The 59432-nt window shown below is 48.7% G+C and overlaps 5 protein-coding genes across 7 annotated transcripts; 3 read left to right on the plus strand and 2 right to left on the minus strand.

The window, feature by feature from the left end:
* Window positions 1-16005: 16005 nt before the first annotated feature.
* On the plus strand, window positions 16006-33172 carry RAD54L (RAD54 like). Of its 2 annotated transcripts, XM_068198648.1 has the most exons (18): window positions 16006-16097; window positions 16205-16294; window positions 17303-17422; window positions 18160-18220; window positions 19795-19930; window positions 20705-20774; window positions 21970-22258; window positions 22671-22795; window positions 24197-24347; window positions 25495-25621; window positions 27756-27830; window positions 28259-28389; window positions 28491-28601; window positions 28744-28867; window positions 29187-29265; window positions 29371-29550; window positions 30997-31160; window positions 32284-33172. In XM_068198648.1, the coding sequence occupies exons 1-18, from the start codon at window positions 16095-16097 to the stop codon at window positions 32483-32485; spliced, it is 2238 nt and encodes a 745-aa protein (XP_068054749.1). In that variant the 5' UTR covers window positions 16006-16094; the 3' UTR covers window positions 32486-33172. The 2 variants fall into 2 exon arrangements, with proteins under 2 accessions (XP_068054749.1, XP_068054748.1); XM_068198647.1 differs by lacking the exons at window positions 16006-16097; window positions 16205-16294 and adding an exon at window positions 16538-16559.
* LRRC41 (leucine rich repeat containing 41) lies at window positions 32880-41578 on the minus strand. 2 transcript variants are annotated; one of them, XM_068198645.1, is made up of 10 exons: window positions 41383-41578; window positions 41211-41297; window positions 40840-40910; window positions 38932-40063; window positions 38290-38535; window positions 37254-37418; window positions 36813-36911; window positions 36215-36337; window positions 35261-35336; window positions 32880-34087 (listed from the first exon to the last, which is right to left on the minus strand). In XM_068198645.1, exons 1-10 carry the CDS (start codon window positions 41507-41509, stop codon window positions 33853-33855), a joined length of 2361 nt encoding a protein of 786 aa, XP_068054746.1. In that variant the 5' UTR covers window positions 41510-41578; the 3' UTR covers window positions 32880-33852. The 2 variants fall into 2 exon arrangements, with proteins under 2 accessions (XP_068054746.1, XP_068054747.1); XM_068198646.1 differs by lacking the exon at window positions 36215-36337.
* A 134-nt stretch (window positions 41579-41712) lies between these two features.
* Window positions 41713-43028, plus strand: UQCRH (ubiquinol-cytochrome c reductase hinge protein). Its single transcript, XM_068198650.1, has 4 exons — window positions 41713-41848; window positions 41934-41954; window positions 42179-42340; window positions 42764-43028. The coding sequence occupies exons 1-4, from the start codon at window positions 41825-41827 to the stop codon at window positions 42794-42796; spliced, it is 240 nt and encodes a 79-aa protein (XP_068054751.1). The 5' UTR covers window positions 41713-41824; the 3' UTR covers window positions 42797-43028.
* Window positions 43029-43744: 716 nt separating this feature from the next.
* NSUN4 (NOP2/Sun RNA methyltransferase 4) lies at window positions 43745-47448 on the plus strand. Its single transcript, XM_068198652.1, has 6 exons — window positions 43745-43894; window positions 44504-44919; window positions 45058-45212; window positions 45379-45533; window positions 46190-46314; window positions 47024-47448. The coding sequence occupies exons 1-6, from the start codon at window positions 43769-43771 to the stop codon at window positions 47295-47297; spliced, it is 1251 nt and encodes a 416-aa protein (XP_068054753.1). The 5' UTR covers window positions 43745-43768; the 3' UTR covers window positions 47298-47448.
* A 538-nt stretch (window positions 47449-47986) lies between these two features.
* Window positions 47987-59161, minus strand: LOC137478673 (vitamin D3 hydroxylase-associated protein-like). The gene is made up of 15 exons (XM_068198651.1): window positions 57702-59161; window positions 55782-55895; window positions 55335-55478; window positions 53989-54122; window positions 53405-53611; window positions 52907-52947; window positions 52569-52693; window positions 51489-51614; window positions 51010-51107; window positions 50773-50872; window positions 50629-50672; window positions 50152-50191; window positions 49613-49721; window positions 49216-49361; window positions 47987-48558 (listed from the first exon to the last, which is right to left on the minus strand). Exons 1-15 carry the CDS (start codon window positions 57912-57914, stop codon window positions 48433-48435), a joined length of 1767 nt encoding a protein of 588 aa, XP_068054752.1. The 5' UTR covers window positions 57915-59161; the 3' UTR covers window positions 47987-48432.
* Between the last annotated feature and the right edge of the window lie 271 nt (window positions 59162-59432).

A 59432-nucleotide genomic window follows, 5' to 3' on the forward strand; every position in this document is an offset into this window, starting at 1 on the left:
AGCCAGATGTTGTCAGCCTGTAGTTATTAGAGATCCTCCAGTGCTGCCACAGCCTCTGCATTTTTTCATTGATGAAGCAACGAGCTCCAGATTTGAAGCCCTTCCTAAGTGTGTCAGACTTGGAATGACTCCACCAGCTTTTCCCACCGCTGAGAGGCATTCAAAAGATATTTAATTAAACCCACATAAGATTGCTGTTAGCAAGCTTTCTCCAATTAGCAATGTGGAGAGGACTACATGTCATGGGGGGAAATGAGCAGACATGAAATGGTTTTGTTGCCTATGCCTTCTTCAGTGTCAGATTAATTGGCACTTTTCTTCCAATTTGAGGCAGAGCTCTGGGTGCACACGGGTCGCAGCATCGCAGAGCAATCCCATTCCATTTTGTAGTTTTCTCTCTCTCTCAGTATGATTGAAAATTTCCTTAGGCACTTGAATCATGTTGTGCTCTGTCTGCCAGAAGAAAAAAAAGGAAAATTAGAGGCGCTCAGACTGGTCCTAGGCAGGGTTCTTTCAGGATCTCCACTCTCCTCTTTCTCACCTATGTGCAAGTGTGTTGGCTTTTTGTGCTGTTTGAACATATGCCTCAAACCACAACTGGTTGAAATCAACCAGTTGATTTCAGTGGACTTGCAGTCACTCAGGCCCTCTCTGTATGAAACAACTTGAATTAGTCAGAGGGTGATCCGCCCTGACTGAGAATCTGCCTCCGTGTTTGTCACTTTGAACTTGCAGAGATCAGCTGCAAGGAGAGCTGCTCCTTCAAACCAGGAGCAAGAGACTTGCCTAGCAGAGGTGCTCTCTCTGTGACCCCAAGGATCTGCTGGCTCTCAGGACATGTGTGTGACACTCATTTATGTCCTTCCCATGCACTGTCACAGCCTAGTGCTGTGTCCCAGTTGGGGCTGAGTTTGCATCCTTGGAAATCCTTACAGGGCTGTCCTAGGGGTGTTGACAATCAGCTCCACTTTTCCACCCACAGTCACAGTCCCAACAACACAAAATTTCCCTTCTGTCAAATGAGAGCACCAGGCTTTGTTTATTATTTGGAAGTTGCAAACCAGACCTACCCTGATGTGCGAGCCCGTGATGGGGACATGCTGCTATGACAACAACATGAGACCGAATCATCCAGACAGACAAGACACACATAATTGTGTGATCACCTGTTCCCTCTTGTTCAAAGGAAATTTTATTAGTGCTGCTGATGGTACATTAGAGAACAAAGCATAAAACATCCGCACATCAGTTTGGGCTCAGCTAATCAATGCAAGCATGGCCTGAGCCTGGTGCCTCACTGTTTCTACCACTCAGCATTTCACAGGATCCAGAAGAGAATTTACAGAAACCTGTGTCTACATGTGAGGGATCAAGAAAAACTCAGTTTCTACTAATATGAAGCATTTATACCTTTTGTGTTTTGTTGAGAACATTGGAGTTTTGACTGTAGGATATTTGTGGCCAGTGGAGGGACAGTCTGGATCCAGGTTAGAGAATAGGCATGACTGATGGAAAACATGACTCTTTTTAACATTAAAAATCCCAAACCAACAATAATTAAGAATAGTAGTTAGGAGAAGAAAGATGGTCTGCTGTACTGCAGACAAACAGGAATGTGCAGGGTCATCATTCACTCAGCCATCATATAAATCTGAATGTTAGTGCTTTGCACATGCATCAACCACAGCATCCATTTCCAGCTGCTGAGAGCACAGTTCCTCTTGTTTCCTTGCTTCCTTGTTCCTCCTAACAAGAGGGTGCCAAAATTACAATTCCAATCACAGGGCTGCTTTGTATGTCCTTTTTATAGCCATATAACCCCTGAGCAGCACAAAAATGGCTTAATGTCAGTTCCAGAATATCGCTAAATGGGAGTGTCTGGTGCTTCTTTTTAATGCTCTGTCTTTTCCAGATCTGTTGGTGATTTTGCTTCCTGAAGTCTTTCATACCTTAATCTTGTTCACCCAGAAGACTCCAGAAGGTATAAAAAGCTGGTCAAGTGGAAAAAAAACACCCATTGTGTTTATTAATCACACTCTTTTTGAAACAGTGGTCAAAACATTCATGAGGAACTTTTTTTTCCCAGGCTTTTTGTCAAGACTTCAACACACAGTGACAAAAAAAGCAATTTCAATAGAGTATTTACAGCATTTGAAGATTTTCTACCAGGAGAATCAATGGCATTTTTACATGACTTGAGGAATTTTCTGCCAGTGCTCCGTTCTGATAGTGCCCAAATAAACATCAGTCAAATTTCCCCGGAAGCTGACAGGGGGCATTGTTGGCAGCAGCAATAAGACCTGAGATGTGGATATTTCCTCTGTAGATAATGCACATGCATGAGTGTCTCACTGAGAACATTTCCATCTGCTCCATGGTGAGCAGAAAATGTGGGTATTCCACAAGAACCGTGCTGAGACCACTCAATCAACCACTAATAAACCAGCCCTGGAGTAATCTGAAAACAAGAGGCTCAGATGTACATGAAACATTGCTGGATGAGCCTGTGCCACAAACCAGGGCCACCCCAGTGACAGAGCACATTGTGAAGAGCTCTTCCACCTGCATCTCTCCTACCTGCCCCTGGAGGCTTAGTTGCCACCTGCATCTCTCCTACCTGCCCCAAGGCTTAGCCAGGTGCTAGGAGGCACTGTTTGAAAGTCAGCTTCAAAAGGCATCGAGGAAGGAAAAAAGTCCCAGGAGGGAGAATAGTGAAGCATAACAACAGATTTGCAGAGAAAAGCAAGACCTCTGTGTTGAACAGAGAGTGAAATACATCGAAAACTGTCTGAAGGGCCATTTCAGGGGGTGCTCATCATCAGCACAAGGTCTAGCTGGAGTCCAGCAGGTAACAGTGTGGCCGAGGGGTCAGTACTGGACCCAACCCTGCTCAACATCTTTATTAACGGTGTGGATGATGGGGTAAGAGTGCCAGTCCGCTTATCCCCAGTAAGTTTGCTGATCATACAAGACAGGAGGAGTGGCTAATACACCCAAGGGTCTTGCTGCCATCCAGAGGGACCTTGACATGCTGGAGAAATGGGCTGACAGGAACCTTGTGAAATTCAGCAAGAATTAAAAGTCCTGCACCTGAGGAACTGCCCCAGGCACCACCAGTACACTCTGGTGGTTCAGCACTGGTACAGGTTGCCCAGAGTAGAGTTTCCATCCTTGGAGATATTCAAGGATTCTCCATCCATGGAGATATCCAAAGTTGAGTGGACATGGTCCTGGGCAAACAGCTCTAGGTGGCCCTGCTTGAGCCATGCAGATCAGCTGACCTTCAGGCCCTGTCAACCTCAACCATTCTGTAACTCTGCCATTCTGAGGAGGTTTTAAAGGGGAGTTTGAACAAATATGTGTTCAGACTCTTTTTGGGAGGATGCACTAACATTGTGAAGGCTCTCCCAGTCCTGCCTAGGTTCTGGCTGGGGTTGAGAGGATCTTCACACCAGGTCTTCACCGGCTAGCAGTGTCTGTGAGTGCCACCGGCCCACATCTAGCAGCTGCGTTTGCTCAGTGACACTGTGCTGTTAACAGGAATCTTCAAGAACAGATGGTGCTAGAAGAATTTTGCTAAAGAATGGGGGAAATCTTGATTGCTTTTTTAATATTTTAACTCAAAGCTGTGTGGGGGAAAAAAAGCCATTCCACACTCTTTCTGATATTGGGTTTTCTTCTGCAACTCCATCCCCAGTCAGAGGATAGTAAGGTTGCTGCACAGCTACAGAAGAAGAGGGACACCTGTGGGCATGGTTGTCACCTCTTTGCGTGTTCTTGGTGCTACAGGTTTGAGTTAGAGAGACAAATTCTCAAGCAGGAATCTCAAAAAAAAAAAAAAAAAAGACATAAAGAAGCAATCCTATGACCTTGCACTGCTTAGAAATCTGGGTTTGCCTTTTGATGACATCCTCTTGCCACAGGTGAGGCAACCTTGTGCATTAGCCCTTAAGCTCAGTTTTCTTCCACAGCTTGGCAGATGGATTTCATGATTTGGAAAGGTCTGAATAAGCTGTAGAAAATGGATGTCCCTCAGATCTCTGCCTTGAACTCCTCTCCTGTCAAACAAAATGCAGGAGATGGACACAGTGTGAAGTGTGGGGGTGGCTGTCATTCTGCTACGTCATGTCATCAGTCATCTCCTCTCCCCACCAGCCTGACTTGGGGAAGATGGGATCCTGAACAGAGCCAGGGGAACACACACACACAGAGTAGAGAACAGAAATAACCTAACCTGGCAGAAAGCAGGCAGGCTGTCACACCTCCAAGGGGAAAACTGATACAGCCTCTTGCTTCTGTTTCAAAATCAATTTCAAGCTGGTTCCACAAAAGAAGTGGCATAAAGGGCATTAGATCTGGCAAGAGAGGCTGCTGTTCCCAGAATGATGTATGGGAGATGAGTACAATTACCTGCATGCCTAAAGCTGGTACACAGCCTTTTAGGTTCAGCAGACTCTGGCTGTCCTTTCCCATCAGCAGAAATATTAAAACAAAGTCTCCAAAGCCTCTTATGGGGCTGGGCTTGTCTCTGCTCCTCCTATTTTGGAGAACAGAACAAGGAGCAGCAGTGGCAGCTACTCAGCAAGGACCGTCTGTAATGCTGTACCAAGGATGATCTGCTGCACAGTGAGGGAAACCTCTTGTGCACCAGCAATGCAGTGCCATGGCTGCTCTGCGACTCGTCCCTATGCCTGCCATCTCCCCTCTCCCAAACTCCCCATCCCCTTCCCTGCTGCACCTAATGAGAGAAGCAAAGCAGAAACCACAAGACTAATTCCTACACACACCCTCTTGCAGGTGCCACCTTCTTTCCTTTGAAGGCTCACCTGGAGTTGGCATGGACAGTGGGACCATCATGAGCTTGTGGGGAAAGAGATGCTGAGGTCCTGGCACCATCCACTCAGCCAGTGTTTAGTGGGCCTCTCCACAGAATGGGGACACCTGCTCAGGAGTTTTGTCATCCTCACACAGTTGGATGTGAAGCAGGTAGAACATGATAAAACAGCTGAACACCTTTGGCCCCTGGATTTAATTTCTGTGGAAGAAGGAGACGTAGGCAAGCAATGGTTATCCCCATGAGCAGCAAAGGCTTTGCATTGGTTTCTTCTCACTGCTTTTGTTTGAAGGCCAAATGCAATAGGAAATACCAGAAGGTGGAAGTTGTCTCCAACTGGTGGCTCTGGTTTTCCTCAGGCTGACAAAAGCTTGGAGATCTACAGCCCGTTTGGGAGAGATGGGGCCAACGATGTCTCATGTTATTTGGTAAAATTAATGAAGTCTAATCTCTTTTTTTCCCTCTTGAAAATTGAAATGCCTTGGGAAAACAGTATCCTCTGTCTCGTGGTTACAGGCAGCTCTCCTGAATAAGCTATTGTCAGGTCTCAGAGATGTGAGTCACAGCATCTTTAATCTCTGGGCGGGAGCATTCTCCATGGCTTTCATGCTTTGGAATAAATCTTCAGAGATGTTCCCAAATTAAGCATGATTTCCTTCTAATCTCCTTGCACTTCTTCCTCTCCCCATTTTATCAGCCAGGCTCAAACACATTTCACATGGCCTACTTTGAAGCAAACTGATTAATGTGATCACTTCAGGTTTTAGGAGGGATCAGTGCTTACAGCACGGGAAAGGGCTCCTACTGCTGCCGGCAGCCCCAGCTCCACAGTGGCTTGGGTGGCTCAGAGGGATCTGCCTGTGAGCAGAGCTGACAGCAGAGGGTGAAATCACAGACTCACATGGGCACCTTCCCAAATCCAGCAGGACTCAGTGTCCAGGCAATTCCCTGAGCCCTCAAGGATCAGAAGCAGCATCACGCTGTATAATGTGGCTGGTGCCTCCAGGGCTTGGGGGAGAAGGAGGGAGGAGCTGCTGGCCTGCAGAAGGGATGTGCTGTGCTGCCCAGTGGCACCACTTCCCTTCCCGGATACCACAACCTCCGCCTGCTCCTTCAGCCAGGGTCAGCTGAGCAGAGGACTGCAGCTCGTGCTGCTCTGCTGCAGCTGGCACACATCTGGTGTAGAACAGAGGGTTTGGGTCTGCATCACTGCCATGTGTGATTCAGGCCTAGCTGTGGGGTGTGAAAAGCTTGAGTTGGGAAGCAGTTGTCTGAATGTCAGTCAGGGATAGAAAGTGATGTTGGGACAGGGTGGTGAAATGCTTTGGAAAAACACTAACTGTGGATCCATATGTGTGTATTGATGTTGCTCACAGAGAGAAAACTGCTCTTCTTGGCTTTTGTGAATCAATTTTTCTGATAAAAGATGCAATCTCTCTCTGCCAACCTGCCTGTGTTCAGCTCATGCAGGTCATTGTCTGTTGTCTGACAGAGGGACTGCTCGCCGGTGGTGTCCTTGGACAGCCCCCAGGAGCTCACAGCCCACACAGACAAAAGCTGTGCAGTGATCAGCTGTGCTTCACAGACAAGGAGCTAGAGATGGAAGCACTAGGAAGGAAGGAATCTCCCTCTGCAATTACAGTTTTGAAGCAAGAGAATCCTGAATCCAGGGCTACATTTGCCTGGGGCTGGGAGTCTCAGAAGTGTAAGTGCCCTTTGATTTGCCACCAGGCTTCAGAGTGGAACAGGCTACAGTTTTTGAAGGTAAATGAAACAATAAGTAAAATGCTGAAGTAAAAAACCAGTACATTTTGATGGGTAACACCAAATGGGACATTGCCCATGGAAAGCTGAACCTCATGGAGTGCCACAGAACTCGTGGAGCGGAGTAAATATTGATGAGAGTGGATAGGAGAAGCACAACTAAACAAAAAAAACGTGTTTTGAAGGTGTGGGCCTCCTGACACTGCTTTTTTCCTGCAGTCTCTGCCTTGAGCAGAGCAGGGTGATGAGGAGCCCTAGAGCCTTTGCAGTCTGGCCCAAATGTCTACAGTCGTGTGCATTTCTTTTTCCTTGATTGACAAGAGTGAAGGACCCTCGTGCTTTAGTGAGTGTATAATGGCTGCCTTGATGTCATTTATTGAAGCTTTGGAATAGCTGTGCTTTCTAATTACTTCTTCCCACCTGCCTGAAGAGCACCTTTTGCTTTCAGATTAACTTCTTGCTGTCTCTTTGAACTTGTGCCTCTGTACTCCAAGCACCCTGGGTTTTGTGAGATCAAGGCAGGCTTGGTTAAGGTAAAAGGCAAGTAGTGATCAAGGTGGTTTTTATTTCCTTTCCTGCACAGAGACGTGCCAGGTTTGCTGATTAGACTGTGTGTGGCACAATCAGAGCCCTTGTGCCTTCAAAGAGACCCTCCAAGAAGAACAAGTTAGTGAGTGGCCTTTGAAGGGGAAAAGCCTTCTTCCTAATCTTCAGAGGGGCATCAGCAGTGTCCAGCATGAGCATCCACATGCACTGCATATCTATCCTGGATGTGTGCAGTGGCTTCTTTGCTCCTGCAAGCAGAGGGATTTGGGGGCTGTGTGATGGGTGCCTCCTATGTGAGTGACATTTTGCAATTCAAGCTGCAAGGCCTGATTTACTGCAGACAGTTAAATGTCTTGGATAGAAATGCCAATGTCAAGATCCAGACCACTACATAGTGGGACAGTGGTTTGACAGAGTTTAAATTGGCAAAAATCACATTGTTCTTACCAAATATGGATTCAGTGGAGCTTTTAAAATGCCAATTCCCTGTAGTTTAGTTGTGGCATGGAGGGAAGTCCTAAGGTTTTCCTGAGCACATATAAGACATGTAGGCATGAATGATAATCTGGAATTTGCAGCATCCTTATTGTCTGAGCAATGGGGCAGGAGATGTCCTTGGGCTTTGTGCAGCACTGAGCACACCAGGCAAGCTGAAAAAATGACATTCTCTCTTCTAAGACTTGTGTCCTGCCCATCTATTTCAAGCAGAGCATTAAGCTACTGGTGATCTCCTCAGAGATGATGGTTTCTTATGGAAAACTAGAAATTAAATCAAGAGGGAGGTCTAGGGGTCCAAAGCATAAAGCCAGCTGAAGGGTGTACTGCCTGCTCTTAAAAACTGCAGCAGTGGAAGGCCATCCCTGTCCAGACAAGATTTTCCCTAATTTCTGACCCATACATATCCTCTTGAGTTGCTACTGGAGCCTACCACTTTCTTTTCTTACTTTCCATCACAGAGAAGATGCCCTACTTTGCAAGAACTTCTTAAAAAATTGCAGATTGATCTCATTATCCCCTTTCCTGAGTTTAGAACAATCACATCCTTTTCAGTTTCCCTCTGCACTTCCTATTTTCAAGGGTTTTGACAATGCTGGTCACTTCTCACCTCCTAACACACTGAGACTGGGTACCCAAAACTGGCCATGGAATTGCAGTATTGAGGGAAAGGATGCTGTGTGGCATCTGATGGTTTATGCCTGATGATACAGTCCAGGATGCAGCAGAGCTCTTTAACAGCTGCACATATGGTGGTCCCAGCAGCTGAGGACTAAAGAAGCCCTGAGCACAACCTCCACCCATGCTGGAAATTATTGCTGCTTACACACAGACATTGCTCAGAGCAAACTGCAAAACCCTGCTGTAAAGCAGGACAAGTTACTTGGGAGACACGTGGGCTGATCTGAGCACAGCCCATTTCCCATGGAGCTGTTCCTGAAGACTGAGTTCTGCTTGGAGTCTGTGGTGTCCTGTAAATGAGATGTTTCATGCTCTGGTGTGGCTGTCAAGAGGCATTTTGCACTAGCAGAGTTTCTCTCTCCTCTCCCCAGCTGCCTGTTTACTCCAGACCTGTCAGAATGGCATGTCTGGTTCCCCTGCGAAAAATTTGGTGCAAGCAGCCAAAGGATTTAAAAGTTATTAGGAAAAAGAAAAGAAAAAAAAAATAGAACAGCAGAATAATTCTGCTTCCTTCAAAAATAAAGCTTAAAAAAGATGAAAGGTATTTGCCTTCACTCTCTGTAGGCTCAAACTCGGCAGCCAGCTGGAGAGAATTTGGGAAAGCAATTCCAGGAGCCCGGAGCTCTTACTGTCAGTAAAACCTGCCACTGGGACAGCAGAGCCATCTCACTGCAATCCGCTTTCCTCTGCTTCCTGGCAGTTTCAGCTTTTTTATAGTGTTTTCTTTGAGCTGAAAGTCCCCCAGTAGCTTGATCCACTTCCTGTGCAAGATGGCAAGTGATTGCCCATAACTGGCAAGTCAATTCCTTGCCTGGCAGTCCAGGCTGTGGCACTGAGGTTCTTCTTTTTTAGTTTTTGTTGGTGTGGATTTTTTTTTTTTTTTTTTTTTTTAATTTTTTATTATTTCTGCAGAGACATAAACATTCTCATACAGGAGGAGAAAACAAGGTGTCAGAAGTCTGTGTTGTGGTGGGGCTCAGTGTGTCCAGCATGGCTGCCTTGGATGAGGCACCCACACTCAATTATTCATGTCCCTGCTGTGCACAGAGCCCGAAGGTTTCAAAAAGTTCTGGCCCACATTTCTTCCTTTCAGAGGCTACTTCCCCCATGACTGTAGATGCTACTGCACATCCCAGATCTCCTTCCATGACAATCCCAGGGCACTGAGAGGCATTAGGACATTTTTCATCAGGGCACTGAACCAGAAGGCTGAAAACTTGGGTGAGTGTGAGTGGGACAAGGGGTTGGGGTGCCCATCCTCAGAGATCTTCAAAGCCCGACCAGAAAATGCGCAGAGCAAACTGATTTAATCTTTGAAGCTGGTCCTTAGAAACTGGAACATGAAGTTGGACCAGAGACTGCCAGAGGTCCCTCCTTACCTAAATGAGTCTGTGATTGCAGGCATGGTTTAAGGTAAAACTCATCCTTCTGGTCCTGAGGTCTCCATCTCCAGTGGAGGGAAAGTCACCTTCCTGATTCTGCATTACCCATCCAACTGAAATCATAAAGCGGAAAGTCAAAAATAAAATACCCAATCCCTTTTTTCAAGGCTGGAAAGATTGTTGTGCTTGTCAGACATTTCATTTTTTTTGACATTTTCACTGATTTTTTTTTCCTGAAAATGCTATTGCTTTTTAGCTTGACTGAAAACCCTCCTTTCAGAGAGAACTTCTCAACAGCCATCTTGATGTTATTTTTTTAAAAACCCCAAATGATTAAAAGCCCTCATTACAAATGCTGAAAAACCCCTCACAATCTGCCTCTTTTGAACCCAGCAAAATGAGAACAACAGATAGTTCTGTATTTTTCACGAAATAGTTCTTCCTCTGTATTTTTTAAAGTCTTTCCATTCAGGCTGTGAGCTTTACAGGGCAAAAATTGCCTCTTTAACAATGTCATTTTCCAGTTCCCACTTCACCAAGGTTTTCAATTTGGATGGGAGCTCTAAGTCAGATAATCATTCAAGACCACAATGTCTCTGGTTCAAAGCAGTGCTGACTATTTGAGCTCAGAACTCTGAACTAAGACTTTCAGTTTATTAAAGCCCTATGTTTGATGGTGGTTTTTTTTGTTTGTTTGGGGTTTTTTTCCCAGTAGCTTTGTTCACTGGTGCACTGTTTGTTTTGCAAGCTGTTATAAAAAAGCAATTGTTTTTTTCAGGGAGATGCTGTCAGTTCTTTGCTTTTCAGGAATTGCAGCTATCAGAAATGATTGTCTTAGTGCCTAAGAGATCTGTCATGTCTGCTCCTTCCCTTAACACTTACAAACATGTATCATGTTGATGAATTTAGATGGTCATTTAAAGGCAAATTGCTTGTCCTACTTTTTGCTTCTTATTGATTGTCATATAATTAACTGATTCATTTAGTTAATACAATCCAGAGTGCCTGTAACCCACTTAATCAGCAGAACCTGATCGGAAGACTTGGGTTTAATTAGACTGCTCTAATTGCCTCAGTGAAATGATGTTTCCTCTGTCCTGAGCCATTACTTATAGAAGACAGATTTTTTTTATTTTATATTGAGATTTAATGAGTGGCAGAGAGAATAATATTTTGCCTCCTGCCAGAGGGAGGGCTCTCTAACCAAAGACAAAGGGGTTAGGGACAGCAGCACCTCTAACCCACATGGTTAGAGGTGACATATCCCTTATTACCTGGTGAGGACCCAGCAGGATCAGGGGCTGTCCATGGTCCATAAGGCTGAGATCTGCCCTTGGATTTGCTCTGCAGCTCTCTAAATTCTCTCTAAGTGTCTGAGCTTGCCAAGGAACATTGTAACTGATTGTAAATTTCTTGCAAAAATGGACCTTCAGCAGGGCTAAACCAATTTGCAAAATCAAGCTGAATTTGGGAAGTACTTTCAGCCTCCCATCCTCCCCATAAGAAAGGAGGGATGTGTTTTTGGAAGTGCCAATATAGCTTGATTCTGATGTTTCCCAAATCCAGGCTTTTTCATATTCACAGGTTGTGTTGTTGGCTTGCATGTGCTTATAAAGGTGAGCGAGATAAGACTGGCTAATTAGCTTGTAAACAAAATAGAACATTTTGCTTTGCATCAAATGATGTATTTTGGGTTGCTGAGTCAGATTTATGCATGTTTAAAAACATTCTGGCCAAAAGAAAAAAAAAAAAATTAGACACAAAGGTGGTGCAGCAGAAAATACCCTGTGGGGATTGCCTTCCTCTTGAATGAAGGGCTGGCTCCTGAAAGCAGTCCTGGCTAGTGGGAAAATGCCTGAAGCACTCAAGCTGCTGATGGTTTTTCTCAGAGTGAGGGGATATCACTTGGTGGGTGAGCCTCTGTTTATGGGCACTTTTCAGCCAGTGCCAGAGCCTGAAGAGGAATCCGCTGATTAATGTGAAATTAGAGCCAGAGACTGTGATTAATGGTGGATGCAGGAACAGTGGAGTAGGAAGCCCAGGGCTTTGCCTCTGGAGGAAGCTGTTGCATTACTTGGAGGCCATCCCTCTTCCTTCTATCCCACTGATCCCACATTCTCCTCCTGTCTCCGTGCCACTGATCCCTTCTCCATCTCATGACTCTCAAGCCATGGCCTGTGGCTCAACATGGTGTGCAGGTCTCTGTCCTCGATTTCCTGCACAGGGACAAGGAGGTATTTGGAGAGGGATGCAGCAAACCCATGAGGAAGAAAGTGAGCTTGCAGCATTTCTGGGGCTCAGAGCTCACTAGAGAGATTTTTCCCTGCTCCTTTTGCCTTTGCTGCTTTAAGGAAATAGGATTTTGCATATCTTCCTTCCTGCCTGCCTTTTTTTCTAAATAAACACAATTAGCAAAGATATATATTTTTTTTTTCTCTTCTAACAGTAACAAGGATTAGGTACCACAGGAGCTGAAGGGACAGCAGTTGATGAGCCGAAAGAAACAGTGAAATCTGGTATGCCCTGTTTGAAGGTGAAGGGCCCCCAGAGTGACTGGGACAGGGTCACCCAGCTGTGCCACCCTGCCGGGGGACACAGAGCTGTGCCCTGGCTGCGCTTAGGCTGCAGTGGGTGATGGAGGGGGTGAGAGGTGGGATGAAGGTCAGCCCTTTCCTGCCAGGCACAGCTGTAAGAGCTGGAGGCTGTGCTAGCTCAGCATCCAGACAGGGGTGGGAGTGGATCAGCCACTGACTCACACCGCTCTGGGCTCGTGACTGTGCTCTTTCGGATGGTAAGGGGCCATCGTGTCCAGCCCAGCAGTGCTGGGATCTCCTGTCTCCTTCCAGCCTGTGACCTGCCTGCGTGTAGAATGGCACCTGGCCTCCAGAAAGGAAAAGGATTTTTCTCCCTGAAGGTAATATTTCCAAAGCACTTTAGGTTTTCCCTCTCAGTAAGTGGCTCTGTTGGAAGGGTAGATGAGCTGTCTCTGGTGGTGATGAGACGGGATCAAAACTCCAGCTGGCAGGATCTCGGTATGATCATAGTCAGTTTCCCTCTCGTGGTTTGCGAAGGAATTAGCTGGAAGGATATTTAATTACTTTCTCAAGTGAATATGGTCAAGCCATGCTGGTACATCCTGCAGTCCTGGTGCCTTCAGAGCTTCACCTGAGAAGCTCCAGGTGGCACTGCTGAATTTTGTTAGAGCTGTAGCTCTGCCCTTCTGGTCCTAATTACAGATTTTCGCCTCTCCTTTCCATTGCAGAATGGCTGGAGATGTTAGACAAGGTCTGAGGTGTCCTTCCATTAGGGAATATTTTCTGGTATTATCTCTCCCTTGTGCTGTTTTATGCCTGCTACAAAGGTCACAAATCCTTACTTGTGAAGAGCTGGGTAAGAGGTCCCAGTTCTTCCAAAACATTTCTTAAAAGTTTCTGTGAGGAACTGGGGAAGGCCTGCATTCGAAGGAAAAAGAAGGAGCCTCAAAAAGAAAGGAAAAAAAGGGGGAGGGTGTAAAAGAAGGGCAATCCCACAAGTCAGGGAGGTCAGTGGAGCACCACAGCATCCACAGGGTTTGAGTGCAACACTGCTCCCAGGGAAATGGGGTGTTGCTTGGTACCCAGGGAGTGCCACAAGCTCATAGCACGGTGGTGACTGGAAGACAGGCTCTGTTTGATGTGGACGAACAATATAAACAATAAATATTTTTGGACTGCTTTTTTGCCTAATTCTAGAGTCTCTGAGGAAGATATTTGGCATCCTCCCCTCTCCTTGCTTGTACTGGAGGGACTCAGTATCCTGCAGAGACAGCAAGGGAAATGACAGGATTATTCCCCATGGTGATTATCCTGTGATCTCTCAGGGCTGTATAAATAGGAGCTGATTACATTAGAAAAGGAGTAAATTGTGTAATTAGAGAGCGTGAAGAGGGGAGGACTTAGCCTCTGCCTGAAGGTGCTGGTTTGGAGAGGAGAGTGGAAAAGAGAACACTGAGAAGTGGCTGTCCTGGGACCCACAGCCCTGGAAAGGGCTGACCTGGTCCCTGGCTTTGTGCAAGCCCTTCGATCTTCCCTTCTGGACAAAGAACACAATATTTCTTTCTGCTGGAACACTTGACCAGTTTATTTGTGAAGAAAGTCCCTCTTATATATCCACCTTGCCCCAGATCTGCAGTGTGGTTGCCTTATGAGAGGACTGGCTGCACTCAGACATTGGCATCACCCCATATTTCCCTCTGGGACTTGTCATGAATGGTTAGAAGAGAAAAGCCATTGCAGGATGGAACGCACAGCAGTTCTATGTTGGGTGTAAGATGACTAAGATCTTTCCTGCTGCTCTACATGGAGCAGGAATTTTGCCTCCCCTTCCCTTTATTATTGACCCAGTCTGGCCTGGGCCATAAAGTGTGTTGGTTCCCACTGCAGGGAAAAAAAGCACACAGTAGAACTGCTCTCAGAGCCATGGAGAGGGAGGCTATTATTGTGAATATTATTCATGCCAGGAAAAATAGCCAATTACCTTCCTATAAAACCACTCTCTGCGCAGTGAGCCAGTAATTGCAATATCTGACATTCATCATGGAACTCTGAAAGAGCTTTGGGAATAAAAACCCAAAAAGTCCATTTGGCAAATGGATGGAGTTGAAAAAGACAGAGGAAAAAGTAAAGTTAAGGCACTAGATATTCAGGGGGTGATCTATGCCCACTTACATCTTAAGTCCTACAGATGCAAGAATTTGGCTTTGTCTTATATTCATTTTATGTCTTAAAGGTACGTAACTGTATTAGTGTAGATGTTTAATAAATTGAATAGTGAAATAGGATGTAATTGAGGTGGGGACACTACCAAAGGTGCTTTCTTGATGTTTAAGGTCAGCTGGGCAGCTGTGACACCAGTAAGTTCTTGCATTTATTTCCCAGGTTTACCAGTGAAACAACCAACAAAGGGGAAATCCATCTTCCTCCTTCTTCTTTTCCTCCTTGGAGGAGGAAGAAAAAACAAAGTCCTGTCAAGAGCTGCAGGGCGTTGAATATATTTGCTCTGCTGGACTGCACTAAAGGCCACGTTTCACTCCCTGTGATCCATGGACAGTGTCTGGAGATTTGTCAGGTTTCCCAAGATCTATTAATGCTGTCAGCTGCTGAAGCGTCCAGGAACCCACAGGCTCTGGGGGATGTGCTCCAAGGCCTGCGAGCAGCACCTCTTCCCCACAAGCTGTGTGGGAATCTCAGCCTGAGGAGGATGCTTTTCCTATCCGGCAACGGAAGGGTTAACTGCATGTGTCAGAGGACTTTGCTCATCTCACCCAGGTGTTTGGGGTTTTCCCTGTGTAGCCAGAAGGATAATTTAGCTGAGTGTCTCCAAAATGCTGCAGGCTTGCACCCTGTACAATGTCTGTCCTTTAGGCTGCTTGCTGAGCACCAGCCCTCATTTATCATGTCAGCTGAGATCCCTGCAACAGCAACAGCCCCGCTCCTTCCTGAGGACTAGCTGCCCTTCTCTTGGAAGGAAAACAAATCTACGCCGAAATTGCTGCTGCCCCGAGTTTGCTTTTTTGCCCTGAACCCTCACAAATCCCCTTTAGGGTGCTCTAGAGGGATTTTCTCTTTGTTCCATGGGTACAGAAAATGATGCTGGCCCATAATCAGAGATTTTGGGTCAGCCAAAATGCCATATACAGTACAGGTAATGTCAAACCTGTCAGAGCAGGGAAGCTTGGAAAATAACCTAAGATTGTGCCAAATTGAGGCAAAATTGCTAAGGGACAGCTTCCCCCCTCTGCACTGCTCTTTCCTGGGTGCTCTTTCCTGCCTGCCCATGACAACAGCCAGGGCTGTAATTCCAGCTGCCAGGACTCGCTGCGGCCATGGCCCCGCTCTCATCTTCACACCTTTGTGTGGAGGTGGCTCCCTTCTCCTCACTGCCAGCGCCCGAGCTGCTGGAGAGCCACAAGAAATGGCTCCATCGCTTGTTCCCTTGTACCGACCTCCCTGCTCCAGTCTCACGCCCCGGCTCTCCTGTGGCGCAGCCTCTATAGGCCAGCACCACTCCTGCCTGAAGGGACCAGACCCGGCAGGACGGGGAAAAAAAAAAAAATCACTTTTATATTTTTTCCTTTTTCTCTCCCAGTCCCCCTCTGAACACCCCGACTTGACACGGAAATTCATGATGAATCCCAAGTCCTCTTATTACTATATATATATATATATATAAAAGCAGTGGATTGCATTTCTTTGCCATACGCCCCCTCCGCGGAGCCCGGAGCGGGTCGATGCGGCTCTGCTGCTCGGCGCTCGCTTGGCCACGCCTGCGGGCGCGGGGCGGAGCCGGCCCGGCGGTTTTCCCGCCAGCGGCGCGCGCGGGCCGTTACCGCGTCCGCGCGCTCCCGTGAGGCGATGGTGGGTGTGCGGGGGGGGGGGGGGGGGAACCGGACCGGGGATCTATGCCAGTGCCTGTGCCAGGAACCTCCCTGCCCCTCACTGTGTGTGTTGTGCCTCTATTCCAGAGGAGGAGCCTGGCCCCCAGCCAGCTGGCCAAGAGGAAGGCGGGCGATGGAGATGAGGAAGAGGAGGAGGAGGACTGGCAGCCCCCGACGGTGAGCGAGGGGTCCCGGGACGTGGCCCCGTGTGTTCTCGGCCCCGTGTGACCCCGCAGCCGTGGGCAGACTTGGATGCGTCCAAGTCAGCCCCCGGTGCCTGAGCCTCCCCATCCTCTGGGCATCGCGCCCCGGTTTGTGCTGCCGTAAAACTTTGTTTCTCGGCATGCGCTTGGTGGAAGAACTTCATTGTGTACAGATGGTGCTTCGTGGTTATGGAAAAACGTATCCCTGTCAGAGCTTCGAGTGCTGTGTGAAAGGAAGGGTAACTAGGAGTAGGCTGTTTATGACAGAATGTTACATATTTTTGTAACAGGACGGGGAGGATCAGTTTCACCGATTATCTGTGAGAGGCGGTAAAGACCTCGTTTAGGCATTCATAATGACACAAATCCCAGCCCTAATCCTAATTTACGGTAATTAGGTTCTATGTCATACAGGTTAAAGAGTCTGACGTGATGTTTTCTGTGTCAGATCCATTTTTTCTGTGCCAGCAGGTGTTTGAAACCGTGCCTCACGCTGGAGAGGACTGTGTTAAATCAGGAAACAGATCAATAACTTTACTATTTTCATACCCTTCTAAGTGTTTGAAATGTAGGGTTCAGTGTAAGGCCTTCGACTTGCATAACACCAGGTGCCGTGGAGCCTCTGGGGACTTTGATGTAGTTTGTTCCATGCTACTGACCCTTTCTTTTCTTAATTCTGCTTTTGTATTTGAGCGGCGGGACAGGACAAATCTTAGCATGCACAAGCCTTTTACGGGTTAGAAAGTGGTAGTTATTTTCTTAACTAGGAGAATGTTTTAAGCTTCATGTAAATCAAACTTTCAGGTTCAGTGCCCCTGCTGTGTGAGTCCTGTGGCATCGGGGGGTGAGTGATGGCTGTGTGTGCTCAGAGCTGCTCGGCTGCCTGGGTGATGGTCTGTGTGCTTTGCTGTTTACTGAGTGTGGCTGCAGAGCATCTCTGCTCTCCCCAGCTGCCCCTGAGTTGTTTGGTTCTGTTTGCCAGGGCCGGAAGAGGCAGAAGGCAGCTGCTGAAACAGAGAGTGGAGAATGCTACCGCTCACCTTTCCGCAAACCCTTGGCTCAGCTGACCAACAGACCCCACTGCCTGGACAGCAGTCAGCACGTGAGTGGAGTTGCTGCTGCTACACACACAGCTCACTCAGCAAGGAATTCCCAGTGCCTCCATGGCCCCTTTTAAACTGAGGCGTCAGGCGGACACAAAGTCTTTTGGGAGAGGCATTTGGCCAGCTCCAGCCCTTTAATGTTGAAGGAGCTGTGGTGGGGGAACTTGCTGGAGTGGAAATCCTGAATGAGGGAGTTCTGTGAGGCCCAGGTGAAGGACAGTACCCAGAGGTGTGAGTTGCTTTCCACCCAGGTAGGTCAAATGCTGACTGCCTGCCCAGTTCTCCCTGGGCTTCCACTGCTGGAGACCAGATGCTGGACTAGCTGGGTGCTTGCTGATCCAGCATGGATGTTCCTGCAGTGGTAGCCCAGCTCATTCACAGGAAATTAGTTGCCTGACTAAATTACCAAGGCAGGGGGCAGCAGTAAGTTTTAAAGAAGTGAATAAAGCCAGTGGATTTAGGAAGATGGGAGCTATGAAAAATCAATTTCATGTATTAGAAAACCCAAAGGAAAATAGTTTTGAAAAGCAGAAGTGGTGGAGGAAATTGTGCTGAATTGTTACTTTCTTCCTTTTGGATAGTCTTGAAAGTAGTTGGAGTTGAAGCTTGAGTAGATTAAATAGAGGGACTCTGAGTACTTGGCAAAACTGAGTTCTCAAAAAATGTCCTGGACTTGCTTTCTTGAGCAATCTCTGAGTTCAGACTTTTGAAATGTGTTTTCTTTCTGAATTCCTAGGAGGCTTTTATCCGCAGTATTTTGTCCAAACCCTTCAAAGTCCCCATTCCAAATTATAAAGGTAAGATGAGGAGGTTTAAGGATTGTCTAGATTGGCTGACTTGGGTAAAACAGATGATGCTTAGGCCTGTCAAATATATCTGTGGGGATTATTGTTATTTTTTGCACTGATGCATATGTTCCAGAAATCCTTACTTAATTTTGAAAGAAAAATACTGGCATATTAGCAAAGTCTTCATATTTCTTACTAGTGTTTAGTTTGGATAATCCTACATTTCAGAATTGGATTTTATAGTCTTACTGCTATGTATTTGATGTAGTGCCAGGAGATTTTACACTGTATCACAAATACAAAAGCAAAATGAGTTCCAAGCCACGAAGGTTTATCATTTAAATAATGATGCTAACAGACAGAAGGCTGTGGTGAAAAAGATTGTATGTGCCAGTTTTATTTCTACTTGGCTTGGAGTGTTGAGCCTCAAGGTGATCTTCAAAACGAGATCGTTTTGAAGTTCAAAGCCTCAGCTGGTTTGAATCAGTGAAACATAAGATCTCAGAAACAAATGGGCCTGTTCATGTCCCCTGCTTCCCCTTCACCCTCCAGCTGAAAAACTCAAATGCAGATCAACCAATTTCACTCAAACTTTAGTTATGAAAATGACTGTAAGCAGCCACTGAATATGGAGTGACAAGCCCCGACAGAGTTTGGCAAAGCTCACTTCTGGAGAAGCAGATTTGTCAGGAAGCTCAAACAGAACTGTAACTGGGAAAGCTGCTTTCTGTGGCTGTTACCTTGCTCTCTTAATTGGGACAAGGGGCTGTTTCTTGTGCTCTTTCTTTCTCGTGTGTGCATTGCTGCCTCAGCTTGTGATACACTCCTGTTTTGCAAGGAGCTTTAGTAAACAGTGGACAAATAGACTGAATCTTTTTCAAGCAAAATCAATCCTGGGAGCACAGTTGCCTGAGTTTTGATGGGAAAAGGGATTTTTATGTATGTTCTTGTGTTCATCTCCATTTCAAAACTGTGACATCAAAATACAGTACTAGGAAAAGGGACTCATGCTTGGTTTCTGCTTTTCACAGAAGCTGGCTCCAAGGCCAAACATCTACTATTGCTCAGCAGAGAGAAAATAATACCCCAGAGCAGGTAGTGACAATATGATGCTGGCTGTGGTGCTGTAGAACTTCATCACTGTTAGAGATCAGTTCCTGACCTTGCATCAAAGATACAACTCTAGCTAAGTCTGGGTTAGGTGACCCCAAAAGAGAATTTCACCCAGCATATTCTATATGTAGGAGTGTATTTTTTGGGCTGTTGAGATATACATTCTGGAACCCTCCTTGGCTTTCAAAAAACTAGGAACAGCCACCTTGGGTAAGCGGTGTCATTGCTCCTTCATTGCCGTTGTTCCTTCATTCTGTTTTTTCCTGCTGCAGAGGTTCCCACTGTGTGCTGCCAGAGCGCTGCCAAACAACGGCCCCACTTAGGTTTGCTGTCTGCACCAGCTGTGTGTGCACCTCCACTCCAGCACCCAATTAATTCACTGTTCCTAAGTGTAATCAGACTCTGCTGCCAGGCTCTGCTTGCTTCCAAGAAGATGTTGTTGTTTGAGCTGTGCCTTTGTTCAATTTCAGGGCCCCTGGGCTTGCGCTCGCTGGGAGTCAAACGGGCAGGACTGAGGGGTCCTCTCCATGACCCATTTGAGGAAGGAGCTCTGGTTCTGTACGAGCCCCCGGTGCTGAGTGCCCATGACCAGCTGAAAATAGACAAGTGAGTCATCACCTGACATAAATGCTGCAGCTCTGGCCTCTTTCTGGGTGTAGGTTTATGTGCTTTTCTCCCAAATGTGTTTGAGCTGGGGTCTGAACATCAAGGGGATTTCGATTCCAAGTATTCTGCCTGGGTTGGTTCAGGTATGGTTACAGTCAAAGAAGGAATGTACCCATGCAGGATTGTTTGTGTTCTTTCACTGACTGTTCCATCTCTCATGCATCAAAAATTTAAACCTGTTGCAGGGAATGAGCATACATGCATGGAGAAATTGCTTAGAAAATCTCATGGCTTGGTCATTTGTCAGGAAACATCAGCATCTAAGGACAAGCAAAGTGAGATGACTGTCAAATGTTAGGCTGCCTACTGGTTTTTATTCTGAAGTAGTTTCTTTTGTGCTATTGTTATAACTTAAATAGGCTGTCAACTGGATCTTCAGGGACAGAGGAAGGGGTTTCTCTCTCTAGAAATTTAGTTATGGTATTGTTATAGAAACAAGAAAAACAATACTGACTTTTTAACTGTGTCTCTGAATCACATTCAGCCCTTGTTTTAACCACAGACCACATCCATGGTTTCACTGATGTTCCAGACTGTGGGCAGGTCTCTAATTTCATTCTCAAAGCTGAATTAATCAATTTTTCACTTTCTTGTTTGAAGTTGCTTCCCCTGTGCCACAGGAGAGTCCTCAGTATAGCAGTGAGATTTAACAAAACCTAAACGTGTGCTAAATTCTTCAGTCACACTCTCTTCTTCCTTGACTGCCTCCTGCAGGGACAAGGCACCTGTCCATGTTGTGGTGGATCCTGTCCTCAGCCGTGTTTTACGACCCCATCAGAGAGAAGTAAGTTTTCCATTGGGACCTGAGGGTGTGGCTGGAGGATTTGTTCCATTTCAGAAAGCCACATTTCCACTGCTGGAGTTGTTACAAGTCTGCATAGACCTCACAGACTAACAGTCTAACAGACTCTAGTCTGTTGCAAATACCAAGTAAAACATTTGTTTTAAGCATCCTCTGAGAAGCCTGCTAAGATTCCTATGCTGCTGTATTCAGCTGATGCTCCTACGTAGCTGTGCAGCTCTACTCCAACTTTGTTGTGACTTTTGCCTAATTGCTGGTTCTGCAGCAAAATGCAGTCTTATAGTCATTAATGTAGTTTATAATTGTTCAACTGGCTTAAATAAATTCCATTAGCCTCTTATTAAAAGTCTAAGAAAGAAGGTTACTTGAAAGTGCAGGTCAAGGTGTTCCATCTTCAAGTCCTAAGTAGTGGAGTAGAGAGGATGAATCTTTGCAGGTGTGTTTAGCTTGTGCATTCACACAACAATGCCCTGGTTTTCTTTGACTCTCTTATCATCACATGGTACAGGAACATTTTGAAGTTTGTCTCTTTTCCCCCCATCCCCCCTTTATCTCTCTCAGTGATGTGTCAGGGCCTAATGCAGGGCTGAGCTCTTCTCCCACCATGTGACATGGGTTAAAACCTCAGCCCTGTGTCTTCTCTAAAGCTAAATCTGCTTTGGACCTTGAGCCCCCAGGTGAGTCACTGCTTCTAGGCAGAAATGATGAGGGCTGATGATGGTGTTCTGGGAATTATTCAGGCAGCAGAAACAACTCTGCTCACTCTGATTCTTTAAAATTACCTGATTTGGTGGTATTAAGTTGATAAACCTCTTTGAAATTATTGATGCATGTTAATTCATGGCCAAGCCCTGTCTAATGCAGCCAAAGGTAGAAATTTCTGGGAATTCATGTTCAGAATCTGGTTAGAATTGTACAAGAAAAATGTAGCAAGATTTTGTGCATGTTGTGAGGTACATGTTGGCACCAGTAGTGCTGTTTCACTCCAGATGTGGTAGCATTTTAGCTGTGCCTCGGGTGGTTTCCCTCTGTCTCATTAGAGCACTGCATGTCCCCAGGGATGTGTGTGCTACATAGATCTGCTGTTTGTTGTGCTATCAGTCCTGTGCATTGTAGTAATGAAGTTGTCACTCTGCTGATGTTCCCATCCTGTTCTGAGAGAACAATTTTTTGGCAGGGGGTGAAATTCCTCTGGGACTGTGTGACGAGCCGGCGGATCCCTGGGAGCCATGGCTGTATCATGGCAGATGAAATGGGGCTGGGCAAAACTCTCCAGTGCATCACACTCATGTGGACGCTTCTCCGGCAAAGCCCGGAGTGCAAGCCTGAAATTGAGAAAGCCGTGGTGGTGTCTCCCTCCAGCCTGGTGAGAAACTGGTACAATGAAGTAGAGAAATGGCTGGGGGGAAGGATCCAGCCACTGGCCATTGATGGAGGCTCCAAAGAAGAGATCGACCGTAAACTAGGTACAGAAATGTTTGCAGTCTGGGTGTTTGGCTGGTTGGGATCAAAATCTTGCTTTGGAAGAAGGCTGCAGCAGCTCATGTGAACATCTCTGAGCAGTCACCATATCTCTGCAGAGTGATGGCTGTCTCCACTAATATGTTCAGATCTGACCCTTGAGTGGTTGGTAACAGTTGATCTTCTGCCATAATCCAAATCTAGTCAGGTGTTAGGGTAGTCCCAATGTTCCAGGAAACGAGGCAGAAGGGACATGGAAATGGGAATAGTTGTGGGGAAAGGAGAATGGGTATATATGGGTGGAAGAGTTTTCATAATTTTTTCAGGCAAATGTTTTGATCATTTAACCTGTTTTCTGTTAGTTTTCCTCATACTTTTTTTTCCTTTCATTTCCTTTTTTCCCCTTCCCATCTGCAGTTGGCTTTATGAGCCAGCATGGCCTGCGAGTGCCTTCACCCATCCTGATTATCTCCTATGAGACCTTCCGACTGCACGCCGAGGTGCTGCAGAAGGGCAGCGTTGGGCTGGTCATATGTGATGAGGTATGGGGGCACCTTTAAGGGGAATCCATTCCTGGGGTTTTCTCAACATCTGGGTGAAACTGGATCTGCTTTCTTAAAAGGAGAGTGGACAATGGGATATAGCTATGGACAGCACCCATTCTAGTGTTTCAGAGGCTCTAAGAACAAGCATACTGTGTGAACCTGAATGGGAGAGGTGTCTTCATGAGCCAAGATATGAAGAAAATCCAGCTGGTGATAACTGCATCCACTTGTAGGTCCCTGATGGGTCCCTACTAGGGCCCTCTCCATGTGAAATATATACCAGAAGGGAGGTCCATGCCTGTCTCTTGGTAGTGCCCTGGCTTACTGGTTTTCATGCATTGGTGTATGTCAAGCTGTGCTTTCACATGGCCAAAATTGAGTTGTTTTTTCATTTGTCATTCCCTATTTGTGGTTATAGGTAGTGAGAGCCAAAGATGCTTTGAAGGACAAAATAAAACAAGTGGCCTCTGCCTCCTTGAAACGATCAGGCTGATCCTTGAAACAAACAGCAGATCTATGTAGCACACTATGTAGCCTGGCTGGGGTTGAGGTGTCCTCTGTTGCAGGGTAGAAGGAATTTATTAAAGAGGGGTGCCACCCAGTGGTTTGGCTTTGTATTTGCCAGAGCAGTGCCGAGAGAGGCTTAAAAAGAGTGAGTGTCCTCATGAGTGTAGCTCCCATAAACCTTTTATCTACAAGTCCATGACTACCCACACCTCTCAGTGCCCCTGGAATGAGGCTAGCACCTAGGGAATCTGGGAACCCACGTCCTTGGCCTTGTGGCTTCTATACATTTCCAAAAAATACTCCCCTCTGCAGTCTGGCACTCATGAAAAGCATCTTGTCACTTGTGCTTTGTCCTACTCAGCACTCAGATGCTAATAAAGTTGCTTTTCCCAGGCATGAGAAATGGTGCCTGTATTCAGATTACCACTGTAAGAGGTGAAGAACCTCTTTTTATTAGTGTGCAAAGGTCTGGCAATCCTCTGTATAGGTGGTCTGAGTGGTTTGTGGTCTTGACCTTGAGTGAAACAATTTTACTGGTCCAGAGTTCAGTGCTTGTGTTGATAGCTGAAAACATTCTCATCTTAGAACAGGAAACAGTTCTTACAGTTATATTGTGTGATGGTTGTTATTTTCATGGTAGACTTGCCTGGGTGGAGCTAAGATATTCTTGGTCTGGGAAGCTTGTAATGTTTTGTTTCCTCACATTATGGCTACAGGTTTTTCACTAGATCTTTGTCCTTGAAACAAGTCTATTGCAACACTTAGTCCACTACCAGGAATGGGAAAAGTGGCGAGATGCCTTTTATCAGTGCTGATAAGGCTCTCCAAGCTGCTTCCTAAAAGGGCCACTGGATTTATCAATCTTACTCCTTTTCTCTGTTTTTTTTACAGGGCCACAGACTGAAGAACTCTGAAAACCAAACTTACCAGGCTCTTAACAGCTTAAATACACCTCGACGAGTCCTTATCTCGGGCACCCCTATTCAGAATGACCTGCTGGAGTATTTCAGCCTGGTGCACTTTGTCAATTCGGGCATCCTGGGTAAGAGATGAATGTATGGGAGATGGGAGGGAGGGGAAGGTGCTGGCCAGGCTTCCTTCAATGCCAGCAAAAGCAGCAACTGAGATGCTGTTGAAAAATCATGTCAGGAGCTTGTAACTAGATGATCTCTTAAGGTCTTTTCCACCTCAAACCATTCTGTGAGAATGAGACTTAGTCTCTTTCAGTTTGTATCCAGAAAGCCTAGGTCAGGGTGCCCTGTCCTAGAGGCTATGTATCACCTGGGCTCTGTTTAAACAAGATTTTAATGCAAAGTAAACCAGTCTAACAGGTATTTTGGAAGGTGAATCAATTAAGGTAAAATGAATATGTGGAACTTGAATGCTACTGTAAATTATTTCTATTTTCATCACCCATGATTCTCTCAGGTTGTTGGGCATCCAGTCCAAGAGGCTTCTCATTAATTCTAGCTCATGCCCAACTCTAGTTAAACACAATTAATCAGATTCTTAGTCTTGCAGGCAGAATTTGGGCTGTGTCTTTTTCTGTTCAGCTGTTTTGCCCCCAGGAGTTCTCAAGGAAAGGATGGAATGGGGTTGTAGATGTTCTACATCTGCTTTTTCTGTGTGCTTCAATTTTGGGTAGTAATTACAGGGAGCTGATGGGATTTTCACCTGCCCTCCTTGACCTGTACTTTGAGCAAGATTACTCTCCCTGTACTTGCAGTTCGTTCTTTTGAGATGAGGTTAATGGTGTAACTACTGCGGCAAAGCTGCATGCACTCACTAGGCATTTTTGCCACTTTCAGCCTGTGGCCAGTAGTAAGCAACTGATTACAGATAATTTTGGAGTAGGCACAGATAATGCCTGTGCTGTTGTTTGCAAGGACAAAATCTGGGAATAAAAGTATAACTGGAATGTGAGCAAAAGCAGTATGTGTGTGACTGTTTAAGTAAAATTCTGTGACCTTTGGCTTTGCACTGTTGTTGGAGTACAAAATGATTATCTGTTAAATTGATTTGTCTGCCTTGTGTGAGTCTTTATTGGCTAGAAAAAAACTCCAGTCTTATGGATGGGATGAGGGTTTGTTTTATCTGCTGGGCCTGGCATTTGGAGTGTGGTGGCTGTGGGATGCTGATCAAAGGTTCTTTGGTAGTAGTTATCACCTTTTCACTTCTGTTTTATACAGGAACTGCACAGGAATTTAAAAGACATTTTGAAATGCCCATCTTGAAAGGAAGAGATGCAGATGCAAGTGAAGCTGAGCGACACAAGGGAGAAGAGAGGCTTAAAGAGCTGATCAGTATTGTGAACAGGTGAACTTCATCCCTCTTCTCTTTGCAGAGCTTTTGCATAAGCCCTGCTATATTTCCAAATTACAGTTGTAGCTGTAATGAATTCTCTTGCCTGTTACGTCTATTCAGCAAGTGATTGTGCAAGTATTTATTGCCAAAGAAATCCATATAGGGTGGAGCTTTAGTCTGATAAATGGAACTGACATGGCACAGTCAGCTGCAATCATCCCCAAGCAGTACTCTCAGATACGGAATTATTATTTGACTCCTATGTTTCGGTTTTCTTCTGGGATTTGAATAATCAGGCAGCATCTTCTTATGTTATCTACAATGTGGGCTGGATCAGACTTGAGATCCATCTGGCCCAGATGTTGTGGAGCAGAAGGAGTATAAGGAATGTCCCTCAATTCTGCTGTTGATTGCCCAAGTCACAGAATAGCCCAGCTCACACTTAAACAGTTTTGTTGGCTCTGTAGGGCTGATAGGACAGACTGTAAGTGTCAGAGATGGGACTTCTGATCCCCAAGAAGCACCTCTGTGATGTGAAGGGCTTCTTTATCTTTGGTCGATTTGTGGTACTTGTTTAAACCTGTTGTCTCTACATGAATACAACCAGTTTATCCCTATCTGCTGGCAATTGCTTGGCTCTCTTTAAGAACTTTCTAGAAAGACTCTTGAATTCTCAGCATTGCTGGGGTCTTCAGGGTTTTTTCCGATTGTTTGTTCCTCTTGGGTTTTGTTTGTTGTTTTATGTTGCTTGGTTTGTTTTGGTTTTTCAATCTGATCTTTTGCAGCTATCACAAATACAATCCTGCAGTTCACAGTAATGGTAAATTAAATTTCACACTAAGTAGAGTCCACAGAGACAGTCCTGACCTTGACTTGGATCAGCTTGCAGAAACCTGAGAAAAAGGAAAGGTTGGGAGGAGAAAAGCTTATTCCTTCTTGAGGTGCATTTATTTCTTTTTATAGTTGATGAAAAATGGATGTAAAAGTGTGTTCGGGAATGCCTGTGCCTGGCTCTGTTGAAGTCTTTGTCCTTTCTTTGTTGTGCAACAGTCATGATACACAAATAGGGAAGACAAAGCAAAAAAATAGTAACAGATGAATCTGTTGAATTTGGAATTGCAAATGGGACAGTGATGCAAAAACAAATGGAATTATAGAGGTAAGGCTGGAAGGGCCCTGGAGGAGGCATCTAATCAGTCTTGCTGTCCTAAGGTAGAAGGTGTTAGAACTGAAGACCTAAACCATCTCTTAACCCCCACCCAGCACTGAAGACTTTGCAATTTTCCTAGGACACCTTTTCCAGGGCAGCACTGTCTTTGCAGTTAGAAAAGGCTCTTAATGTGTAACATAAATCTTTCTTACTGCAGTTTAAGCCTATTACTTTTCATCCTGCTGCTTATAGGTTCAGAGACCAGATTATTCTTTTATTTACCAGCCTTTGACTGACTTTGGGGTTGTCATATATCCCTGCTGTCTTTTTTCTATAGGTTTTGTAACATATTTTTGATGTTTCCTGGCAGAACTGGGTTCCTGCACCTCTTAACTCTGGTTGCTTAGCTCAGCACTTTTTCTAGTCTATTCCACCTTTTCTGAAGTGTGGCAAAACTGCTCCATGGGGCATTTCCAGAGGCCAAAGGATATGTCCTTTGCTGGAATCTTGGGCCAGGCCATGAGCCCATCTTGGGTGAGGATGGCTACTGAGTTACTAAATGGGGAGTTTCCTGCCTGTACTTTGGATTATGCCCACAGTTTGTGGTGGTTGATCACTGTGCTTGTTTGCTGTCCATGCTGCTGGTCTGTTGTAGTTCAAATTGCAAATACTGCTGGTAATTTGAGGGAGAGCAGAGTTTCTCTTGTGACTGAGCTCTCTCTGTGTAGGTGGCATCATGTCTGATCCCTCTACATCTCATGAACCACACTGGAAGCCTTGCAAAGACAATGGGTTATATATGGGGCTCTGTACACAATGTGGATTGTGGGTGTCTGGCCTCTGCTATGTGTTGGACTGTCACAGACCTTTGGAGAGAAAATATCAAAGGGACTGTCTGTTGACCACATGAGGAATCATAGTGATAAAACAGATTTTTATCAGTAAAAGTGATCCAAGAGTCATCCAAGCATCTCATCTTAAGTTCTCTCTCTGCAGGTGTTTAATTCGGAGAACTTCAGACATCCTGTCCAAATACCTGCCAGTGAAGATTGAACAGGTGGTCTGCTGCAGGTACCAAAAACCATCTGCTGTGTTTGGGAAGTAGTGGAAGCAGCAGGAAGGACTGAAAAATTGCAATAAGCCCTTCAATTCTTGTGGTGACTGCTTCCCTCTAGGAATGATGTTGTAGCCATTGGCAGTATGTTGCTTTTCCTCCTGAAGCCACAACCCACAACTGGTGGTTCTGCCAACCAGCTGGTGAGCTCTGGGCAGCTGTGTAGAGCAGAGCCCTGGGCTATGCAGTCTCTGCAAGCTTCACTTCAGCTCTGGAAGATAGCAATACTCTACCAGCAGCCTTGGGGGCAGTTCTAGGCTGTCTGTGCTGTAGCAGACAGCTCAGAAAAACTGAGCTGAAAGGAACACTGTGTGTAGATGGAGCAGGGTTTGTTTGCATTTGTTTGACTTCAGGCTGGGACTGCAGAGCTCCTGTTGTGTTTCAGACTGACACCTCTGCAGACTGAGCTGTACAAGAACTTCCTGAAGCAAGCCAAGCCAGTGGAGGAGCTGAAGGAGGGCAAAATCAGTGTTTCATCTCTCTCTTCCATCACATCCTTGAAGAAGCTCTGTAATCGTGAGTTGTTCACGTGGGTTTGGGTTTTGCACTGTTGGTGGAGCTTTTTTGGGTCTCCCTTGTGCACTCTAAACAGTCTCTGGGCTCTGTTTATTCTTCAGATCCTGCTCTTATCTATGATAAGTGTGTAGAAGAGGAAGAGGGATTTATGGGAGCCCTGGGTTTGTTCCCTTCTGGCTACAGCACCAAATCCGTGGAGCCCCAGCTCTCAGGTATGGTGGAACTCAGCAGTACAGATGTGCTGCCTAACACAAGCAACCACGAGACTGTATTTAGCGTCTTACCAAGTGCCCCTCCAGGGTCTGCAATTTGGGAATTCTGCTCTAGCTTTTTCTTTCTTTCATTTTTGTCCAGGAAAGATGCTGGTTTTGGATTACATCCTTGCTGTTACCAAAAGCACCAGTAATGACAAGGTGGTTTTAGTGTCTAACTACACTCAGACACTGGATCTATTTGAAAAGCTCTGCCGGAGCAGAAGGTTTGTCTTTGGGTTTCACTGCTTTAATCCTGCTAGACTGTACTTGTTGCCTGTGCTGTAAAAGAACTGGCTGTTCCTACACTTTCTCTCAGCAGGAACTTGTGATCTGTCTTTTAGCTCAGGTGTTCCTGAATTGGAACCAATGTAGCTTGTGCTTTGTCTGCTGAGGTCACTCAGCAGAAAATCTGTGGCCCTCTGCTAACATTTCTAAAGCCCATTCTGTTGTTACAAGGCTGATGGTGACAGATTTTTCTCAGTTTTAAGTAGGATGCTCTAAAGATGGGAGCAGTCTGGTTGTAGTAAATGCTGTATGTTCTAGGTATCTGTATGTCCGGCTGGATGGCACCATGTCCATTAAAAAGAGAGCGAAGATTGTGGAGCGGTTCAACAGCCCCTCGGTGAGTAGAGCCTGCCAGACGTGAGCAGCTCTCCTGCCAGCTCTGAGTGCTGGCAGTAAAAACATGGCTGCTTCTGCAGTCTAATCCAAGCCTGCCTTTTTCCAGAGCCCTGAGTTCATCTTCATGTTAAGCAGCAAAGCAGGTGGCTGTGGTTTGAACCTGATTGGGGCCAACAGGCTGGTGATGTTCGACCCTGACTGGAACCCGGCCAATGACGAGCAGGCCATGGCTCGCGTGTGGCGGGATGGCCAGAAGAAGATGTGCTACATCTACCGACTGCTTTCGGTGAGGAAAACTCTCCCCTCCTCAGCATGAAGCTCTGGGTGCCAGCCCAGACTGCAGCTGCTGTGATTGGGGCCAGAAGGGAAAGAACTCTTCTGTGTTGGTGACCAGAATTGATTGGAACTTAATTGCTTCCTACCCTTAGATGTGTTGCCATGGAAAACCATGAAGGTTCTAGCTGGAGGGTCATTACTGCAGCCCTTGGTTTCTAGCAGTGGCTGGCTTCTGAGAAATAGAAACAACTGTGGCTTTGCAGATAAGATGCTCCTTTGAAGTCATTTAGGCATTTGACTTCTTTAATTTTATGGGGTGTCTGATGCAGGAGTTGCTGTTTTTCAGTCAGGCTGCAGCCTGTTTTAGGATGTACGTGTGCTTTAGAAACAGCAAGTACGTTCCTGGAATTACCAGCAGCATTTGGGATGGAGCTGCCAGTGAGCAGATGGGATAGCTGCTCTGTAGAGGAAAACCATGAAGGAGATTGCTCTTTTCAGGCTACTCTAACACTTTGTCCAGCAGTGCCAGCTGTGATTACTGCTTAGAAGTGTCTCCTCTGCTCTGTTCACCTCTCATTAGTTCAGACTGTGGGGCTTTTTGTTTTGGTTGGGTGTTGGGGGGAAGTTGTTGGGTGGTTGGGTGGTTTTTCTGTATGTGTGTGTTTTTTTTTTTTTTTTTTTTTTTTTTTTTGGTTTTGGTTGGGTTTTTTTTTTTTGTGTAAGCTTAGGTTCCTTGGTCAATTATTATTTTTACTTTGAGAAATCAGACATTCTTTGCCCATCTTTTCTTAATGGAGTTCTTCTCTGACCTTGCTGCACTTGGAAGCAGGGAGCTCCTTTGCTTTTAGAAATAGGAAATCAGTCTGCAAATCATGACTAATCACCCCCCTCCTTGGTGTTAAATTTGTTTGCAAAATAGACATTTTGCTCTTAGATTTTTGCCTTAGAAATACAGCATGCTGGGCTTTCTGCACATCTGTTCTGGAAGCAGACATTTCCCTCCAGGCAGGATGTGATTGATCTGTGTGTGGGTGAAGCAGAAAATAGTGCTGATACTCGTGTCACCCAGGGCTAGACCTTGTTTCTGCTTCTTGGGGAGATTGTAGTTGGGATTTTTTGTCAGGGAGCAGCTGTAGCTGCTCAGCTCCTTTCCCTTCCTTCCTGTCAGCACATCCTGGTGCAGTGTGTGACTTTAGCCATGAATGGCATTTCCATCTCTTCCTTATCTGTATCTCCACTGGATCCACTCCACAGGGAAAGAGAAGCAGAGTTGGGTTAGATCTGCAACAAAAGACATGTAGTTGGAGTGCAGCTACTAAAACTTGCCTGTCACCTGTACTGGTGAGGCACTGAGTGGTCCCAGCAGTTTAGTGCCATTTATCTGTGACACTTTTCCCATGTAGAGCTCCTTTAACACCAGTGTTCCATCTGCGCTTCATCTCTGACTTGCCTGTAGACGGGGACCATAGAGGAGAAGATATTCCAGCGCCAGACCCACAAGAAAGCCCTGAGCAGCTGTGTGGTGGATGAAGAGCAGGATGTAGAAAGGCATTTCTCCCTTGGGGAGCTGAAGGAGCTCTTCACGTTGAATGAGACCACCACCAGTGACACCCATGACAAGTGAGTATTCTGAATGACTCGTGGCTGGGATAGCAAAAGTTTAGTTGTGTAATTCAGGGGTCTCCCAGGTAGCAGGATGAAGTCCAGAGATTGAGCCTCAAGTGTTTCTGCTTCTGAAGCTGTTAACCACCTAGACATGAGCACTTCCTTGCTGTCCTCCCTTTTTGTTATCTAGAAAAGCTTTGCTGGCTGGACAAGTGAGCAGACTATCTTGTAGCTGCCTGTTTTGGAGACTGAAACACTGCAGCTAATGAAAAGAGAGAAACTGATCAGAGCTGTTTAAGGTGGAGCCTAACTTGGTCATTCCTTACTGCTCTCTTCCTGGTGAACAAATGCTGAACTGCTTCCATATTAGGGCTTCTCCGTTGGCTAAGAATTCATGAAGCCAGCCCAAGTGCTGTTCTGGCAGCTAAAAGAACACTCTTCTCCATTGTCTGCCCTTCTCTCCCAGCCCAGAGACCTGTGGTATTATAGCCACCAGAAAGAGAACAGGGAATGCAGGAAAAATGCGTCACTGTGAAAATTAAGACTCTTAATTCAGGCAAGAAGTGAAGAAGATTAATTTTAAGCTGTATCAAGGCTTAGCTCAGTGTAGGTATCCATTCTGCATGGCAACAGCCCTTGCTGGCCTGGCTGCTGCTGTTCTTTGTCTCCTTAAGTGACAGCTCAGTGGGGCATCTCCAAAACAACCCGAGCACAGCCTGGTGGCTGTGGTGGGAGCCAGGATGGAGTGTTTTGGAGCGTGGTGTGCTCTTTGAACTTGGGAATCCTGATGCAATACTAATGTGTTAGCAGCAGTCACTTGAGATCTGCCTTAAGCAAGATCCCACACCTTTCAAGAGAAACTCCTCCTGAATTTCCTCTGGGTCTCGCTGGGCCATTCCCAAATGGTTAAACATGAAGAGGGACTGCCATTTGAAACAGAGCCCCCAGGTTTTCAAAATGTCTGAGTCATTCCTTACCTGTCACACACACCAGAAGGTTTAAATGAAATGCAGTAGTAATTCAGAAACTGAAAATCCAGGGCGGTTAATCCAAATGTTACTGGGCTGCAGCTTTGAACAGCCCATGGGCAGAACCAGCAGAGGAGCCTTGCACTGATCTTGCACTGATCTTGTGGCAGGATCAAGTGTCGCCGCTGTGTGAACGGGCACCAGGTGCGGCCCCCTCCCGACGGCTCCGACTGCACCTCGGACCTGTCCCAGTGGCACCACTGCGCGGACAGGCGGGGGCTGCAGGACTCTGTGCTGAAGGCAGCGTGGGACGCTGCTGTCACCTTCACTTTCCATCATCACTCCCACGAGGAGCAGCGAGGGATTCCCTAACAGGTTACTGTCCCCTGTGGGGGCTAGGGCAGGCTCTGTGGCAGCCTGCCCCACTTGGATCCCTTTCAAGGAAAGGGGCCGTGGGCAGCTGTGCATGCTGGACTGTTGTGTGGCTGTGGGATAGCAGAACAGCGTGGCTCTGGAGTGGCTGCAAGGCCCTTGGAAGTGCTCAGTCTGCTGCAGCAAGGAGTCCGTGGCTTTTTCTTTGTATTGTGTGCCTGAAAAACAGCCCCTTGGGAACTGGGAATAACGGGACCTTGCATGCTTGATCAGATTCAGCACTGGTTCTCCTGCCTTTGGTGTTTGTGCCTTCTACTCGGCCAGATTTTGTCTTGAGGTTTAAGTTGAGCCAGGAGTTTTATAGCACTTGATGTGCAGTCAGGTTTTTTTCTTGTGACAGCTCTGGCTTACAGTTGCTGATCAAAACTTGCAGGATCCATTTTTGCTGTGAAATGTGAACCTTGCTGATTACTTGGGAACGAGGATTTTGTACAGGGGAAAAAAAATTTTAGCTCATATGTTGAACATCTGGCCTGAAAGATCATGCAAGCAGTTGGAAATCAGGCTCTATTCCAGTAACTCCATTTCTAAAACCACTTGCTTTGTTATGGGCAGGATTCCCTGATCTAGCAGTGTTTTAATGAGATCACATTACATGACAGTAATAAAATTCACTTTGGTACATTATGGGTCTTAATTATAATTTTATTATAAAAATGTTACAAAATAACAAACTATTCAAAACCTGTATAAAAAGACTGCAGACACTGGAAAAGGGAAGTGTGATTGCAAATAAACAGCAAGCTACTTGGTATGTAAAGAATTTTTTGGTGTAAAGTACAACTTTCCAAATGCAAAAAGGGGGGGCTTTGTTAGCTTGTTTTCTACTCCCTTTAGTGGAGGAAGGAGTTCTTACTTCACAGAGCACAGAATGATGAAGTTGGAAAGGATGTCAGGTGATACTGTTTAATACCTCTCCTCAGAAACAAGATCACCTAGACCTGGTTGCCAAGACCCACAACCCAGTGGCCATTGAGTCTCTCCCACACTGGACATGGTTATTGGTGAGACACTAGCTGAAACAACATGAAATTTGTCACAACACCCAGTGATGTAAACAACTGTTTGCTCACAAGCTCATTTGATGCATGTCCCATTTATAATACTCGAAAAGATGGCAGCGTTAGATCACCTGGAAATACAGCAGTTGGCCCCTGTGGTCTGGTGTGTCACGGCACTGTCACACTCTTTCTTCAAATGAACAGCAGAGTGAAAAGAACAACTCTGTACTGCTTGAACTGGGGAAGAACCCCCCACCTGTGCTGTGCAATCAGAAGGTGATGGGTTTCCTCCCGCTCCTGTGTCCCTCACATGACACTGATGTAGTCAGCGAAGGCCTGGGAGGAGTCCCATGCGTCGTTGACTACACTGCACACGGCTTTGAGACGCCGCAGCGCCTCTTGCGCTGTCTCTGCATCCTGGTCCAGCCAATTCTGGAAGAGGCGGAGGTGTGTGAATGGAAGCTGTCCCCCTCTCTGCTGGATGTGGCCTTCCAGCTTCTTTGTGAACTCCAGGAGCCCATCAGGTTTGATGCAATTGGAGCTTTCCAGGGAAAGAAGAAAAAGAAAAAAAAAAAAAAAAGAGTCTAGGCTATAATTGAAGCAATTTAAATTACTGTTCCTTCTAGTAACTGCCAGTGCAGGTACCTGAGGATGTTTCAAGGCCAGGTGCACCTTTTTTCAACAGTACAAAATCTAAGTGTTTCTCATGAAAACCAAAATGAGTATGAAAGGCTGGAAACCTTTTTAAACCGAAGTGGTAGCAACTGCCAAGTTAAACTGATTATCCATACCTCTTACTACTGACTTAAGTAGACCTAGCTTTGGCCTTAAAATGTTGTAGCTTAAAGTGTTGTAGCTGTCTGGACCAAGGGACCTGGCCCCTTCTACAGGTTCCAGTGCAAGACTCAGCAGTAAGCGATCATTTATCTCTTCCTGCTGAGAAAATCTGAAGGGCATGTGTCAGATCCTGTTATTTCTACAAGATTAAAAGGTCAATTCCCATGCAGAGATGTGTAAATAAATATCAAGTTGCATGCTAGATTTAAGTCTTGTCAGAGGCCCAGTAACAATCAAGCATCAAGCCTGCAGGAGGAGTGTGGCCATGGCTGAATAAATTGTCAAGCCCTATGTACTCTGAACAACCTGAGGCATGAAGATGTAAAGAAGGGGGGGCAGAATCAAGCAAAGCAGTTGTTAGTACTGCAGAAATGCCACCCCCATGTGCTTCATGAAGGTTGCTGCCTATGTGTAAGGCCATTCAGGGTCAAGAAGAGAGCAGCAGTTCCCACTGAACACCAATGCTGAGGAAAGGAATGCAGAGGCATTCTCAGAATGTGCCAGGAACAGTGACAGCATTCCTTTGCTATGAAGGGGCAGTGGGAACAGAGCTGTTCACACTGATACCCAAGAATAAAAGTATGTAGGGATGTTAGTCCCAACCTATAGCTCAGGGAGGGCCTGCAGGAAGCTCCCAAGGGAGCAGCAAACCAAAGCTGCTTTTAAGATGGAGTTTGACTCCTTCTAAAGATGAAATGTCTCCAAGATCCTGGAGGTCCCTGAGGGTGTATGTGCCCCTTGTAGCATTCTCTGAGCTTTTCTTGGGCAAACATTCCCTCAAGGAACAAAGCCATGCTCAGGTTCTCCTGCTGTAAGAGCCCAGTTCAGCTCTCTCCCTCCCAAAACAAGGAATTCAGTGTTTAGAGCAGCAGAATACCTGACATCCAGTTGGCAGAGGGAAGAGGAGGAATCTTCAGAGAAAATGTCTGCAAGGGCAACCAGCCTGTGATTCCCTGAAAGGGAGAAATGCACTATTAGATGCAAATTGGAAACAGTCTTAAAATTTAAATTGCCATAGCAGTGGGATAATAGTCCAGAAAAGGAGTCTGTAAGAATGTGAATGCAACACAAAGAGCCTGCCTCTGGACCCTCAATGTGTCCCCCTCAGTGACATCAAGTGAGTTCATCCCCCTGAGCACTGTGTTGGAGGCAGTGAAAACATTTGCAGATAGGGTAGTTTGTTTTCCTTGAAAAATCACGGTTTTGTTTGAGAAGTCCATATGCAGCTTTGTTTTAGAAATCACAAATATTCAGGTTATCCCAAGCTTTCCTCTTTTACTTTGTTAAAATAACAGAAAACAATGTTTGGGATTTATCTGCAATTAATTTCTCAAACATTTCTACTTGGTCTGTGATTCAAAAAGCCTATCACTTCTGTAAATTCAGTTCCACTTCCTTGAAACAAATCCTCCTTTACTTGTTCTCATTCCTCCAGTGGCTGCCAACAGCTGTTGAGACACAAACTGCCCAAACTTGGGCAAATCTGTGCCTCTGAATCAGAGGCAATGCATCTGATTCTGGATCTGTTCCTGTTAAAGTCTGAAGCAGATCAGTGTTCAGTCAAACATGGAGATGTGCTGGAACTTGCATTTGCTGCAGAGAAAAGCAGCCATAATTCTTGCACAGTACCTTGGTACACTGCTGAATGCAACTGAAGTTCTGCCTTTAAAAATGGATCCAGTGCTCCTAATTTTGTGAACCAAATCCCACTGTTCTTGCACAGGGTAAGTTCAGCACTGCGGTCAGCAGCTCTCAGTGGTGCTGACTCCAGCCCCAGGGTTCTCTCCAGAGAGCTGCTCTAAGGTCCCACAGCCACACACAGCATACACACCAAGGCGGTTCCCGGGCAGTTTGAGGCTCTTGAGTGATGAATTTCTTTTCACTGTGTTGATTATTTCTGACAAAAACTCAGCAGTAGAGCTTTCAAACAGCCGGCAGAAGGAAAACGTGATTTCTATGAAGAAATGGATTTACAGTACATATGAGTACTCCGTGTGCTTCATTATTCCATAATTACATTCTGCAGACAGCTCCAGCCCCTAATCCACATGCAAGAACAAAGCTCCCCCAGCAGTGGATTGCATATAACAGCACTTCTGCTGTGTCAGGAAGAGAGCAGAGATCACACCCAGGTAAGAGGCTCTGCCAGCTCACCCAGTTAAAGGCTGATGTGCTCTGCAGGTTAAAAATCTTTGTTTTATAGCTGAGACTGTAGACACTTCCCTGCAGGATTTGCCAGCAGCTCCTCTGCTCCACTGGCACAAAGACAGGCATGTTCCCACTCTGACAACATCTGCAGATCTGCTTCAAATATCTGTGACATATGGCTTAACGTTACACATTCAAAGATCCCCTCTTAAATGCCAGCGAGCCAAAAGCAGCCACCCACAGCACCTTTCCAAACAATAGTACCCAGGAGCTGGCTGTACCTTGCAGGCCAGGATCCTGAAGCAAAAGCAGAACTTCTTTCTGGTGCTCGGCCAGGTTTACATCATGAAAGCTCAGTTTCTTCAAATTTGAAGTACACTCTAAAAGCAAAACAAGTTCTCAGGTAAAGCACTGCACATCCTTGGGGTAAAAACACCCTGACCCAGCTACCAGCTAACACACAGGAACTGCCTTAGACTGTGGGTAATTTGTGCTGGATTGTGGATAATTAAAAAGGAACTGTTGTGGTGTGCAGGATCATCTACACAACACAGCATGTGGGGTGGTTGTCACCCATTTCCTTTTCTCGGGAGACTCCAAGGATGTCCATGCTGAAGAGATGGACCCACCTAAGCTGGCTTCATGCTAGAGGATGGAAGACCACAGCATGGAAGCTACAGTGTGTGCGCCCCAGTGATGCTGCCTATGGGTTTGCAGAGTACCTTTGAGCACCTCCAAAAGGAGTCCAAGTTCCTGGGGGCAGGGCAGTGTGGCACTGTCAAGGGACAGCTGCTGGAGGGACTTGGATGCCTTGAGCACCGGCAGTAGGAACGCAGTGTGCAAAGGTTCCCTGGGGAATCGGATCTCCAGCACCTCCAGGCAGCTTTCTAAGGGAAGAGAAACAATGAAAGAGTTTGCTCTGAAGTGCCTGTCTTCAGTGTAGCTACAGCAAGCAGGAAGCCTCTATGCCCAACACCACCATCCTTTAGGTTGGTAGAAACTGCCTATGCACCATGCCCTGTCCTGAGGAGCTCTGGCAACTCAGACCTGGGGTATGTCAATCACTTACAGCTCACTCCAGGCTTCCTGCCAGACCACAGGGCCACCAATTCCTACTGTGCTCATCAATGCTTGAGAAAAAGTCACCCTTTAAGGCACGAGCCAGTCAGTGTCTTCCCAGGGCACAGGTCTTTCTTGACCCCACTCCAAACTCGCTCAGGCTTTGCTCACTGCTTTTCTGGCAATTCAAGGGCTAATAAGGGTGATGGGAGACCTATGAGCTGAGCACCCACTGCTGATGCTCCCAGGCTGTAATCCAAAGGTTTCAGCAGTCTTTTGCCATCTCCTGTGGTACTGTGATGATCAAAGGATGCTTTCCCTCTGCTTAAGGGTGTGTCTAAGGGTTACAGCCTCACAGTCAATGGGACAGACAAAGTGGAAGCTCACAGTCAATTTACAGATCTGGTGGGATAGAATCCCCAGGGACAGTCACAGGTAGCAGGTTGTGACTGGCCCTGTACAAAGCTGATGTTGCAGCACGCTGGGATACAGCAATAAAAAATTTTCTCTGAGATTCCAGCTCCACAGAACACCTTAGATTGGAAAGGACAAACTGCAAAAACAACTAAATCAGAAAGGTAAAGCTGTAATTGCCTAACAACAAACCACCATAATAGTGTTGAGTGAAGCCTGGACCAAGCCTTTACAGCTCTACCTGCCTGCTAAGTCCTGGCCATCACTCAGAATGATGATTCCTACCTGGAATTTCTGCCTTGCTGCAGCTTGGACTCGCCTCTGGCCTGCTGCCCTCCAGCTGGTTTTTGAGGTCAAAGCTGACCGAGAGCGTGTGGAGCTGGGGAAGGGCGCTCAGGATGCAGTGGACGAGCTCCATGCAAGGCATGTGGGAGAACATGTCGCTCACGCGGAGCACGCGGAAGCGGCACTCTGGGTGGCGGGACAGGGCCCGGAGCCCGGAGAGGATGCAGGAGATGTTGGCATTCAGGCCTGGAACAGCATTTGTACAGAAAAGTGTCAGCTGTGTGTGTAGGCAGACATGCAGAGCTGGAGCTGCAGCAACGGCAGCCCGAGTCAAAGGCTAAACTCACAGACAGCTTTATCCACGCATCCTGAAGCTACGCTCTCTGCATGGCAGATGCAGATCTGGCTCTTCCCTCTGCCCTCTCTGAAGGCTGTTTAAGCACAAAGCCAGGGGCTGTTCTGGGACAAAGGGATCCCATTCACTCCCGTAAGTCCTCACACTCATTAAACATCTCACCAAACACCTTTCTCAAGATGGGGCACCAACACTCCTACAGTGCCCCTTCCCATGAAAATTAACACATGGTAAACCCAAGCCAGACCATTAGAGCAGGGTTAGAAGAAAGTGTCCTATTCACTGACCATTGTAGGACAGAACCAGGTTTTCTAAAGACACCCAGGAGCTCAGCAGGTTACTCAGAGTCCGACATGTCTCCCCAGTCAAAGGAATGGAGAACAATTCCAGTGTGGAGACACTTCGGAAGCGGTGAGCAGCTTTCAGAGAAAGGATTCCAGCAGGTCCTCCTCTTTTCTTACAGCCAGCATGACCAGTGCATGGAGATTCTGGGGAGGAACTAGTCCAGTTCTCAGTGGTCTCTCCCTCTGTGGTCCTGGTTTTGTCCAGTAACCTTGAATTATCCTCTCTAGCAACAGTAAAAACAAAATCATAGAGATCTTCTGGGTCAGTATAGTGTCCCTTGTTCCGTCTGAGGCAGCGACGTTTCCTTCCCACTGCAGGTTTCTGCCATCTGTGTGTCTTTCGAGGAATGAGGTGACAAGACAGCTGCTCTGAGCTGGAACGAGGGGAAGAACCCCCCTGAATGCTGGTGTGGCCACAGGGCACCTCGCTGCTTGTCTCTTCAGAGGCTGGGCTTTGCGGGGGAGGACTTCTGGGGCCAGAGAGGACAGAGGTCATGTAAGCATCAGCCTCTTTTGAGGATCTCTTCTGGTTCTCACCACTGCTCCCCTCCTGCTCAGCATTACAGTCCCTCTCTGCTCCCTCCTGTGTTGACTCTTGGCTTTGGGCTTTGTTCTCCTCTCTGCAAAAATCACACGGGCTGCCGTGATAGGTGAGGGCATTTCCCGAGCGCCAAAACCCAGCGCTCATAGTCAGAATGAGAACGAGAAGGACTGTGTCGGGAACAGGCCAGGAGCACATGGACACCTGGCTGACAGAGCCGTGGTGGATCAGCCGGTGAAGGAGCAAAGCCAGCGAGTGCCTGATGGACTGGTCACAGGACAGGAGGTGCTGGAACTTCAGGACCCGCAGGGAGCCAGCCAGGTTTTCAAGCACTTGGTGGTTGTGCTCGGCAGCAAGTTCCACGGCCCCCTGGAGCATGTTGCAGAGGGTGAGCTGGGAAACGTGTGGGGAGCTGTGCAGCAGCGGCGAAAAGTGGCGGTCGTGGAGGCGCCAGTCAGAGGAAACGTCCAAGACACCATGGAGGACGTTGGAGAAGAATGTTTCAAGGAACTTCTTCCTCCAGCATTTTATGCTCTGCAATTGAACAACAGGGTGTAGGAATAAAAAGTCAGCATCCATTTTTCTTGTTCTTTTTAAGTTAAATGATTGCTGTCTGCTAACCTGGTGTCCAAAAATCCCCTCCTGCTAGCTCCACTGAGACCACCTCTCCAGTTCTCAGCATCCTTCCTCAGTGTGTTCCTTGAAAACCTGAGTGAATCCCATTGCTCTCTTCATCCTCCTTCTGGCCTAATTTAAACACTCCATGGTTTGGAGCTGGGCCATTTTTTTTTTTTGCCTATTAAAAACCACATCACCAGCAATTTTCTTCTAGCATCTATTTACTGGCTGTCATTAAGTTGTCTGTTAATGATTCTTCTACCATGATGAAGCAATGAAGCTGGTTCAGTTTTTCTACATAAAACCATTCTCCAAACTCACTGTCTTCTCTATTTTTCTCATGCTTTCTAAGACATCACCATAATTTTTTTTTGCGCCAGTGTAAGTGTAAACATGATAGAAGATACTGTTTTTATCCTCTGTTTCAGTGAGAATCTCTGAAGACAAAGATTTGCTCTTTTGCCAAACTCAGTGTTGGGAGATGAAGGGTGTGGCTGTGCACTATTCTTCCTTTATAAATCCTATTTCCCAAAATGTTTGTATTACCAGGGTCATGCCTTGGTCCGGAGCTCTACGAACACTTATAAACAGGTGCCAGGAATTGATTGGAGGCAGCCAGAAAAACCTCATGGAAGAGAGCAGAAACAGGGCTCCTGTGTCGAGCCCCTTCTCCCAGCAGAGCGTTTCCTCACCTCCGAGTTGGGCGGCCTGGTTTTCATCACATCGTCCCACAGCTTGCGCCAGATGGGCTGTGTCGAGAGGCCTGGAGGGAAGAATCATCAACAGGGCGCTTTCACCCCTCTAGCAGTGTCCTGCTGCGGAGCTCGATGGGACGGATGCCGGGGGCACAGCCCGAGCCCGTCCGGGTGTGGGATGCAGCGCGGTGTCCCTGGGACCCCTCTGGGTCGGGGCTCCTCTCTCCAGCTGAGGGTCCCTGCGCTGTGGGCTCCTCCCGCCGGGTTTGGGGCCATCCCTCCAGTCTCTCACCCCATCAGTTTGAGGGGCCCGTCCCTCCCGCCCGGGGGTGTCCCCACGGGTTCCTCGCCGTCCCCGCCGGTGTCACCTGCTCTCCGCGCGGCGTCCTCGGCCCGCTCGAGATGGAAGATGGTGAGGAGCGGCAGGAGCCCCCGCAGGAGGTGCCCGGGCAGCGCTGCGGAGAGCCAGAGGGAGAGGGCGGCAGGGTGCGGGCAGGCTCGGGCCCCGCGCCCCGCCGCCCTGCGCCGCCCGCGCCTTACCCCAGACGTCCCGTTCCAGGGCGGCCATGCTGCGGCTCACGGCGGCCGCGCTCAGCGCGAACAGGCTGCGCGGCCGCTCGGCCGCCATCACCGCCTCGGGCACGGGCCGTCCGCACCGCGCCGCCATCTTGGAAGGCGGCTACAGCGGGCGGCCATGTTGGGGAGGTCGTGCCGAGCAGCGGGGCGGACACCCGGCGGTAGCAGCCCGGCCGAGCCGGCTCCGAGGCCGAGACACACCGGAAGAAGGGAGAGGAAAGGCGGGAGCGCAGCAACGGCCGTCTTGGCGCGGCCACACGCGCGGCCGCTGCCAGCTGCCATGTTTGGAAGGGCCGCGCCCCGGGCCGAAGCACCGCCCTGCGGAGAGAGCGCTTCCGCTTCCGGCGCGGGCAGAGGCGGTTCCGGCGGGTGACCCTGGCGAGTCCTTCTGTGCGGCGGGAGCGCGATGGGGCAGCGCGGGGAGCCCGAGGTGGGCGCGGGGCGGCGCGGGGCCCGCACGGCACCCCCGGGCGGGCAGGCGGGCGGTAACGCTGTGCTCTCTTTTCTTTCCGCAGGAGGAAGAGGAAGAGCTCGTGGTAAGACGGGGAGCCGCGGCGGGGACCTGCGGCTGCCCGGGGCCGTCAGCGCCGACGAGCAGGCTCGGGGGGCTCGGGCGGGGCCGCGCCGTGCCCGCGCTCCAGAGCTCCGTGGGGAGGCCGGGCTGCGGTGTGCATGCGGGGCTCCCTCTTGAAGCGCTGGGGCTCGGGGGGAAGCGGCGAGCGGCGCTGTCCCGGTGCTCACCGCGGCCCCGTGTCCGCAGGACCCCCTGACCACGCTGCGGGAGCAGTGCGAGCAGATAGAGAAATGCGTGAAGGCCAGGGAGCGGCTGGAGCTGTGTAGCGAGCGGGTGTCCTCCCGCCCCGAGACAGAGGAGCAGTGCACAGAGGAGCTCTTCGACTTCCTGCACGCCAGGGACCACTGTGTAAGTGCAGCGGCCCTGCTGCGGCTCTGAGCAGAGCTGCCGTCAGCCACGCTGCTGGCAGGGCTGCCAGGTTCAGTGGGAGCTGTGCTACCTGTTCGGTCCTGCTTTTTTCTGTAATGTTTGGTTCCTCTTTGTTGCAACAGATCTAGCTGGGATTCAGTACGTTGCTAAACAATTAAATAACTCAAACCCAGTGTTTGTACCCTGCAAATGCCACTTAGCTATTTCTGTCTTGTACTTGCCATTTTTAAAGTTAAGCCTTTTGAACCTGAGCTGAAGCTTTGTAAGGCACCTCAATAGCTTTCTTGAATGACTTTTTGCAGCTGTGGAGGTGTGCATTGTTGGCCCAGAAAACCAGTAGGCAACACCTTGCTGATTTCCATCCCTAAGCCATGAGTTACTGAGGGCTCTCTTTCTTTCCAGGTTGCTCACAAGCTTTTCAGTAAGCTTAAGTGAAGGGGGCATGGTTGTCCATCGGCTTCCACAGCCGGTGCCAGCGGTTCCTGGGTCACAGTTCTGCTTCCTGCAGTCCATCCTCCCTGCTGAGCATGAATGAAACGGCTTCCTGGCAGCCTGTCACTGCCTCTGTGCTCCTGGAAGGTGTGCAGCTGTGCAAAAAAAAAAAAAAAAACCCAACGTGTTGATGTTCTGTAATTTTCCATATTAAACATTGAGAGTTCCTGTGGAAGTGCTCTGTGTTTATTTCCTAGTTCTTGTGCTTCTGACTTGTACTGGGTGAAGATGAAATCAGTGGGTATCAGAGCCCAGTTAAGGGCAGGAGAGTTTTCCTCACTTGTGGGAGTGTAATTTTTGTGCTGCCATGACGGACAGCTGCTGCAGCCCAATCCCAGAGGGAAGAATTTGTCTGTTGGAGCCACAAAGATTATTCCTAAGCCCCTGAAGACCAGTGTTGTTCACGCAGTATGTTCTGACTAAATTAGACTAAAGGGAGAACCTTTTCTTGGAGAGAAGAGCTCGTCCCCACGCTCAGGGGAAAGCTGTCACCTGTCCCTCACTGTCTCGTGCTTCTGCCAGCGGCTGGAAGAGCCTCCTGGCAGCAGCCAGCTCTGCCTTCTTGCCCACGAAACCAACCACGTGGCTGTGGAGGTGCATGGGGGTGATTCACCTGCTCAAGCCCCGGTCAGGGTCACCTGGGGGGAGCTAAAGCCTTTCAGTGTGAATTACCAGCCCGTTCTGCTCACCCTGGGACTGTCCTGTCCGTGCTCTGCCTGCTCCTTTCGCGAGAGACAGTGTTTGGTAGGAGGAAAACTAGGGTATCTCACGGCTATTCTTCAAAGCGGAATGAAAGCCACCACCTTATAAATCTGGTTGTTCATTATCCATGAAGTAGCTCACGGTCCTTTGGCGCGGTCCCTTTCCAGCCGCGCCCCGCGCAGTTCCCGGTCCCGCCCCGGAAGGCGAGCGGCGATGGCGGCGCTGGGCGGGCGCGGGCGGGCGGCGGCCGCGCTGCTGCGCCGGGCACCGGGAGCGGCACCGGGAGCGGCACCGGGAGCCGGGCCGCGCCGGCACCGGCACCGGCACAAGGAGAAGTGGGTGAGCTGGAGCGGGGCGGGACCGGAGCACGGCGCCCCTCGGCGCTGCTTGCACCTCGCTCTTGACCCCACTAACCCGGTGCAAATCCCCTTCTCTCTGATCCCCCCATTTCACCTCTCGCTGCACCCTCCTGCCGCCGCTCTGCGTGCAGCCGTGCCCACCCCGGGTCCCCAGCCACATCCGGCCTTTCACAGAGTCCTGGAATCACTGCATGTGCTGAGTTGGAAGGGATGCATCGGGATGCAGCTCCTGGCCCTGCACAGGACACTCCCAGCAGTCCCACCCTTGCCTGAGAGCATTGTCCAAATGAATCTTGAACTCAGACAGGCTCGGTGCTGGGACCCCTTCCCTGGGGAGCCTCCTTCAGTGCCCAACCACCCCGTGGGTGAAAAGTGCTTTCCTGTTATACAACAGAAGCCCCCCTGTCACAGCTTCATGCCATTCCCTCTGGTCCTGTCACACTCACACTCCAGCAAGGCCTCATGGGCTTCTGGCAGCACGGAATCAATGCTGGATTCTCCCAGAAGAACACGAAGGCTGGGTGGGGGGCTGGGTATGGGGGTATCGTGGTGTTTTGTCTTTTAACACTTCTGTTATTTTCCCCACAAGGCTGCCACGGCCCCACGCATCCCGTCCACGCGGCTGGCGCTGCACCACTTCGACACGAGCTATGGCCTGCACCTGGGGGCCCTGTGGCCCTCGGTCCGTGCTGGCCTGCTCTGCGAGCAGAAGTACGGGGCCCTCCTCAACAACTTCGCTGCTGCTGACCACGTTCCCCAAGAGCTGGAGCTGCTCCACGCCACCGATTTCATTTCCGAGGCCCCCCAAAAGGCACAGCAATGGCAGCGGGGCGCAGCTGTGGGGGAAGCGGCCACAGGGTGCCAGGAGGGCTCTGGTGAGAGCAGGACTGGGATGCAGGCAGAAATGGTGACACAGGCAGAGATGTCCCCACCACTTTGCACCGCCTCCAAAATCAAGTGTTACACCTTCCCCAGGGGTGACATCACACGCTTTCGTCCTGCACGGTGAGGCACGGTGAGGCGCGCTGGTCTTTGCCAGCCTCAGGGGCATGGCTCATGTGTCGCATCCTCACTTCCAACTGCTCTTTTACTTTCTTTTCCCCCCCAACATTGGCTTTTGTTATGCAAACTGCTGATTTCCAGGCCGGATGCTCTGGGGCTCCTCGACTATTACCTCATGGATGCAGCATCTCTCCTGCCTGTCCTGGCTCTCAACGTGCAGCCAGATGACTTTGTCCTTGACCTCTGTGCGGCTCCGGGTGGGAAGACTCTGGCTCTGCTGCAGACTGGGTTTTGTGGTGAGTGGGGATGGGGTGTTCCCTGTTCCTTTGTGTAAAACAGGGCTGGAGCAGTGTACTGCACCCATTCATGTCTGATCATTAATAATTTCTGTGTGTAAGAGCTGGGAATCAGGTGTATTTCTGCAAAAGTGACATTCCCAGTGTGCCTGTTCTGTCCTGTCAGGGCATCTGGCAGCCAACGACGTCTCTGTTTCCCGGACAAAGAGGCTGTACCGCATTCTCCATAGCTATGTCCCCAAAGAAGTCAGGGATACTGTGAGTGTCACATCCTACGATGGAAGGGACTGGGACCAGGTGAAAGGAGGCACTTTCCATAAGGTATGTGTTTGGGAACCAGTGAAGATAAACCCATCGAACTCACTTCTCTCCTCTTTTTGAGGAAGACAGCAGCTTATCTTTCCATATAACTGTGTAGTTTTATGTAATCATAAATGCAGAGAAAGAGAGAAGACCAAGACATAAGGAGTAATATTTCCTCCTGCTGTCCCTTCCTGCAGGATCTGGTGCATTTGTGCATCTAGAGTTGTAACTTCAGTTGCCTGTGTAAATCCCTTTAGAAATCCTGTTCTTGTCCATCACCTGGAAGGGGTTAAATGTGAAGATTAGATAATTCTGGCTTCTCAGCCATGTCCAGCCACAGGGGCTGGGTTTGGTATTCCAGGGGCTGGGTTGGGTACTCTAGGAGGCTGCAGCAGCAGTGCCTGTGTGTGGTGCAGGAACATTGCCAGGGACACACACAGAGCAGGGACATTAAATGAGGACATGAGTTAGTGCAGGATGTTTTCCACCATCATTGCACATTCCCAAAATGCCAAAGCAGCCAGATGATTACAGTTCAGTGTGATGCACATCTGTGTTCAGGCACTGAGAGCTGTTGGCAGGGGTGGAGGAGGTGGGCATGGGGCTGGCTGCAGGAGGGGATTTGCTGAGCTTGACCTGTGCATGGGGCTGACATGGAACCTCTGCTGCTGCAGGTGCTGGTGGATGTGCCCTGCACGACAGACAGACACTCTGCCATGGAGGAGGACAACAACATCTTCCAAAAGAGGCGAACCAAAGAGCGTCAGATGTTGCCCATGCTGCAGCTGCAGCTGCTGATGTGAGTGAGCTCAGTTGTGTTGTGTTCCCTGAAACTTCTTCTTACTCTGTCCCCAACTGGGAAATGTGGAAACCATGTGTTGTTTTCTGGCAGTAGTTGGAACACATGAAATCACAGTAAGTGTAAGAAAGTGCAGATGTTCTTGGTCAGATCACTTGTCCTTCTGTCCCCAGCAGTAGCAGTAGGATATGAGGAGAAGGGCTAAGGAACAGGATGGGTACAGTTGTTCTGGGTGGTGATCTCCTGGGTCCTGGCAGTCAGCCCTGGAGGACTCCTGAGTGCCCACCTATCCCAGCACACGGCAGGACACGTGGTGCTGGGAAGGGCCACAGCTTGTCACTGTGTGCTGTGGCAATAAGGCAGATTAGAGGGTCCCATGGTGGCACTTGAACTGCAGTCTCTTCCCCTGTACTTATTTCCTGTTGCTTTGGATGTGACTGCAGGATTACACCTTCCAGCTGCTCTCCAGTAGCATCTCCCACGTTAAATTCTTTATCAATATAAGTACTGTTTGACTCTTTGCCCTGGCCCAAAACACTCCTCATGTTGCAGTGACACAGACTGCCGGGCCTGTGGAGTTCAGTGGGGTTTGTCTGTCACTTCCTATGAGTCCCCTGTTGGCTTCCTAGTTTCGGTGGGTGGGAATGCCCCTCAGTGTCCCTCCCTCAGAGTCCTCCTCGTGACCTTGTGTGTGCTCACCTTGCTGCAGGGCTGGGATCCTCGCGGCGAAGCCGGGAGGAGCTGTGGTGTATTCCACGTGCTCCCTGTCCCCGCTGCAGAACGAGTGTGTGGTGGAGAGGGCGCTGGACATTGCAGAAGCCCAGTTCAACATCAGTGTGCACGTGGAGGACTTGAGCCACTTCCGGACGCTCTTCCAGGACACGTTTTCCTTCTTCTCGGACTGCCGGCTCGGGGAGCTTGTCCTGCCTCACCTCACAGCCAACTTTGGGCCGATGTATTTCTGCAAATTACGTCGGGTGTAGAAGGGGCAACAGAATCTGTCTGTCTGCTGTCAGGAAATAGCCCAATATTTAAGGGAAAGCAGAACTGCTTTATATTTATTTTTCTTTCTAAAATGTCCCAAAGAAAGCCTGCTTTCTTACTGCAGACAGGGAATAAATAAGAAAGACATGCTGTGGTGTTTCCTGAACACTTATCTGTTTGAGTCTGAGGTGTTTAATCTAGGAAAGAGAGAGAGGTCTTATCAGAGGGAGCAATTTATCCATCTGTGTGGGATGGGATAAATGGCCCTGCTCTCTTCCTCCTGTCTGACTGCTTTGATCCTGCATGAGCAGGTTTGGGTTAACAGACACCATCTGGGGTTCTCAGCCTTTCTGTGCCAGATCTCACCATCTGCATAAATGAGTTGCATCTATCTATGCTTATCTCCTGCCTTCAGAGAGAGCAGCCTGAGGTCCTGAAACCAGAGGCTCCTAAGAGTGCCCCTCCTGTGGGGTTCCAAGTGTGCTTGGGATGCTGGAGATCTGGTGCTGTGGAGAGGCCAGTGACTGTTGCTATCCCTCACAGCTAGGAAGGCTGTGGATAAGTGTGAATGTTCCCATGCTAGATGCCATTTAATGTCCAGTGGGCAGGTGTTTGTATGATTTTAAGTAGTAACTTTGTTTCTAGAATCATCACCATCAGTGAAGGATTACTGGAATTTATAATAGGAGTTGCATAATAGTTACATTTTTATTTTTGTGAGCAAATTACAGTGGTGGGAAGTGATGGACATGGCTGTATTCCTCATGGGGCAGCCCATAGTTCCATCCTTATGAAGTTACTCCACTGCCAGCAAGAAAATACCATTAAAATTCTGTAATCCTTTCCTCTCAGCACCGCCCTGCCTCTGCAGGAGGCAGCACTGATGGAAATAGGGGTGAACCCACATCCATGGCCATCCATCCTTGCTGGAAGTGCGGTTCCTCGATTTACCACTGTTTGAACCTATCTTAAGCCAGTCCTGCAGGGCATCGGGGTTCCTTACGGGATCTGTGTTTATTGGCAAGGAGGAGGTCAGGAGGTGGCGTTTCCTTCCTCCTCCCCTCCTCAGTGCAGTCTCTGCACTGCTGGTGGCAGTCGTGCAGCACTGTCCCTTCTCCTTGGGGACCATGATGACTATGCCACCCTCTTGTCACGGCTGAGGGTCTCCACCTCCTTCATGAAGCGCAGGCACAGCTCCTCCTGCCACGGCAAGGCCACGCACTGTACGGCCACGGGCAGCCCCACAGCTCCTGACACAGCCTGCAGCAGGGGCACAGCAGTGAGGGATCACCAGGGACTTGGACCCCCAGCAGAATCTGGGAGCTTGGTTGAGGCCTGTGGCCCATCCCACAGAGTGGGAGGTTGGAGTTTGAGCCTTGTTGGTGTGCTGGGCAGAGGGAAGGCTCTTGCTCTTGTCTGACAGAAATGCTTGCCAAATCTTGGGTAACATGTTTGAGACGCCTTCCTCTACACACACCCCACCCAGCTCTGCTTTGAGCTCTCTTGTAGGCAGATCCCTTTTCCTTCAGCATTCCTGATGTGTGCTCCACTGACAGCCTGGGCCTGGTTGAAGGCAACATGGAGCAGGAGGAGAGTGCAGTGCACTGCTGTGGGCTGTGGCTGTTGCAAGGACCTGCTCCCAGAAGCTTTGCCGCATGACTCTTTGCTGGCTTCAGCCTACCCAGCCTGTGGGAGATCCTTCAGTCCTCCCAAAACTTAGTGATTTACCTGTTGAGGGCTTGGGAGAACAGCAAGGGGTGTGTTCAAGGTGGGTTTGGGAATTAGCAAGGGGTGTATAAAGAAGATAGGAATTTTTTTGTGCTGTGCCCATACCGATGGAGGATATTTAGGAGCCCCTGATATCATCAAAACTGTTACCTGAACACACATCAGCAGTCTCTGCTCCACTTGCCATACCTGTTTCAGTGTCCGGTCCCAGGGGTCATCACAGCATCCTTTGTAAAGCTTTAGCTCTTCCTCATCAGCCTCTGTCACGGTGCTGACGGGGACAACCCCAGCAGGGAAGTTCAAGACGTTGTACAGCATTGTGGAGGAGATGGCAGCTGAGGGAAGCAGAAGAGGATGCAGGCAGTCACAGCCTCCTGCCTTCAAACTTACACATCCCATATTCACTGAAGCCCCTGAGAACTGTGTCTGTCTCCACCTGCTCAGAGAGCTCTGTGTGGTTGCTTTTCCTTCCTAATTCCTGTGAAATGCTTGGGCAGGCAGTGAAGCTCCATGGCAGTGGGTTTTTCCCTCCAGTCTTGGCCACTGTGTTTCTTTGCCCTCCTGGGAAGGCCCCAGACTCACTTACTGAGGAGATTCCCAGGGTATCCCGTGGTGAAGGCGGGCCCCAGGACAGGGCACAGCACAACGTCCAGCTGGAGTTCCTTCCACTGGCTGATGAACTGGGAGCGGTACATCTGGGGGAGGAGAGGGACATGTCGTGGAGCCATGTCCATGCCTGGAGCCTCTCAGCCTCTCCAGGCACAACTGAGGAGGCAGCAGCAGGCAGTGATGCTCAAGGGATGAGGCAGAGGAGCGTGTGTTTGTGTCCACTGCATGTGGCCAGGAATTTGAAAGGTCCCACTTCGGCCATCCCCACTCCCAGGACATCCTTCACTGTGCCTGGGCATGAGCACTGCAGGCAACCAATGAAGTTCTGTCTGGGCTGCCTCAAAAGCCCATCCACCCCATTCCTATCCTTCTTTGTGCCTTTCCCTCCATCCTGTCTCCTCCCCAGCAACCCCTCCCCTGCACAATCCCTTTCCAAACTGATGACTCTGACCTGGTGCTTGCCACAAAACCTCAACTTGTAGCATGATGCCAAAGAGGAAAGTCCTCAAAACAAACCTGTATTTTATGATGATGATTCCACATCTCCTCCACTGACCTGCAAGTGGAAATCATAGCAACATCTTTAAGCTTTTAGAGGAGGAGGAATTGCTTAAATAGTCCTCTGGGTTGATAAGCCCTGGTGATTTTAGCAATTGCTTAAAACAATTCAGCTTTCACAATCTTCCTAAAGTTTCCTTTGGCATCTGGCCAAGCAATTAAGCAGCAAATGTCTGGAAGTGCTGGAGAGAAGGTTTCCCTGATGGGCCTGGATTTAATACTCATCTCTTCCACAGGCTTCCTGTAATGACCTTATCCATTCAAGTGCCCCATTCCTGTCAGGATATCACTAGGGGCAGTGGAGCCATGTCCAGGAATGAAGGACAGCCCCTGCAGAGAGCAGATCACAGCCTGTTGTGAATCCAGTCCATGGACACCTAGAGGAGAAGGTATGACCCATTTCCACGGACATGCCTGGGGACAATTCCATCTTACCTCATTCCAGCCATGGCGCTCAGGTACTCAGCCAGGCGGGGGAACTGGAAAGGCACGAGGTTCCTTAGGGACATGGCACGGGGCTGCAGTAACTTGTGTCACCCCAGGAAGCCCCCGTTCCTGTCCTGAGGGACAGGGACTCACCAGAGGTTTAAGAAGCAGAGCCAGCAGCTTCTTCACCAACCTTGGGATCTTGCAGAAATTCACCTGTGGTTTCAAGCCTGGATCTACAATATTTCCTGTGCTGAGAGATGACAAGAGGATGGGGTCATGCCAGAGAACTGTTTGCCCTTTCTCAGAGACCTGAGTTGTGCCTGTGCCATGCTCATGGCATGGGGATGGAGGTGTTGGCAGCACTGCTGCCAGAGGGCTCCTACTTACAACACATCCAACCAGGTACGGCCTCCATCAGCAAAAAACGTCTTCAAAAACAGTTCAGTCATGACATAGGGGATCCGAGGAGGAGAGAAGTGCACCAGCTGCACCAAAACACAAGATTATGTGACAGCCTGGGTATGGGAATAGTTTCCAAGACCCAAATGTGGATAATCCTCAAAGGCAGAGAAGCACCTCCCTGGGCTCCATGTGCCAAGAGAAGCCCTGGTTCGACTGTTTTCCATCCAGGCACCTCCCCATGAGATTATTCCTGCTGATTGCCCATGAGATGCACTGCTCCCTTAGGCAGAGGGGTCTCTGCCTGGTGTTATGTGGCTGGAGTAACATAATCCCATACCTCAGCCAGGTCATTTTTCCCACAGATGTGCTTGGGAGCTGTGTCTGGTGTCTGAAGGGTGATTTCCTCAGCGAGGAGCGAGGCTGGGGACACCCTGGGGAGAAGAGCAGGGGGTGGTGGTGCTCACCTGGTGCCCAGCTGCCTGCAGAGCACGCCTGGTTTCCTTCACTGCCCTCCTCATGCAGGGGGGCAGCGGGAAGTAGCCGTCAGTGTCGTAGTACCCGACCCGCAGGGGAGTGGAGGTGGAGTACACCTGGAGCAAAGAGACACCAGTTCAGCATTCCTATTCCTAGTGGGATTGCTGGGAAAATCCTTTGGACATACACCATTGACCAGGTCTGGGACTAAGACTGGATGCAGCCACACCTACACTACATCAAGAAAGCAAGAGGGTCCTTTCTGAACCTTGTGACTCAATGGGAGGGTCCTCCCTGCCCTTTGCACCCTTGTCCTTTGCATCCCCAGTCTCCAGGCAAATCATTCCAAAGTGATACTTATCTGATTTTCCTTTGTATGCTCCATCTTCAGAATAAGTAACAGAGTGAACCCTATCATTGAACTTTGTCACCCTTTTGCAAATTTGTATTAAAACCTGCTTTTTCCAATGCTTTTGACAGCGTTCTTTCGTGACACCCACCCTGCTGGGGGTAGGTCTGCTCCCACGCTGACACCCACTGCAGAAGGGGGCAAGAGCTCCAAATGCTAAGGAGTGACTAATATTCTGGTTTGCTGTTTATAGTTACCCTTTCCAAATGTCTACCCCTGCCTTTTTCTCCTGGCCCTCCTTTAGGAGGAGGACAGCCATTCCAGACAAGTGGATTCAACCACTGCTAAAAAGTGTGGAGGTGGAAGAACCTCCTGAAGCTGGTCTGCTGCAGAGAGAAAGGGAACACCCTCAGTTAAGAGATTTGCTGCAGCAGTTTCTGATCCTGTCTCATCTTCCCCTAAAGATCTCCAGCTATTTGCTCCCAGTGTCACCTTCTTCCCTGCTCTTTCCTGGATCCTCTCAATTCAATAAGCTGCATTCCAGCTGAGGAGACAGACAGGATAACTACTGATTTGCCTACTTTTTAAAAATGAGAATTATGAATTGTGCCCTCAAAGAGAGCTATTTTGCTGAAAACCAGTACTGTAAAGATAACTGGACCCTTCAGGAGGGCATGTGGCACTCTGGAAGTAACCAGGGCTTGCTGAGTGAAGGCCTCACCTCCTCATTGAAGGGGATGGGGGGCACAGTGGGGTCCAGCTGGAACATGTCCTGGCAGAGCAGAGCCTTCATGCACAGGGCCAGGCTGTCCACATCCCTTGCCATGGGCCCCAGGGCACAAGGGACTGGATGGGACAAGAGCAAACAGTCACACTGAGCAGATGGATGTGCCAAAACACCAGCCCACCCCTCTGCACAGCCATGGCAGGGTGAGCAGGCAATGAGGGAAGTTTCAGATGGACTCCAGACAGGCCTTTGTTTGAGGTTTTCTTCTGGCCTACAGGAGAACATCAGGCTCTTCACAGGATATAGGGAAAAGGAATTTAAAACTCATGTACCTGCCAGGATGCCATTGACAGGGCCAGTCACTCCAGACAGGCTATGGGAAAAGAAGTATATTGTCATTTCAGTAATGGGGAAATATTCACAATATGTTTGAAAAGCACATGGGGTCTCCAGCTCAGGACCAGAAACAGAAGGAAATTATTTCAAACATTTGAATTGAGTCGTTCAAAACATTTTTTTTTTGCCAAAATAAAACAAACAAACATAAACCCCAACAGATCTTAGTTTTGGTTTAACCAAAACTGTTCCATTTTGGCATTATTTAACCACTTTAACTCACTTTTACTTTTAACTCCAGGCTAGATTTACAATGAAAACATGCCCCTTTCCCACAAAATCTAACCATGCTGCCTCCTGGGAGAGTTTTTGAGCAAAGCGAGCCACCCTTAAAGAGCCACCCTCTCTCTTCCCTCCAAGTACTCGCCCAGCACTTTTCCCCTTCAGCCCAGCCTGACCACGAGCAGGGCTGGAAGGGCAGCCCCAGCACCCACCTGAGCCTCTCAGCCGTGGGTTTGAGGCCGCAGAGCCCGCAGAAGCTGGAGGGCAGGCGGATGCTGCCACCCATGTCGGAGCCCATGCCCAGGATGGACCCTCCTCCTGCGATCAGAGCTGCCTCCCCTCCCGAGGAGCCCCCGGGGCTCTTCTGGGCGTTGAAGGGATTCAAGGTCTGGCCAAAGATGGGGTTGCTGCAGTCGTAGCTGGGGAGAAGAAAGCCAGGAAAGAGGCTGTGAGGAACAGCTAAATGCCTTGGGATTGTTTGTTTCCCTTTGCAGAGAGCCTGTGTGGCACAGCCACCCCCATCCTTTCATCCTGTAAATCCCTCAGGACACAGCTCATTGCCACGAGCCCCTGCTCTCCCTCCCATGCACAAGTGCACTCCATTTGTCTTAACTCACTGTAGATTTTTACCCCTCTTCATCTTATCTGACAGCTTTTTCAGTTGAGATTGTTGCCAGATAATGGAAAAGGGACTCTCCAGGACACGTCTCGGAAGCCAGGGAGGAGCCTGTCCAGGAACCTACAGGCTGGGATTTTCCTTCAGAAGCACAACCAGATTTTTAATGAGGTATGTCACCTGAAGAGGGATTGTGGCACATTGGTCATTGCAAATGGGATGGCCCCTTGTCTTTTCAGGACCTTGACCAGGACACTGTCCTCATCCATCAGAGTGCCCAGGCACTGCACGAGCCCACAGGTTGCCAAGTGCCCCTGCAGAGAAGAGAAGTGACAAGGGACACAGTCAGTGCAGTTCCCCATGTGTTTTGGAAGGATCATCTGGCATTCCCTCAGGGGTTGTGTGTTTGGTACCAACCCACTCCCCTGAGAGCCCTTGCTTGAAGGATTCCCTCTCCTTCCATCCTTGGCAGAGGGCTGCCCAGCACTCACTGGGTTAAAGCTTCTCCTGAAGCTCTCCTTGCTCTTTTCCTTGCTCTTTTTCTCCCCTGACCCAAATGCAGATCCACACTCCATAGGTGCACTAGCTCAGGATCCAACCCAGCATCCTGCTGTCCAAGTGAATCCACCAGTGGATGTTCAGGGAAGGAATAACCCCAGGTAAACAAAATATATGAGGCTTTTTCAGTTAGCCTTGGTATCTGGGGCTTGCTTTGGGCTTAAAACCCTCAACTTTAGTGCAGTTTGTATTGTGTCACATATCAGCGGAGAACTCATTTTTGTCTGTAACTATTCATCCCTGGTTTTTCTCTGCTCATGGAGGTTTGTGCTGCTTTTGGCTGGGGTAGAGTTTATTTTCTTCACAGTAGCTACTACAGGGCTGTGTTTTGGATTTTGTGCTGTAAACAGTGTTGATAACATAGGGATGTTATTGTTATCATTGAGCAGGGCTTGCACAGAGCTCACACTGCCTCACCAGTGGGCAGGCTGAGGGGGCACAGCTGCGAGGGGACAGTCAGGACAGCTGACCCCAGGTGACCAGAGGGACATTCCATGCCATATGGAGTCATACTCAGCATATAAAGCTGGGGGGAGAGGAAGGAAGGGGACATCTTTGGGGTGATGGCATTTGCCCTTCCCAGTTACCATCACACAGGATGGAGCCCTGCTCTCCTGGGGGTGGCTGAACACCTGCCTGCCCATGGGATGTGGTGAGCGAGTTACTTGGTTTGCTTTCCTTGTGTGCAGAGCTTACCTAATAAACTGTCTTTAGCTCAACCCACAAGTTTTCTCACTTTTACCCTTTCTATTCTCTCTCCCACATCCCACTGGGTGTGTGGGGAGTGAGTGAGTGAGTGAGTGAGTGAGTGAGTGAGTGCCCACCGGGTTGCAGCTGCCTCAGAGACAGCCAGGTTTCCTGTGGTGCAAGCAGGAAGGGATTGGGCCCCTTCCCCATTCTCCATCTCCCAGCACTTCACCACCCATCCCAGCCCACGCTGGGACATCCACAAACACGAAGGGAAGAACCTTGTGGCCGATGTGGTCCTTGATGCTGACGGGGATGCCGTAGAGCAGCCCTTTCTCCTTGTGCCCTTCTATTTCCTGGAGCTGCTCCTCACACTCTGGGATAAAGTGTCGCAAGCAGTTTGTCTGCTGGGTCACTTCCAGGGCCTTTGTTGGGCGTGTGGAGGAACAGGTGATGGGTAAGAACAGCATCATTACACAGCTGCATTCAGCAGCTTCCTTGGTCTACAAAATACAGCCTGAATAACCCCCTCCCCAGAGCACCCCAGCTCAAGCCATCTCAAAGGATCTGACCCAGGAGACAGAGCATGTCTCTCTCTTAATATCTGCTATATTAAAGGCTGGTCATAATCCAGCTCCAACGAGCCTTTTCAGCCACCAGCACACACACCATGGCATGGAGAATGTAAAAGATTTGCTTTGTCCATCTCACTGTGGATGGGCACTCACCTTCTCTAAGTAGGTGTAGAGGACAGTCCTGGGGGACAGAGACCCTTCCTGGAGTCTTCTAGTGAGTTCCAGCAGGGGCAGGGACAGAATGGCATCTGTCTGGACACTGGGGACCTGCAGAGGGGAGATGAGGGGGATCCAGGGCAGCAACTCCAGCTATGTAGCAGCGTGGGAAATGGATGGTGTTTGCTGCTACCTCCCGAAAGCATCTTCTGAGAAAGCTGCTCGGGCAGGCACAGACAGTCACTCAATCCACACTCACACCACAGCTAGGTCAGCAAAGAAGGACAGAAAGGGTCTCTGTAAGAGTTCCAGCAAGGTTTATCGTAGAGCCACGCTGAAGGAGTCCGGGGACAGAAGATGAGAAAACAGTGCAATGTCCAGGGTTAAGTATGGGGTCGGGGGCCAATGGTCTGTGGGCACAGGGGCAGTACAAGGGCAGGGCAAAGGGCAGTGACCACAGCAAAAGGGCAGATTAACACAGGGCTGCAGAGTACCACGGAGGAAACCCCTTTTGCTCACCCCAAGCAGGGAGGCATACTGTAAACCTGAGGCAAATTCTTGCAGTACATTACCCTAGAAGTTCCCCTAATAGGCTCAAAGGCCTCCCCAAAGTTACCCTTTGGCTCAGGGGAAAAGGCTGTTAAATTTTGTCAACATTATCAGCAGAGTTTGCTGGAAAGGCAGATCCTGCATGTGGGGGTTCAGACCTTGAGCTGCCGAGTGTTTTATCCTGAGTTTGGATATCACAAACAGGATGCAAACACAGGAACCCAGGTGTCGAAGGGCTTCATCCATCCACTGCAGCAGAGGACATGGCAGTGCCTTCCTCCTGGCACAGTGGGACCTAGCCACTGACCAAGACATAACCTCAGCTGAACAAACACTGCCCGGGACAGAAGGTACCAAAGTCCTTGCACACAAGTCTCAGGCTGTCCTTTCATCCCTCAGAACAGGTACAGGCAGTGCAGGACAGCCAGGGCTGAGAGCAAACATTTAACAGCTCAAGACCGTCAAACTGTTTGACCAAAAAAAGAAAGTCAGCAGGAACTCACAGGTGTCTTTACTCAGGTAAAGAAGACTGGCAGTTTTCAGTGCCATCAGGTTTTTAGAGGTTATATTTATATAGATCTATATTTAAGAAAAAAAGTTGTAGATATATGTATCACTTGTAGCTGGTATGATTTATCTCCAGGTGTGTTACCTGCATAAACATGAGCTGGCTTACCCAGTGTGTATTGAGAAGTGAATGGAGCAGAAAGGAAAGGTGGTTAGAAATGATGTTGCACTAGAACTCAGGGCTATGCTGGGTGGATGCCTGGCTCGTTCACCCCCATGTCATGTCCTGGTTGCTCCCAGGGGACACTGAAAACCCTGTGTTTCATTAGTGTAAAGTTAGACCAGGCACGTTCTGGGCAGCCTGATGGGAGGTGCCACTGACTGAGAATGCTGCTTTTGGAGACACCCCTGGAGCCGTCCAGAAGCCAAGTTTTAGAGCCAAGGGTAGAGGGGTGTGAACAGATGTGCAAACTTAAAGTTAAGCAGAGGAAAAAGCTTTCTTTCTTCTATCCATAATTGGCAAGAGACATTTCCAGATCATGAAAGAATTTGGATCAATGAAGATCCAGTGCATTTGGGGTTTGGATCAATGAAGATCCAGTGCATCATCACCTGTGTTGTTCAAAAACCTCTTTTCAGTGAGTATTCACATTCCCCAAGCTGTAGACTCCCACCACACTCATCCAGCTTGAGGAGGGCAGTGACCTCCCTTTCTCCCAAGGCAGCCTTTCCTCTTGTTGAGGGCTGCTGGCACATCTCCTCCTTACAAAAGCTATGGGGCCATGAGCTGGAAGGAGGAGCTGAAGGACAGCATCAGCAGACACCCCAGTGGGACTCAGCCCCCCGAGGAGGATGGCTTACCTGCTCCCTGAACTGCTGGACAGCCTTTGCCATTTTCTTCATACCCTCATCCCGGGTCCTCCGAGCCTCTTCCATTTTCTTCTGGATCATCTTTTTGCCCAGCCATTTCCAGACCACCAAGGCTGCTACGGAGCCGCCGAGCAGGGTGAGGGCAGCAGAAGTGTCCACCTTCCCCTCTGGCAGGAGCTGTCTCAGCTGCTGCTGGATCATCATGTGTACTTCTGCTCTCCGAGGATGCAGTGAGGAAGAAAAGCAAGGCAGGTGCAGGAGACTTTCCCTGACTCCCCAGGCCCATCCCTCCCCCCAGCATCACTATCCTGGGTCAGCAAACAGTTCAGATAGTTCGGTCAAAAGCTGGCCCCTGCAAAGCTACTGTAGGTGGAGTGTGCAGTGAAAATGATTAACCACGAAATGGAGAAGGTAAAGTGTGGCCAATGAACCTTGTGTTCATTGGGGTGTTGAGTTTATAGGGGCTTTCTGGACTGTGGGAAGTTCTCTGCTGGGGAGGACTGTAGGATCAACTGAACAAATGCAGCAAGGAAATTGCTGCTCTCCTATTTCCTGTGTAGCCTGAGAGGACAATGGGAGAAGAGGAAAACCAGCTTGAAATAGCAAGGCTTCCCTGCACAGGGCTGGGGAGTGGTATGCTGAGGGACTGCTTAGCTGTGGGGTACCCTGGGCTTCCCAAGTCCCTTCTGCTGCTGCCACGGTGACCAGAGGCTGTTTTGACACTGCTGTGGTGTCCTCAGAAGGAGAGGCTGTTCCACCCTGTGACAAAGCACGTTGTTATTGTCTTAGGAGTGGAAAATCCCACAGGCTTGCAGGCCAGAAGCAAACTGTTTCCACCAGATATTGGAAAGGCTGGTGTGTGACAACTTTCCAGCACAGATGCCTCTTACTACAAGCACCAAGAACAACACTCTGAGCTGAAGGCAACAGCCCAGCCAACATCAGCCATGGTCTGTCTGCAATCTCCTCTGTTGCTTTTGGATGGTGGATCCTCCCTATGGGTCCCCTCCTTGGGAAAAGTGTTTGGGCAGCTCTGGATTGTGCATCACAAAGCTTTGCAAGCTTCCAGCAGAGTGTGGAACTGGATATGGAATGGAGGCTGAAGAGCCCTCTCCCTTCCGGGCTAAGTGGACCTCTAGTGCTCAGTTTTCCATTATCATGTCTGGTTTTAGCAGTTGTAAGAGTTTACTGCTGTTTTCTGTCACAATTTTTGTCAGCTGGGAATGTTCTTATCTCAGTTCTTAACTAGAGAAATTTATGGACTCTGAACAAATCTGGCTTTGGTGTCCTCAAGGAGAAAAGTTCTGGAGCTGGCAGCAATGTGGTAACAAATAAAGCTGGCCTTTTCCTGTGTCCATTCCAGGGGCACCCTTCCATGGGGGATGCCCCCCCAGCTCTGGCACTGCTGGTGTGAAAAGAGCTGCAGCTTGGGGACATGCCTGCAGCTCATCCTGCTCCTGCTCCATGGTGCTAGCTGCACCAGGAGCTTCCAGAAGGTGCAGAGTGATGCATGTGAGCAGAGCCAGCATGTAGCAGTGCCCAGCCCTGTCCCCATTCTCATCCAGCCTCCAGGAATCCATGCCAGAGGTGAATTCTTTGCCTGTGTGACAGCACCACAACCTCTGTGATGGGCTGAGTAGATGTGGGAGGGTTTTCTTCCTGTGCTGGCAAGTGTCAGGGCATCTGCTTCCCACATCCGTCTGTGCTCTGGGATCTGTGCCC

The sequence above is a fragment of the Anomalospiza imberbis genome, chromosome 9 (assembly GCF_031753505.1).
Source record: "Anomalospiza imberbis isolate Cuckoo-Finch-1a 21T00152 chromosome 9, ASM3175350v1, whole genome shotgun sequence".
NCBI lineage: Eukaryota > Metazoa > Chordata > Aves > Passeriformes > Viduidae > Anomalospiza > Anomalospiza imberbis.

What these genes read in the sequence shown, in the direction of transcription:
- RAD54L (XM_068198648.1), top strand. An exon ending in AGGACTGGCAGCCCCCGACG is followed by an intron (nt 16,295 to 17,302) that starts GTGAGCGAGGGG and finishes TCTGTTTGCCAG; the next exon opens with GGCCGGAAGAGGCAGAAGGC. An exon ending in AGCGGTTCAACAGCCCCTCG is followed by an intron (nt 29,266 to 29,370) that starts GTGAGTAGAGCC and finishes GCCTTTTTCCAG; the next exon opens with AGCCCTGAGTTCATCTTCAT.
- LRRC41 (XM_068198645.1), bottom strand. Translation starts at nt 41,509, where the DNA reads ATGGCGGCGCGGTGCGGACGGCCCGTGCCCGAGGCGGTGATGGCGGCC. An exon ending in CCTGGAACGGGACGTCTGGG is followed by an intron (nt 41,298 to 41,382) that starts GTAAGGCGCGGG and finishes GGCTCTCCGCAG; the next exon opens with CGCTGCCCGGGCACCTCCTG. An exon ending in CCTTTTGGAGGTGCTCAAAG is followed by an intron (nt 36,912 to 37,253) that starts GTACTCTGCAAA and finishes TTTTGCTTTTAG; the next exon opens with AGTGTACTTCAAATTTGAAG.
- UQCRH (XM_068198650.1), top strand. Translation starts at nt 41,825, where the DNA reads ATGGGGCAGCGCGGGGAGCCCGAG. An exon ending in GGCAGCGCGGGGAGCCCGAG is followed by an intron (nt 41,849 to 41,933) that starts GTGGGCGCGGGG and finishes TTCTTTCCGCAG; the next exon opens with GAGGAAGAGGAAGAGCTCGT. An exon ending in AGGAAGAGGAAGAGCTCGTG is followed by an intron (nt 41,955 to 42,178) that starts GTAAGACGGGGA and finishes CCGTGTCCGCAG; the next exon opens with GACCCCCTGACCACGCTGCG.
- NSUN4 (XM_068198652.1), top strand. Translation starts at nt 43,769, where the DNA reads ATGGCGGCGCTGGGCGGGCGCGGGCGGGCGGCGGCCGCGCTGCTGCGC. An exon ending in ACCGGCACAAGGAGAAGTGG is followed by an intron (nt 43,895 to 44,503) that starts GTGAGCTGGAGC and finishes TTTCCCCACAAG; the next exon opens with GCTGCCACGGCCCCACGCAT. An exon ending in CTGCAGCTGCAGCTGCTGAT is followed by an intron (nt 46,315 to 47,023) that starts GTGAGTGAGCTC and finishes ACCTTGCTGCAG; the next exon opens with GGCTGGGATCCTCGCGGCGA.
- LOC137478673 (XM_068198651.1), bottom strand. Translation starts at nt 57,914, where the DNA reads ATGATGATCCAGCAGCAGCTGAGACAGCTCCTGCCAGAGGGGAAGGTG. An exon ending in TCTACACCTACTTAGAGAAG is followed by an intron (nt 55,479 to 55,781) that starts GTGAGTGCCCAT and finishes CGCCCAACAAAG; the next exon opens with GCCCTGGAAGTGACCCAGCA. An exon ending in CTCTGCTTCTTAAACCTCTG is followed by an intron (nt 50,673 to 50,772) that starts GTGAGTCCCTGT and finishes GTGCCTTTCCAG; the next exon opens with TTCCCCCGCCTGGCTGAGTA.